The 71,070-nt window shown below is 38.8% G+C and overlaps 7 protein-coding genes across 12 annotated transcripts in view; 2 read left to right on the top strand and 5 right to left on the bottom strand.

The window, feature by feature from the left end:
- Window positions 1-707: 707 nt before the first annotated feature.
- LOC104000124 (protein IQ-DOMAIN 2-like) lies at window positions 708-3,279 on the bottom strand. Its single transcript, XM_065171027.1, has 6 exons — window positions 3,140-3,279; window positions 2,558-3,057; window positions 2,126-2,363; window positions 1,834-2,055; window positions 1,633-1,749; window positions 708-1,556 (listed from the first exon to the last, which is right to left on the bottom strand). The coding sequence occupies exons 3-6, from the start codon at window positions 2,297-2,299 to the stop codon at window positions 954-956; spliced, it is 1,116 nt and encodes a 371-aa protein (XP_065027099.1). The 5' UTR covers window positions 2,300-2,363; window positions 2,558-3,057; window positions 3,140-3,279; the 3' UTR covers window positions 708-953.
- A 914-nt stretch (window positions 3,280-4,193) lies between these two features.
- LOC135651159 (pentatricopeptide repeat-containing protein At3g09650, chloroplastic-like) lies at window positions 4,194-6,915 on the bottom strand. The gene has a single exon (XM_065171026.1). The coding sequence runs from the start codon at window positions 6,778-6,780 to the stop codon at window positions 4,615-4,617; it is 2,166 nt and encodes a 721-aa protein (XP_065027098.1). The 5' UTR covers window positions 6,781-6,915; the 3' UTR covers window positions 4,194-4,614.
- Window positions 6,916-17,759: 10,844 nt separating this feature from the next.
- On the bottom strand, window positions 17,760-22,352 carry LOC135651158 (uncharacterized). The gene is made up of 4 exons (XM_065171025.1): window positions 22,234-22,352; window positions 19,938-20,263; window positions 18,564-19,385; window positions 17,760-18,104 (listed from the first exon to the last, which is right to left on the bottom strand). Exons 2-3 carry the CDS (start codon window positions 20,254-20,256, stop codon window positions 18,670-18,672), a joined length of 1,035 nt encoding a protein of 344 aa, XP_065027097.1. The 5' UTR covers window positions 20,257-20,263; window positions 22,234-22,352; the 3' UTR covers window positions 17,760-18,104; window positions 18,564-18,669.
- Window positions 22,353-39,985: 17,633 nt separating this feature from the next.
- LOC135651763 (probable sugar phosphate/phosphate translocator At3g11320) lies at window positions 39,986-45,187 on the top strand. Its single transcript, XM_065172176.1, has 4 exons — window positions 39,986-40,701; window positions 43,109-43,212; window positions 43,418-43,646; window positions 44,611-45,187. Exons 1-4 carry the CDS (start codon window positions 40,234-40,236, stop codon window positions 44,755-44,757), a joined length of 948 nt encoding a protein of 315 aa, XP_065028248.1. The 5' UTR covers window positions 39,986-40,233; the 3' UTR covers window positions 44,758-45,187.
- Window positions 45,188-46,262: 1,075 nt separating this feature from the next.
- On the bottom strand, window positions 46,263-48,523 carry LOC135651762 (dof zinc finger protein DOF3.2-like). Of its 3 annotated transcripts, none has more exons than XM_065172174.1 (2): window positions 48,261-48,523; window positions 46,263-47,180 (listed from the first exon to the last, which is right to left on the bottom strand). In XM_065172174.1, the coding sequence occupies exon 2, from the start codon at window positions 47,175-47,177 to the stop codon at window positions 46,320-46,322; it is 858 nt and encodes a 285-aa protein (XP_065028246.1). In that variant the 5' UTR covers window positions 47,178-47,180; window positions 48,261-48,523; the 3' UTR covers window positions 46,263-46,319. The 3 variants fall into 3 exon arrangements, with proteins under 3 accessions (XP_065028246.1, XP_065028245.1, XP_065028244.1); XM_065172173.1 differs by lacking the exon at window positions 48,261-48,523 and adding an exon at window positions 48,088-48,243; XM_065172172.1 differs by lacking the exon at window positions 48,261-48,523 and adding an exon at window positions 47,864-48,064.
- A 4,861-nt stretch (window positions 48,524-53,384) lies between these two features.
- Window positions 53,385-65,995, bottom strand: LOC135651543 (uncharacterized). Of its 4 annotated transcripts, XR_010501865.1 has the most exons (14): window positions 65,858-65,995; window positions 65,226-65,325; window positions 64,873-65,000; window positions 64,614-64,770; window positions 64,415-64,527; window positions 59,711-59,794; window positions 59,573-59,621; window positions 59,378-59,469; window positions 59,103-59,232; window positions 58,888-58,967; window positions 57,112-58,820; window positions 55,357-55,473; window positions 54,005-55,284; window positions 53,385-53,590 (listed from the first exon to the last, which is right to left on the bottom strand). XR_010501865.1 is itself a non-coding variant. In XM_065171678.1 (13 exons), coding segments are annotated over exons 1-13 (3,312 nt in total). In that variant the 5' UTR covers window positions 65,860-65,995; the 3' UTR covers window positions 53,385-54,733. The 4 variants fall into 4 exon arrangements, 3 of the variants coding, with proteins under 3 accessions (XP_065027750.1, XP_065027752.1, XP_065027753.1); XM_065171678.1 differs by having other exon boundaries at window positions 53,385-55,284; XM_065171680.1 differs by lacking the exons at window positions 64,614-64,770; window positions 64,873-65,000; window positions 65,226-65,325; window positions 65,858-65,995 and adding an exon at window positions 64,276-64,318 and having other exon boundaries at window positions 53,385-55,284; window positions 64,415-64,452.
- A 1,245-nt stretch (window positions 65,996-67,240) lies between these two features.
- The window catches only part of LOC104000118 (protein TONNEAU 1a), a 5,549-nt gene continuing 1,719 nt past the window's right edge, over window positions 67,241-71,070 (top strand). The window contains exons 1-4 of the mRNA XM_009422071.3: window positions 67,241-67,397; window positions 68,212-68,344; window positions 69,402-69,490; window positions 69,599-69,721. Coding sequence (XP_009420346.2) covers window positions 67,311-67,397; window positions 68,212-68,344; window positions 69,402-69,490; window positions 69,599-69,721 — 432 coding nt within the window. The 5' untranslated portion in view covers window positions 67,241-67,310. The remainder of the gene's footprint in view (window positions 67,398-68,211; window positions 68,345-69,401; window positions 69,491-69,598; window positions 69,722-71,070) is intronic.

Raw genomic sequence — 71,070 nt, 5'->3', positions numbered from 1 at the left:
GCAGCATGTCTTCTACAGGTCCCTAATCTCTCTCTCTCTCGTCGATCCCTTTGTATCTTCCCTCGGAAAACGAAGGTTTTGACCAATAGATTTGGTTCTCGGATTGATCGCGTGACCAATCTCGCCTTTGTAAAGAGAGATGAGGGGATTAGGGTTGCATAGTTGCCAGACAATGGAATCAATCGTGTTGGTGGTCATCTGATATCTGATTGCTTTCGTTCTTTGAACGAATTTTGTTTGGTTGGCATAATATGTCGGCTAATTATTTCTCTAGTTAGTTATTTTTATTATTTTATATTTAAAAAAAATTATATTAGTATTCTTATATTTATAAAATTAAAATATTTAAAAGATAATTTTATAATATTTAAAATACAAAAATTTATTAGAGTAACAGATCAAATATTTAATATAAAAATCTTAATATAATTTTTAAAAATATAGAGATTAGAATGTTAAGAAGAGTAACTAATTACAGATAAATTAATTTCTAAAAATTAATTTTTATTTTTTTGAAAAGTAATTTTTAATTTTTTTAAAAAATTATAAAAATAAAATTAAAAAAAATAATTTTTAATTTTTAATTAAAATTGGCTATAAAAATTAAATTATTTTTAATTATTCATATTAGTTATTCCGATTCCAATTTTACACCCAACGCTTTGCAAAGTTCGATTTCGATTCTCAAAATTTATAGACTGAAATCATAAGTCGAAATCATCGATTCCGAAACCGAGATTATGTTTGGAATTAGGAGTTAGGGGTCATTTTTGAGTTTCTCACCGAGTAACATTCTGCTACTAGTAACAAAAACAACTTGGAATGAAACAAACAACAATTCTTTGTACTTGAAAGCAACCTCGCTGTCTCTCTGTCGAGAACAACCCCTTGCTTGGATTCAATAGCTAGTGCAAGTTGCGGCTTCGCTGCACCAGTGCATTACGATCAAGACCTCACTTGGTCCTCCTTGCATGAGACGATCCGTTGTTCTTCTTGTTCTTCCCTGCCGCAGGAGAAGGGAGACGCTTCTTCCCCGAGCCGACAGACCCCTTCTGAGAACCTTCAGCGACGTCGCTTTGCGGGCTGTGGAACCGAGACCTGGCTTTCGTCGACGCCGTCGACGGGGTGTAGCTCGCAACAGACAGCGCGCTCGACAGGCTGCTGTCGTCGCTCACCGATGACCTCGTGACCCGGTGCCTGCTCCTGATACTCGACCCGTCGTCCGCGGACCACGCGCCGGTTCCCGGGCTCACCGGTGTCTTCTTGCTCGCCACCGACGCCAGCTTGGAGCGTGGCGTCACGGGCGACTCGTTTCTGGGACTCGGCTTACTCTTGCTTGGGTTCACTGATGCCTTTGATGCCGGGTTAGAGCGCGGCGTTACCGGCGCCTGGCTTGGTCTTTGAGCTGCCGACAGGATCCTCTTCGGCTTCACAGCGTCGTGGCCGTGCTTCTCCTGCGGCCCTGCCGTCGTCAATCGCTCCGACAAGCTCCAACCCCATTGCAGATTGTTCACGTCGATAAACATCGGAGTCGGGGATTTGGAAGAGCTCTTTCCCTGTCACGGACCCAACGCATCACATCAAAAGATGAGCACCGCACCCCAGATGAAATCGAATGCGCAGTAGTAGTACCTGGCGGGCAAATGCGTAGGCTAATGCCCTCTCTCTTCTCGTGGCAGCCTCCTGCCTGTCGAGTAGCTTTGCCTCGATCTGCTCTTTGGATCGAGGACTATCATTCCACTCTCCGATCTGTGCACCAAAATCCAGCAGGTGAGCAACACGAATGCAGAAGAGGAAGCCACAGAGTCGATGAAAACGATAGTGCATGGAAACCTTCGCTTTCTGCTGCTCTCTTTCTTGTTTGAGTTGCAGTTGCCGCAGCAGAGCCTGGTGGTCCTCGGCCATCCTCATCCTCCTGGAACGTACCTGTGCCTGAACCACCGCCATGGCTTGCAACCGGCGCACCATGTTTGCGGTCTGAGACCCGACGGCGCTTCCATCGATTAAGTTCTTTAGCCTGATCAGTCTTTTCAGAGTTCCCATTGCTCTCCTCGCCTTGACACAATGTGCAACAAAAGAGATGAAGACGACGAACTCTCGAGCCAAGAGACACAAGAACACATACCAGGAATCCTCGGAAAGCAGCCTGGATCTTGGTGGCAGCGGTCGCCTCACTTATTGTCGACCGACCGACCTCCGTTGCAGCCCGAGATGAACGCTTGGACTTACCATAGTCTCGACAGCAGCTGGGGATCAACGCTTTCTTGAGGGCAGAAGTCCACTTCCTCCTCCCCTCCATGTTCTTGCTTTCTCCTCCTCTCGGTCTACTATATCCTTTTGTTAGGTGACTCTTGTCCGCAAACCTTCATGCACGAACAGCAATATATCAAATCCTGTGGGAGCATATATATATATATATATCATATTTGAATTAGATTTCAGCTCCGGGAAAGAGAAGAACGAATCACAGCGGAAGTGAGAGGAGGGGCGACGGCAGCAGAAGATCAAATTGGGAGCAGAGGAACGAGAGAAGCTTTCCAGAATCCAGAGCCATCACCTCGTGCGCGGCGGCGAAGCAGCGGGAGTCCGGTGCTTGTTCCTGGACGAATGGCGGGGTGCCGGGGGGGTTGGGGTGCGGATGGCGTCCTTATTGAAGCCGCAGCAGCTTCCCCCTCTCCCTCCCTCCTCCACCGCTCCTCTTCCTCCTTCGAGCTGTCACTTGTTCTCCGTTTTAAGGATCCTCTCTCTGTGCGTATCTAAACTAAGGTGTCGCCCGTGTTTAGGCCTCCTTTGTTGAGGCGGTCGTTCACGTCGGGGCGATGGTTGTCGTCGCCACGATGGCTTCTGGTGTATGATACGAGTATATGCTCGTTGACTGGTTCTGCTGGGGATCGAACGGACCGAGTGGAGTTCGCTGTCTTCCCTCCGTCAGCGTTCTGCGTTCTCGTCACCACCCGACCCGCCTCATTCATTAGCTGACGTCAAGATATCCCTCGTGACGTCATCCGATTTGGCCCGGTCGGATCGGAACACCACCAACAGCGAACCGGGTTCATGCTGACGACATTGCACCATCATGTGGTTATCATTGACCAAGAGGGGAAACATAGGATTAAAGATCTGGAGATCTTGAAATCACCTGTATAAATTCATTTTTCTCAACAAATATGAGATCGTGAATGTTCATTTTAATCGAGGAACATTTATTTTTTTGCAGCAGCAGATTCTGTCTTCAGAATACTCTCATAGCTAACCAACAAGATCAAGTCAACAGCTGATTTGCCATCTGGTGAATGCCACTTATCATGCTTTTGTTGGAGTTTGATCTCTGCATGCAGTAGCAATCAAACAATTAAATTGTAAAAAGGAGTTTCCAGGAAGAAAGAGGACAGCTCTATTGTTGCATATTATTATACACTGGGAATAAAATCATTATGCAATCTGGCACATATAAGGGTGATATATAGTTAAATTGCCTCTAATTCAAACATAAGTTCAAAATTTCCATTTCATATATATTTGTAATAACTCATGCAGAAGTCATGACTGGCCACCAGTAAAACCACCTATTTACCAAGTATAAGCAAATGACAAGATATTTCAGAATTTTCTTCCAATGATAGAGAAATTTAGAAGCAACATGAATGCAGTTTTTGTAAGGAAGAAAAACTGACATATTTGAAAACAGTGTCACTGGAGCTACAAGAATTGAAGTATATCATATTAGAAGTGACGAAAAGTACATTTATGTACTTAATTTAATCATTAATAATAGAAAAATTTTGGACAAATCATTTGGTCCAGTTTAAGGGAAAAAAGAACATTCATGGCCTTCTTGATGACAACTACTACTGTATCAGAATCTGAATCCTTGTTGAATAACCAGGACCTTTTCCCGATTCAAGTTTAATCTGTTACTATCACTCAGCTCGATTTGCCGACTATGCCTCAAACAAAGAACCAAGAGACTTCCTTCATTTTTATTTATAAGAAATAACAGTACATTAAAGTCCACAAATATATTATGGATATGGCTAATTTCTTCTACAACTGACATAAAAGTAAGTTGTTGTCATCAATATGGAACTCACAATGATTTTATGGTATAAATAAGTCATGTATGGGGAACCATACCTTGGCTATCGGAGGCATGCCAACAAAAGAATTTGCCTGGTTTCAAATATGGAGGTAACTGAATACAATATTATCTCCTTTTTATTTCAAATGTCGTTGCGCTCACAAATACAAGCATAAAGCAGGACTCAGACTTAAGATACTGCACATACGGCACTTCTGCCAACTGATATATGCTCAGAAATAACTGAATCACATATTTAGAAAGGTCATTGTGTTTGACTATGGTGATCCGCCTATGTAATTATGAGTCCAATTCTCCTGCATCTAGATGGCTGGGTCGCTATCTCATTTTTCTTCTCACTTGCAAATGTTTGTACCACAGCCAGGCTGTTCATATTAGGAACCCATTTGAAACATGCAGGTCCTGCTCATGATGCATTTTCCTTTGAGATATTGGAACCCAGAACCAGCTTTCAATATGATCAGCATTCTCCGATGGAGGTATCACAACTGTGGAAAAGCAGGACCTTAAGCAAACTAGATAGCTCCATGTTCATCTACATCAACAGGCTCAAGCCTCCACTCGCTGCCATAGTATGAGTTCGGAAGTCCAAGCCAGAACTTAAATGCCTCAGCCGCCCTCTTCCTCTCCTTCCTCCTGTCCTGTCTCGCCTGGGAGGCATGCTTGCTTGTAAACATCCGCGAATGCATCTCCACATAGATCCTCTTGTACTTCGTCTTGTTCGGCGAAATTCCATTCTCCTCCATGCAAGCCACAATCTCTAGCGCCTTTCTGAAGAATGCCGCCCTCACACACACATCAGCTAGAGCATCAAGCAATCCTTCATCAGGCCGAAGAGGTGGCGATGCAGCACACCTTTCTTTAACCTCGTTCCACAACAGAAGTGCCTCCCCTGGCTTCCTGGCCAATGCTATCCCATTGGCAAGGCTTCCATAGGTCGCGACGTCAGGCTGGAATCCATTCTGCTTCATCTTCTCCACAATTTTCTTAGCTTCTTCTATCAAACCCAATCTGCAGTACCCTTCAATCAGCATGTTGTAGGCTACCCTATCTACCTTAACCCTTGGGTCCTTCTCCATCTCATCAAACACCTTATGAGCCAGCTTCGGTTGGCCTGACAAAGCAAACGCCTTCATCAGAGTGGTGTAGCTGACCTTGGACGGTGTGATTCCACGCTCACGCATCTCGTTGAAGTAGGCCAGCGCTCCAGCGCTGTCATCAACAAGTATGCACCCATCGATCAAGATGTTATACGAGACAACATTGGGCTCTATACCTGCATGCTTGGACATATCACGAACAAGCTCCTTTGCCTCGTCTAGCTGGAGCTGCTGGCAGTACCCTTTGAGAAGGACATTGTAGGTGACTCGGTTGGCTGGAACACCAGCATTGCCCATATCTGCGAGGACACTGCGAGCTCGGTCCATTGCCCCAACTTTGATGAGCGCGGAGATGACAGTGGTGTATGTCACATGGTCTGGGTGGCTGGCAGGATCTGCTTCCAGCTGCATTGCTCGGGTCATGCGGATTACATCCTCCACTCGGCCTTCTTTCACGTATCCCTTCATCAAAGTAGTGTACATTCTGGAATCAGGGAAATAAGCCTTAGGCAGCAGCGGTGGCTCATTGCCATTACCATGGCACTCGGTTAAATGGCGATACATTACTAGCTTTTCTAGAAGTGCATGAGCTTCCTCATCAATTCGATCGATCGAAGTGCCGTTATTTGATTGCCTGAGTATCAAGCAAAGGTCCTGTCGGCCTTCCCGCATTGCCTGTACTAATTTCTCAGCTGTCTCCAGATCATCGAGACCTACATAGGCCGCCACAAGGGAGTGCAAGGTCGTGATGCAAGGGACGAGTCCTGATGTGATGAGTCGCTCGAGAACGAAGATCAGAAGGTCCTTGCGCTCCGCCCTCGCGCACATCTTGATCAGGACATTGTGGGTCAAGACATCAGGCTCGACGCCGAACTCCGGCATTTCGTCGAACAGCTGCGCGAACCTGCGAACGTCCCCCAGGTTGGCGCAGGCGTTGAGGGCGGCGTTGAACGCCGCGACGTCGGGGCGGGCATCGGTGGCGACGGCGACGCGGCGCACGCGGCGGAGGACGGAGTCAAAGAGGCGGAGGGCCTCGGCCGGGCCACCGTCGTCGGGGGAAGAGGAGAGACGGCTGACGACGGCGCTCCAGGCCTTGACGTGGGGGAGGTACCCGGAGCGGAGCATGGTGCGGAGGACAGCGAGGGCGTAGGAGGTGGCGCCGGACCTGGCGGTGGCAACGGCGAGGAGGCCGAGGGAGTTGGCGTCGAGGCGGTGGAGCTGGCCCTCGTCGCGGAGGCGGCGGACAAGGGCGCGGGCGCGGGCGAGGGCGGTGGGGGTGCGCTGGTAGGAGAGCTGGGCGAGAAGGCGGCTGAGGCAGGTGGGTCCGGGAAGGAGGGGGCTGCGGGCGTAGGCCTGGTAGGCCTCGTCGGTCCGCCGCTGGCGGAGGAGGGAGAGCAGCGCGGCGTCGTGGGCGCAGCTCCCGTCCACGGGCAGCGAGGAGGGGAAGGAGTTGGAGGCGAGGTGGGCTCGGAGCTTGGGAGAAGCAAGGGGGATGGGGTTGAAGGGTTTAGGGGAGGGGTGGAATTGAAGGTGGGGAGGGATGGGGGCGGACATGGGCGTGGCCGCCTGTTGCAACATCATGATTGCTGTTGTTGTTTGACTTGCAGGTCAGTTTAGGGAGAGAGAGAGAGGCAAGGGAGAGACGAAGAAGAAGAAGAAGAAGAAGAAGGGCGTGTGGAGGAAGGGAGGCGTGCGCGAGGATAATAGAGACGGGGGAGAACTCACCGTCGGATCCGATGGCAAAGGTGGGGTGTGTTGATCGCGTGGGTGGCCGCGGGGTCGACTACGTTGAGGCGATGGGGTCCTCTTTCTTGCGCTTGGTGGGCACTACTTACCATATCTGGAAATAATAAAAAATAAAATAAAATATGATAAAAGATGGCAAAACCAAAATACTAAAACCAATATATTTGTGGAAAAAAAATGAAGCATATTTGTAGGACGTCATAAATGGAGCCTTTATTTCCGCTTACCAAAACTGGAAACGGCTTCAATAAAAATTAAAAATAAATTGTAACTAAAAATATTTTTTTTGAAAAATATAAATATAATTGAAAATTGAACATTTAAAATGCTTTAAAAGGTGTCTATATTAAAACCTAAAACCTAAATCTAATGTTAATGTTGATGCTAATTGTCAATTGGATTACACCAAGAATTTATCTCCATCCAATCCTACTATAAGAGAAGATGATTTTTAAAAATAATAATATATCCTTGAACAAATTCCTTTAAACCTATATGATCGAAAGGAATATTCTTCATTTTAATACAATTTGATTGTGATGAAGAGTAATTTTTATAACCTTAATAAGAAAATAATAACATGGTTAATACTTTAGTAATCACATGGTTGATGCCTCGAAGTTACTTGATCGTCAACTTGACATTACATGACTGACCTCGCGATGTTATGTAGTCGTCATCTTGGCATTACATGGTCAACACATTGATGTTATTTGGTCGAGATTTATATGTTATGTGGTTAACACCTAAATGTTACGTGATCGACACCTCGTTGTTGCTTGGTTGACACATCGACGTAGCATCCTCGATATTTCAAGATCGATATGGTATCATCCCATATTCGTATCAATTACATCATGATTGTCGTACATCCCGAATTTAGTATAGCATGGCTCTACCAAAACCCTAAACCCTAAATACTCATAAATCTAAAAATATTCTAAATCTAGGGTTTAGAGATTTCAACGATGACGTGACCAAATCAGATCACTAAGCATTATTCAATGATGACACAATCAAATCTAATCATGAAACATCTTTTGACAATGATGCAACCGAACCTAACTATAAATGACTATAAAATAATCCCTAAATAATAACATAATCAAATTTATATATGAAACTTTCTTCATAAAAATATAATTAAATCTGACCATTAAGCATCCGCAAATAAATCTCATAATGAAACATCCAAACCCTTTTAACAACTTAAAACAAAGACAATAACCCTTATGAGGTAATCGAATAATCAGACATACAATACATTATATTCTAACCCTATATGCATCAAAATACGATAAACGGTAAATGGTGAGGGAGATCGATACATGATTGATAAATATATGATAAAACATATGCCATCGAGCATCTTGTGAATCTTAACATGTTGTGAATCTTTGGGAGATGTATATAGCCTCATTCAATCTATAGTAAGACTTGCTACTTATAATACTAATTGTCACAATCAGATTTGATCGAAAAATCATTGATCATCCAAAGACCAAAGTGGTTCAAAATGCCTATGCCCGAGTTAATGATAATAAACCAAACCCGTTTAGTCTTATATTCCAACACAGTTTTCATTTTCTTCTTCTCTTCTTCTCTTCTCGCGAGTGACTAAACTAGAGTTCCCTATCTCGATTATCCGTGTCGCTGGATTGATTTATCAACTCAGATTGCTTATACAGGAGTATAATTTGAGTAATTCATTAAATATTCAGAAAAGAAAATTTAGATCAGAAGATGAGGAACCGATCGATGTAAACATTCCGACGATTCATTTCGTGGGACTTCGAGCATTGTCTGATCGAGCTTTCTTATTTGTCATTCGGGATGTTATATGAAAACTTCTTGTGTGAATTTGTGGCTCTGAGATAGCTATATAGCCACGATTGGTAAGTTGGTTTTGTATGTTCATGCACACTCTTGAGATAATCTTTCTTATGTGTGCTTTGGTATTCAACATTTAAGGAGCTTCCAATTGCCACCGACAACTTCAACTCCAAAAATATTCTTATAAAAATAGGGTATGGAATTGTTTGCAAAGGTTGCTCGTGTGATTGACACCATAATGGCTGTTAAAGGTTTAAGAGACCATAATGCCACTAGAGGCAGACTGGTTGAAATAATAAGCTTGCGATAATATTTTCTTATTAAGGATCATTAGGGATTATATGGTTGAGATTTGATAAGGAATAATCTCAAAACTAATCTCATTCTATTATTTGGTCGCCACGAAAGCATTTGACGTTGACGATGAGGGTCGAGTCACCCTCCACGAGCAATGACAATGAAGGTTATTGGGGTTGGCCCTCTCGGTCTATGTGGACAACCAAGACTACTGTATTACATTTCTATATATTAATATTACTATATGCTAATATACACTAATATATTATAGTATCTATGTTATGTTTTTATATACTAATATTATATTTCTATATACACTATAGTATTACATAATATGTATTACATCACAATATATTCATCATTCAATATAAAGTGAGAAACATATAATAATAATAATAATAATAATAATAATAATAATAATAATAATTAAACAGAAGTATGTCACACATGTCATCACTCACGTGATTGACTTGCAAGACACCTATAACTAACAATATACACTAGTACACTATAGTGTCTATATTATAGTATATTGTAATATACACACTATATGTATTACGTTTCTATATACTAATATTGGATTTCTATATACATTGCCATATAGTTAATGTAATAGTTATAACTATAGTTTAAACTATATTTATAACTATTAGTTTATATAGTTACATTAACATACAACAATTACTATATCTATAACTATGTATATATAGTTAATATAGTTATATGGTATAACTATACAATATATTATATTATAATGTATCTTGATACATTATACATTACATGAACTGTAAGTTACAATTCATGTAATGCATATGTTCCACATACATTATAATGTATAGTTATATGTCACATTGATATACTATACCATATCGGTAATTATAGGATAATATAGTATATTCTAACTATAGATCATATTGATGGATGAAGCTATAGTGTCCTATAGTAAATACTATGGTATGTAGTATACGCAGTATACATTTTTGGCACTAAGAACTATACTCATTGAACGACTCCAAGTGTCATAGTTATCACCATTCAATGACATGCTAACCAAGACTATCCTTGGTTTTAGTATACTAGTATAGTGGTGCTATACTACACTATATAGTATATATACTATAGTATAGTGGTGCTATAGATCACATTGCTTCATCCCCTAGTCTATTGCCTAAACCAAATATCTCTTCACATTATAAAGGTACAAGTAGCTTCAATTGGTTCCATCAAGCTTGGTCATCAACTTATTCTTTCAGATGTTTTTTTTTATGTGCCCTCATTTTATGTTAATTTATTATCAGTCAACAAGGTGGCTAGATCATTGAATTGTTCAATCATCTTTCTTTTTTTTTTTTCCTTGAGTTTTACCTGTTTGGCAACGAAGAAGATGATTGGTTTGGGGAAGTATAGCATAGTGGTATCTACTACTATACTTTTTTTACCAAGTACATCACCTCCAATGATACCACCTATCTCAAAAGCCAACAATACATCTGATCTATGGCATAGATGTCTTGGTTTACTCTAATAAATTTTGGTTTACTCTAATAAAATTCATTATATTTGTCCTTTGGCTGAACAAACTAGACTTCCTTTTAGTCTAAGTTCATGATATTTCTACTACTGAACCATTTGAATTACTTCACCGTAATCGTTAAGGGGGGCTTTTCAAGTTCCTTCTCATTAGAATGCTCTTTTTTTTTTTCTTTTACTATTGTGGATTATTTTTCTAGGAATGCATGGATATATCTCATGCATTTAAGTTTGAAACATAAATCCTTTTGAAATCTTTTTTTTTTTTTTTTGTCTTTGTTGAAAACTAATTTAGTTGAAAGGTTAGAAGAATTCGGATTGATGATGAGTACATGCAAATTATTTTTAATAATTATAATTTTTTTATCAATCTCTTCATCCTCAATAAAATAGAGTTTGTACAACGTAGATATGATAATATCTTAAATGGAGTCCTAGTCGTCAAATCTTTTGATAGGGGGAGAGTTTACTAGCAACTACTTACCTTATTGACCTTTTATGTATATCCTTTTTATCTAAGAAGACATTATTTGAAGTCCTTCATAATCAATCGTATACTTATGATTATTTACATATATTTGATTATTTATGTTATATCATAAATGTTCAATTTAAAAATAAATTTAATCAACATGTTTGAAAATATATTTTTATTGGATATCCCTCGAGTCAAAAAGTTAATAAAATCTATGATTTGAAGACTAAACAAATATTCACAAGTTGAGATGGTTACTTTTCATGCATAATTATTTTCTTTCTTAATTGTGAAACCAAATGATAGTAACTCCTCACAAGTTTTACTATTACCATTACATGACCAATTTGTTACTTTTGACTTATAAACCCATGATGTTCAAATCAGATATCTTTATTAAATACTATAAAGCTAGACTAGTTACTAAGGGCTATACAGAACTTGATGTTTAAAAATATTTTTCTTCATAATGATCTTAACGATCTACAAACGAACAAATCTCTTTATGGATTGAAACAAGCTTCTCATAGTATTCAAAGTTTTAAACAACTAATAACATACTATTCACTTTTATCAGAGTATATGAAAATTCTTTTACCATCATATTAATTTATGTAGATGATATGAAATTACCCCATTGCCACAATAACTTTAAAAGAATTTTTCCATAAATATTTTTAAATTAAGGATCTTAAAAAATTAAAATATTTCTTGACGATAAAAATAGCATATGCTAAATAAGATATTTTTATTTCATAATAAAAAATATTGATGATATGATTTTCCTTAAAGCTACCCGATCAATTTTCCTAACAAAACCCCGAAGCTCACTCCATTAAATGATGAACCTCTCAAACATTCATCACAATATATAAGACTTATTAGACGATTTATTTATTTTATAATCATAAGACCCAATATAGCTCACATAGTATATCTGTTAGGATCAAATCGGCACTAAAAGGGGGATGAATTAGTACTTACGAAAAATTACGTCAATTCAAAAATATCATTCGATAAAGCTCAAATTAGAAAGATGAGTTTAACTTGAAAGCGCGTTCGTAAGCATAATAAAAGTAGTAAGCAAGTAAATTAATTTGCAATATGAGAATAAAAAGCATAATAGATGTAAGCCGAGTACACCAGATTTATAGTGGTTCGACCGTTGTGACCTATGTCTACTCCCGATTCCTCTTCACTCGAGGCCACCAGCTTCCACTACCGATCTTTCCAATAGGTGAAGATCAATTACCCTTATACTCTTTTTCATTTTTGCAGGTTCAGGAGAGAACCTTTACACCCCTTTTTTATAAGTGTTCCTTCACACACCTCCCTTAAGACAATCATTGAGCTCTTAGAAGATGAACTCTATACTTAAAAGAGTTTACAACCTTGGAATCATAGAGTTTTTGCTCTATTTTCATGTGTGTTTTAAATAGAAATTTGTGGGGTATTTATAGACCCCAAATGACTTCAAAACTTAGAGCCAAAATTTAAATCCCCAGGTTTTCAGAGTACTAGCAGTACCACCGCCAGTACTTTCTAACACTGGGCGGTGCCACCATTTGACACTTTTGGGAGATTATGTTTGGGTGGTACCACCGCCCAGTCTAGCGGTACCACCACCTAGTCTGGGCGGTACCATCACCAAACCTTACTATAAGACACTGAATATGCCAAATAATAAGCTCAATTCAGTCCTGATTCAGGCCCAATTGGCCCCTAACTGAATTGACATTTGTTTCACTCTAATACTAACTCAATTAGAGTTAAACTAACTTGATCTAGATAAATTATTATAAAGCAAGAATCATATATTGTCTGGCATATCATTGGTTCTTCCAACGCTTCGTCCGATCCTTTGGTGTATCATCATCTCCTTTGGTGTATTGCCCAATCAACATGTTGACTCCCGCAACTTTTGATCTCCTTGCCGAATGTTCGATCATTCGACTCAACGCCCGAACTCATGGTATGAAGTCCTTTTGCTGGCACGTCGACCAATCCTCTTACCTAACGTCAAATCTCCTAACATATTTAATTTCGACCTAACGTTCGATTCCTCATACTTTAATCAATTTGACTCTCATTGATCGAAGCTAGTCCTGCATTACTCAAAACACAGATTAGATCATAAACTCATCAATTGATTTTATCATCAAATATGAGATTCAACAATCTTCCCCTTTTGATTGATGACAATCAAGATGACGGAGTTTAACTAAACTCCCCCTATCAATATATCATATTGATAGAACCTCAACATATCATATTAAAATAATCATGTGCAGTAAGTTATTACATTCATCATTGTATACATCATTCAAAATTTTAAATATTATTTTAGACATAATATGCTTGATTATCATCGTACCTTCTCTTTCTTTGTCATCAATAAAAAGGAGAAGTGCAACTAGTAAATTTTAGATATGCAAGCTAGTAAGATAGCAAGTTTTTCACATATGAAAGTTAGCAAAATTTTATATTTTTTGATATGTGCAAGATAACTTATTTTTGTATTTTCTTGAAATGTGCAAGCTAGCAAACTTTGCTTCTCTTTTAAGATGAGCAAGTTAGTAATTTTAACAAGTTTTACATTATGCAAACTAATAAATTTTACATCATTTTACAACATGCAAGCTAGCAAATTTCACATCATTTTAGAACATATAAGCTAACAAGTTTTCTTCTCTTTGAAATGTGTAAGCTAGTAAGTTTTCTCCTTGAAATGTGTAAGCTAACAATACTTTCTTCCCCCTTTGTTATTGTAAAAAAGAATAAAAGAATACAATATTGTAGTTCATTTCCCCTTACATCAATTATCAAATCATCACATGAAGAATATCAAGAAAAATTAATTTGGTGATGAGATATATAATTCATGAATACAAAGGAATTATACATAATAAAACTCAAGTTATAAAGCTTAAAAACTCAAGTGACATATCATGGTTAATTTAGATAAATATCATCTTTAGTAAACAACAAAAGAATTGTACGAGAATAAATAATAAATGATCTCAATTCATGCATAAGAATTCTCAAGTCATCAAGATCATGTTTCATAAAATAAATTCTCAAGTTAAGTTTCGAGAAATTAAGAAAAAAAATATGATTCATATAGATAATTCTCCTATTTAGTAAATGACAAAAAGAAACATAGGAGATAAAATAGTAATGATACCAATCATGATTCATTTGGATAGTAGATAGCAAAAAAAAAAACATAGAGGATAAAAGATCTTGATTCATATAGAATAAATATCAAGTTATAAATATCGAGAAATCAAAATAAAAATCATGATTAGATAAAACTCATCCAAATTCAAATCATCAAATCATCAAAATCACTTTCAAGATATTCAAAATAACATAAATAGATTTATCAAATTCTTATTGAAAAATCAATAAGATAGAGATAGAGAAAATTTTAAAATGTATTTCTTTTTTAGTTGTTTCAATTTATATGATTGATTTCATACAAGCATATGCCCAAGTTTTTTTTAATGTCAAAATCATACATCATGTTTAAAACCGAAAAATAAGATTTATCATAAAAATTATCAAGATCAAAAGTGTAACATATAATTCCAAAACATATGATTTCAAATCATCATTACTTCAAATCCTCACGCATAATATAAAATCATCATGATACCAAACCTTTTAATATTTTCATTACATCATTAAAACATATTTCATTGAACATAAGATATTTTCAATCAAAATCATTTTAATTATTATAGTAATATATTTTTATTTTTAAGTGAATCTAACTCTTGATTCTTAGTGCTAGGAGTTAACATACAATTGTCATGCTCAAATTTTATTTTTTTTAAATCACTAAAAAAGAAGCATGATTCCCTCTTTTTTTATATTTTATATATTAATTTAAAAACAACTCGCATCAAGTAATTTCATAGTAAAGTAAAGGAGTTTTGGTTAAGTCACTTATCTCGTTGTGGAAAGCCAACAAGTCATAGTTTGCCACATCTTCTTTGTCAATTTGTTTTTCATCTTCGGATGTACTCGATTCGTCCCATGTTGCCTTGAATGTCTTCTTCTTCTTTTGTTGTGGACATTTATTTTTGAAGTGCCTCGGCCGATTCCATTCATAGCAAATTATTATATTCATTTTGAGCTTATTTTTGTTCTTGGCTTCTTGTTTTATAAATTTTTTGAATTTTCTCGTCAAAAGTTCTATGTCATCATCATCACTTGAGTTATCACAAGTGGTATTATTTGGTTTTAAGTGTCATATCTTTTTTGTTCTTTAGAAGGTTGTTCTTATGTTCGACTTGTGCCATACAACTCATTTTGGTCATTTGTTTCTTGAATGATAGTTATTTTTGAATTCCAGTTTTTAAGAAGAGAATGTAAAATTTTATTCATAAGTTCAAGATTCGAAAAACTTTTACCAAGTGTTTTTAAACTAGTGACGACATCCATAAACTGGGTGTATATATCTCTAATGGTTTCACTTGGTTTCATATGAAACAATTCAAAATCATGTATTAAAAGATTAACTTTAGAATCTTTAACCCTACTTGTGCCTTCGTGTGTGACTTTAATAGTGTGCCAAATGTCATGTGCAATTTCATAAGTCGAAATACGATTAAACTCATTTTTATCCAAAGCGTAAAATAAAACATTCATAGCTTTCGCATTTAAATAAAATGATTTTTTTTTCTCAGAGTCATTCCATTCATTCAAAGGTTTAAATGGGATTTGAAAACCAAGTTCAGTGATATTCCATAAATCAAAATTAAAAGAAAGCAAGAATCCTCCTATCCGAGTTTTCAAATAGGTGTAGTCTGTCTCATTGAACATGGGAGGACGAGTGATAAAAAGACCCTCTTGAAAACCAAAATAAGTCATCTCTCTCGGGTGTTAATCACATCGAGAAAAACTAACTCTGATACCAACTGTTAAGATCGAGTTGGCACTAAGAGGGGGGGTGAATTAGTGCTTATGAAAAATTACATCAATTCAAAAATATTGTTCGATAAAGCTCATATCGGAAAGATGAGTTTAACTTGAAAGTACATTCGTAAGCGTAGTGAAAGTAGTGAGTAAGTAAATTAGTTTGCAATATGAGAATAAAAAACAGAATAAAAAGTACACCAGATTTATAGTAGTTCGGTCGTCGTGACCTACGTCCACTCTCGATTTCTCTTCACTCGAGGCCATCAGCTTCTACTACTGATCTTCTTTCCAATGGGCGAAGATTAACTACCCTTATACTCTTTCTCATTTTCATAGGTTCAGGAGAGAACCTTTATACTCCTCTTTTACAAGTGTTCCCTCGCACACTTCCCTTAGAACTATTACTAAACTCTTGGATGAGGGACTCTATACTTAAAAGAGTTTACAACCTTGGAATCATAGAGTTTTTACTTTATTTTCATGTGTGTTCCAAGCAGGAATTTGTGGGGTATTAATGGACCCAAAATGACTTCAAAACTTGGAGCCAAAATTCAAATCCCTGGGTTTTCAGAATACTAGCGGTACGACCGCTAATACTTTCTAACACTAGGTGGTACCATCGCTTAGTCTAATGGTACCACCACCTGACACTTCTGGAAGATTATGTTTGGACGGTACTATCGCCTGACATAGTCTTGAAGACTATGTCTAGACGGTGCCACAGCCTAGTTTGGGTGATACCATTGATAGACCTTGCTATAGGACACTGAATGGGCCAAACAACATACTTAATTCAACATTGATTCAAGTCCAATTGGCCCCTAATTAAGTTGGCATTTATTTCACTCTAATACCGACTCGATTAGACCTAAACTAACTCGATCTACATAAATTATTACAAAGCACGAATCATATGTTACTCGGCATGTCATTGGTTCTTCCGATGCATCGTTCTCTCCTTCGGCGTATTGCTCAATCGGTATGTTAACTCCCGCAATTTCCAATCTCCTTAGCACAATATCTGATCCTTCGGCCCGATGCCCGAATTCACGACACGAAGTCCTTCTGCCAACACGTCGACTGATCCTCCGACATGACGTCCAATCTCCTGACATGTTCAACTTTGGCCTAACGTCTTATTCATCCTGCTTTAGTCAATTTGTCTTTCCTTGATCGAAACTAGTCCTACGTCACTCAAAACGCAAATTAGATCATAAACTCATCAATTGATTTCATCATCAAAATCTAAGATTCAACAATATCTTCTCACTCAATTTATATAATAACCTAAAAATCTATATCTTGCTACAATAATTTAAGTTCTATAATAGTTAGGACTATTATTTTTAACAAATAATAAATCTTAATAATTACGACTCTTGTTTTCAACAAATAATAAATCTAAATTTAAAATATTATGATACTAATTGGGGAGATTATTCAATAACAAGATCAATTTTTGAATATTAAATTTTTCTTAAAATTTCTCTCGTATCTTAGAAGACAAAAACACAACCAACTATTTCAGGTTCTTCAACAGAAGCAAAATAAAAAAAAAATTGACATTGTAGGAATGTATCTTATAAAATTAAAAAATATATTATTTAGACTGATTTAAATCGTGTGCATGTATTTATGGATTTTTTTATTTTCCTACATGTTGACAGTCCATCTGATTTGAAAGAAATAGATAAACAATGAATAAAATGAATTGGCATTACATCTCATCTCCCCATGCAACCAAGACATCACAAACATCAACAGTAATCCACAATCCATTTTGAAAGAAATAGATAAATAATGAATAAAATGAATTGGCATTACATCTCATCTCCCTATGCAACCAAGACATCACAAACATCAACAGTAATCCACAATCCATTGAAGTCACTTCCTAGCAAATATCACCTGCATCATAGGCCACTTGTTACAGAAGACACCATATGATCGCATTCTCAGATTCTGCATGGGCTACAAAAGCCGCATCTTGGGGTCCAAGTTATTCTCTTTATCATCAGGAGTAAGCGATCACCGGCTTCACACGCCATCATCCGTCAAACAAGCACCTTCCAATGGTTTCCCGGGGCTTCTCGGAGAACTGCAACCAACACAGCAGCAGTATGAAAAGGCCTTTCATAGAGAACTTAATGGGAAAATAATTAGCAAGAGTATTATTATGTTATCAGCAAAACAACATATCAAGCACTAACTATCCCTCCTTTTCATCTATCAACCACTCAATAAGTTTTCACCGAGATAAACGTTTCTCTTGCAAGATATTAGCATATACACAACATATTACACATTCGAAATTTGCAACTCTCTTGAAGCAAAGTGGGCAAAAGAACAAATAATCAGTAAAGGACGCTTGCCCATATTCAGTGATAACTTATGCTACAAGCATGAAGCACAAAAACTCACGATATCTAAGAGATGTGTTATATTTCAAAAATAATTATCTTTGTCAGAAGCTTCTATAGATATAGATGTTCTGCCACATAACAATGTACTCACAAAAAGACGTTAGCATAGCTTTAGAGCAAGAAAGGGCACTTACAAAACACCATTCTGGAAAATCACCATTATCTCAGATGAGTATGCAATGTATTAAATCCTCTCTTGAAACTGGTGCAGGTACTGTGAAAAGGGTTCATAAGACATACTCAACTAAGAAATTCTGGCTGCCATATGCGGAGATGTCGATCGTAGAATGAACAGGTAGCAACTAAACCCCCTTTCCTCAGCATTCCTTGTGTGCTGATTTCTCCCTTTTGCCAGTCTGCTCCGTATGCCAATGACTCATGCTTGCAATAAGTTTCAACTACTCGGATGTCCTCTTCTTCTGTGCTCACAACCGCAAAACCATTGTGCATACAAGCTGCCAATATGCAAGTGGATATACTTGGGTGGTATTTGATTCTCCAGACACCCCCACCCAAACAAAGTGATTTCTCATGAACAGGCTTGGATGTTGATCTTACATCCCAAACTCTGAGAAATTCATCATAGCTTCCTGTGAGCAGCATGTAGGTATTTGTAGGGTTTTGAGTGATGCAACATACACCCATCTGATGTGACTTAGCATTCCGAAACACTATTTCTGATGGACTGGCCCGCAAATCCCAACAGTTAAAACAACAGTCATCTGAGCCAGTATATAACAAGTTTGGCCGGTGGGCATCGAAAGATGTAGCCCAAACTTCATAATCATGGCCTAACCATGATTGTGATATCTGCAATTGGGCCTCTCTGACGGTAACCATACATATCAAACCATCCGAAAGGCCTAGGCAAACAGAACTAGCTGATGGCTTCCAGTCCACACATAAACACATCGAGGAACTGACTTTTTCTGAGCAAACTTCTTTCAACATGCTGCCTACAAGGTTAAAGTAAATGAGATTTATATAATAAAATCATTTGTACAGATCATGAGAAAACAGAGTATTGTTTTAACCTCTAAAGCCAGGATTCAAATGCAATAACAGATAAACAAACATTACAGCATAATTTATAGAAATGTCACATATGCAACCAAATTATTAGATATGATAACCAGATGAATTCATTGACAAGGTGGGGTGCCATGCCAAAGTTAAAGATAAGAAGGGAGCATCTGCAACAACACCATAATCCGCACTGCAGAATGATGTATACAAAGCATAAATTTCTAAGGTGGGTGGAGCAGTCCAGTGTTCAATGCTCGCACTATCATGGGTGCAGATCAATATGCATATTCCACACTGCAAGCAGAGGTTGTTTTCATGACTCAAATGTTGATCATTCAAGTTGAAAAGAAGCTATTTTATCATGTGACCAGAGCTCTCTTTATTGAAGTTCATGAGTTGATTTAGGAAAAAAGAGAATCAATGTAAGGTACAGACATAAGCATGATTTTCTGTTCTTTTTTCTATTGCTTAAAAAAGAATACCTTCATTTTCTGTTTCTGTCTTGGACAAGTTATAGAGACCGATACAGCCATCAGCATCAGCTTGAGCAAGTAAAGGATGCATGGTTTCTCCACTTGGGCTCCATTTTATATCAAAAACACCAACTGTTGATACACGACAGAGCAATTCAAGACCAACCACAGGATCGGTAGAAAAAAGTGATATGCTTCCTGCACGGTGAGGTTGAGTTCCCTCTTGCAAAGTATATGTGCCAGCAGCCAGAATATGGTGGAAAGGATAGTGTGGGCAAAACTCCACTACATCTGCATTTCCATCTAGATAGCACATCCCAATGTCCATCTTAAAGCTGCATCAAGAATGCAGTTGTAAAGGGCAATATCAGGTGTATTTTATTAATTCACATGTAATTTGATATTGTATATAAATATCATATATAAAGCAACACAAAGAATGAACCTAGCCTGACAAATAAGTGGTAATCATGGTTGCTGTTAGTCTGTCAAATTCCCAAAGCAATGTAAAAGAGATTATAAACTGATAATGATAATTCTCCAGTGTCAAGACCAGTAAAAGATGATCAAGTATAGATAGAAAGGTGTGCAATATAAAAAGTAGTTGCGAGGTCTTAAAAAATCTTCAATATACAATTGTAACTATTCAGTTCAGTAAATGCTCAGTGCTCTTTAGCAGTAAATTATTCGAAATCAAATCCATAAGACCATGGCAAGAGACCAAAAAGAAAGACAATTGACTTGTTTGCAACTTTATTCTTTAGAATAAATCATTATCCTTTTTGTCTCCTTTAAGACTCCTTGAGAGTTGAGACCATCCTGAATGATTTGTTCGACTTTGATATTATTTCTATCCTGAGCACAGAACTGTACCATCTTCTCCAAAGAAAATAGGTCAAGTACCAAATTTCTTGGGCATGAAATACCTAAAAAGTACAGAACATTGTATGGGAGGCAGATCTGATTGCTTAAATTTGGACTTATAATATGGACCGTGGAAAAAAGAAAAACAAAAACCATGGAAGGAAGCATAGGCGGTAACTCTTAACAAATCGTTGCTACTTGGTATTTAGGTGCATCCGTGCATGAAAAAAAATTACTAGACAAGAAGTAGGTGTATGAACCCAAAGAGTTCTGGTGATGTAAAATGAGCTATAGGAAGAGAATAAATGTAATTGAATGAAGGTTTTAAAACTCGCTTTTCCACCTAGTTCATAAAAGGGTCACAAACTCAAATAAAGATCTTATAATTTATTAAAAAATAATTTTAAAATACATATACTTTTAGAATAAATGTGATGGAATGAAGGTTTTATATACTTTTAAAAAATTTTTGTTATAACTAAAAAACACTTGTATATTTTTAAGTTAATAATTGCAATCTCATTAAAGTGAATAATACATTTATTATTTTATGTCTTATTTTATTATGTTCACAACAATTGACATCTCCACTCAAGCATCTTAACTCAAGAATGATACTCATTGAATGAAAAATGATTACATGTATTGGTCATGATATTTCACTTTTCGACTGTAATAATTAAAAACATTGTGATCTTAACCAAATGCGCACTTTTTGGTTTCTATATATGACTTAGAAAAGGCATACGATAATTTATTTTGCAATAAGAAGTGTTATAAGCTACACATCAGAGCCTAATCAATCGCATGTGTCGGTATATGAACTATATGAACAGAAGCAAAGAGAAGGAGAACATATGCACTTGCATGTCCTCACTTCTCTTACCACGCTGGATAAGTTTAGATTCTATTAGGATAACAACAGAAGATTTCTAAGTTTCTGAAATAATATGCAACTGAATGAAGTTTGCATGGTTCCACGCCAAAATTGAACATCTGAATGCAAAGAAACGTCTCAAGTTCATGATGAATAATTATAACTTTCTTCTCCACAAATGAATCTAGATTCCAGAGAAATAAGATAGAGTAGGAGAGGATAGAATACGAGAGCGGAAGAAAGGAGATCATATGAGAAGGGTGGAGAACAGAGGAAAAGAGAGATGAGTAGAGGTTAAATCAAAAACTAAGGAAGAGTGGAGAACACAAGATGGGGAGGAGAGGAGAGAACAAGAGAGAACAGGAGATGGGAGGAGGAGAGATGAAGAAAAGAAGAAAGGAAGAGAAGAGACGAGACATGGGGACGGAGAAACAAGAGGGGAGGAGACAGGAGGAGAAAGAGAGGGGCGGAGAGTACATAAAAGGAGATGTAGGAGATGGGAGGAGAAGAGAGGGGAATAGCAAAGACGAGAGAGAGAGAAGGAGAAGATGGTGAGAATAGTACCAGCGGGGGAGGAGGCGGTTTGTCCTGCGACGACAGTAGCGGGAGGTGGCTCGCCGGCGATGTTAGCAGTAGCAGCAGAGAAGGGAAGGCTAGGGCTGGTTAGTCGGTCGTCTCCTGGCTGTTGCACGCGGCCTCGGGTTTTTATTCTTTTCTCTTAATAGTAAATCGAGTCGACTTGGGTTTGGACGAGTCGATCGATTGAACCAATTCGACTCGAGTCAAACCCGAGTTCGTTGAATTTACTTTCAAGAAGCCGAATCAAACTTTTAGGGCTTAGGCCATGACAAGTTAGTTCACATCATGAATTTTCATGATTTTATAAAATAAAATATTAATTAAACTCAATTTCTTATCTAGAAAAAGCTAATTATATATTTCCCTGTATACTTGGCCTATTTAACATGGGATGGGATGTATGTCCTTCAAAAAAAATTGCATTGAGATCCAATCATTAATAAATTATATACATTTGATTTTATTTTTAATATTATTTATTTATTTGATCGAATCTATTGTATATGATATCAAAAATTATGTGTCGAGTTGACGATAAATTAAAGGATAAAATAGCCATTTCATATATTGAGTTGATGATCGAATCTCTACTCTTTTTTCTCTTCCCCCTCGCTAGAAATCGCAAAAGCTAAAAATAATGTCGTCGTCGCTCTCTCTCCTCTTCCTCCTTTTCCCTCATGAGACAATAGTAGTATCACGAGGTGATGATCATGCCGATGCTAATCTCCCACAACACTATCATCCTCGTCCTTTTCCTCATCTCCTTTTACCTCACCTTTCGTCATCGCTCTCTCTATCTTCCTTCTCACATCCTTGAGATCCACCATTATCATCATCAAACTGCCATCGTTGCCACAACCATTGCCCCTCGCCTTAATCGCTAATATTCAGATCAACATCAGTAAGGCCAACCACCACCACAATAGCCACCTATAACCCCTTATGGTGTCGTCGTTCACCACCATCACAATAATTGACTAAGAAATTTTAATTATAGTATAACAAAAAAAAAAATAACTGGGATGTTAAAATTATTATTTTTATCATTTTTATATCATTTACGTGCTATCACGTGTTGTATCTTCCATCGATAAAGCCAATGGTATTAGGTTAAATAAAATTAAATATTTTACTTTTATAACTATAGAGATTTAATGTAAATTTTTTAAGTCTAAAAATCGGGATACTAAAAGGATCTAACTATAAGGAATAATACGTAAGTAGCTTGAAATAGAGATTTCTACGTTAGGGCACGACTCGCATAAGTGTTGGGAGGCTTGTAGTATCAGATAATTGGTTCAACTTAGGCTTAGAGCATTAGGGCATGACTAACGTGGGTGTTAGAGGTTTGGTTCAACTCAGGCTCAAGCAAGCCTGAGTTGAATTAGGCGTATGCTCGCATCGCTCGGCACTTGGGTCGTGCCAGAGTAAAGATACCTATTTAACCCAATAAGTTGGCATTTGAACCATGCCTTGCTTGGTCACCTAGGCAAGTACCCGGGCACCTGATGACTTCATTGATGTCATGTGCATCGATCGACCACCATCTTCTCGAACATCGCTACATGAACGGTTGGTGATCCATCTATATGCATGTTAGCTCTTAGCTTGCACATGTGGAATGGTCGATCTTCCGCCGGTGACTTAGCCTCCACTTTTAAAAGTAAATGATAACTAGAAATATTTTTAAACAATATAAAGATAATTAAAAATAAAAAATAAAAAAATATTTTTAAAAAGTGTTTATATTAAGGATTAAAATCTAAATCAGATTTCGATGCTAGTTGTGAACTGGATCACACTCCTGAATGAGAGTCTCAAAAGAACTCAACTTCGTCCTCTCTTACTATAATACAATTCTTTATAGTGTCAAAAAAATAACAACATATCCTGTAAATCTATACGATCACAATGAATATTCTTCGTTTTAAAACGAATCATATGATTTGATGATAATATAGTGTTAGAGTCGTTTTATAAATAGAATTAGACGATTCTTTGCCACACTAGCAAAAGTTAAACTAGAGGTTAGAAGTCCAATTACTTGATGCAAAGAATGATGGTATTCCTACGTGTTAGCATTTTAATAACATGAATTATGTTCATGTAGTATATAGTAGGATGTTATCTTATATAATTATACACATCCAAAACCCTTTTTATTGATTAGTAAATTGCTCGAAAAAGATTATAGTTTTGATTTGTGCATATTGCCTTCATTTTTAAAAAAAATTCACTAAATACTTTTTTTTTTTCCTAAAAGATGATTTTGCCTTATGCCCTTTGCTCCATCGACCATCGTCTTTGTTGCACTAATCCCATACTATTACACATAGTCCCCACCCTAGCATCCCTGTCATCACCTTGGTCAAGGGAGGTGTAGATGAGAGCTAGGGCAATGCAAATCTCTCACCCTCTACATGTTATCTCCATCATCCTCATCGTTGATATTGGCGGAGGAGACTACATGTGAGAATAGCTAGGGACGAGGAGCGTGGGTGAGGACGAGGTGAGGGTGCACGAGCGAGGATGAAAATGATGGTAGAGGAAGAGGGGAGGAGAGGTGAGGGCAACGATACGAGCGGAGGCGACGACTGATGGAGCATGGGGGTAGTGGGGCAGACGTAACTAGCGCACTAGCGAAAGATGTTGAATCTCAGATTTTGATGATGAAACTAATTGATAGTGTTTATTTGATCTGCGCTTTGAGTAACACAGGAAGCTTCGATCAGAGAGAGATAATTAAAAATAAGAAGAATCATGTTGGGCCGGAGTAGAACATGTTAGAAGATTGGACGTCGAGTCGGAGGATCGGTTGACGTATTGGTAGAAGGCTTCGGGCCATGGCTTCGGGTATCGGGCCAAGAAGAGCAAAAATTATGCCAAGAAAATCGGAGTTGTGGAGGTCAACTGGCTGATTGGGCAATAGGCCACAAGAGAGGACGATGCGTCAAAAAATCGGACGAAGCGTTGATGAACCAATGACATGTCGAAAAATATTTGATTCAAGCTTTATAATAATTGTCTAGATTGAAATAGGTTTTAGGCGTAATTGGGTTGGAATTGGGCCAACTCAATTAGGGACTAGTTGAGCCCAAGTTTGGGCTATGTTGGGCCAAGTGAAAAGCCTAAATAATGACCCAAACTAGTAGAACCATCGGTGGCACAGTCTCCGAGACTATGTCAGGTAATGGTATCGCCCAGACATAGTCTCCCAGGTGGTGGTACCGTTAAATTAGGCGGTGGTACCACCTAGTGTCAGTGCTATAGGTGGTGGTACCGTCCAGCACAACCACCACCTGCAGCACATGCGATGATATCGCTAGTATATTGAAAACCATGGTTGAGATACTTTTAGGCTCCAAGTTTAAATCCACGTGAGGCCTATAAATACCTCTCTCATCCCTGGTTTTAACATACATAAGCATAGAGAACTTAAAAGTGAGAAAACGCTGTAGCAATCACTTGAGAAATCCCCTCCTCTAGTTATAAAAGTTAGAATTTTGTTTAGGGAGGAGTGAGTGCTTGTAAAAGGTTGTCTCCTAAACCTGTGAAAAGGAGAAGAGGGATGTAAAAAGATAGTTGATCTTCACTCATTGAAAGAAGATCGGTAGTGGAAGCTGGTGGCCTCGACGGAAGAGGAATCAGGACCGGATGTAGGTCACGACGACCGAACCACTATAAATTCCAGTGTGTTCTTTCCTTACTGCTTATTCTGTTTACTGCATTACAAACTATCCGATCCCATCCAATCCCCTCTTCTCTATTCACTTGCAAACTTATATGAGTCAAACAAAAGGTTTTCGTCGAAATCAGTTTTTATTGTATAAAGATTTTTGACTTAACGTAATTTTACAACTGCACTAATTCCCCCCCCCCCCCTCTTAGTGTTGACTCGATTCTAACAGTTGGTATCAGAGCACGTTTTTCTCATTTGGTTTAACACCTAAGAGAAATGCTAGTCATAGGTGCCCAGCAAGCCAATCACGTGAGTGATGGCACGTGTGACTTGATACAGAATCTTTTTGCTTATTATATTTTGGCGTATATCACTTTATAACTATTGCATAAATGCATATATATATTGTGATGTCCTTGGATTTGTGCAATGGGAATCGGATCGTGATGAGATCACGATAATGAGATCGATTCACCTTTAAACACATATCCTAAATAATCCCAGTCATAGGTTACTCGAGAGGGACATCATGATAACAGGATAGACTGGTGTGCTGTATACCCGTCCATATGATGGATGCAGCTGGTCTCATAGCTGCTCGTGTAGGGACACTATGGATACAGTACAGGTGCTCATTGGAGAATGAGTTCACTGATTGATCCGCTTACGGAATGCTGGATGGTTGATGATGCCTTATTGTCAGACAGCGATTCCGTAGTCCTAGTGGTGTATCTGGTCCTTAGACTTGAGACACCAAGGATGTCCTGTATGAGTGCTCCACTCTTTGATACCAGACTTATAGGTTTGGCTGTCCCAGATCTAGTACAGCTGGTCATTGGGAGTGGTAGTCGACCTTACGAGGGCTATTGAGTGTCGACAGAGGATCATCCACTCTCGGCGTCATGAGAGGAATATTCCATGTGTTCTTGCTCAGACAAATCCCTGGCTAGGGTCATTCGGGTTGAGAGAGAAAGAGTTCTCCGGGAGAATCCGATTAGAGCGAGACTTGAGTAGAAACTGTATGGGTCTGACAGCACCATGCTCGATATACGGTCTCTGGGATATTAGATGGATGAGGGACTATAGGTACATGGTAACTGAGGACAGACAGGTCCAATGGATTGGATTCCCCTGTATCGTTTGGGGACTACGGCGTAGTGGCCTAGTACGTCCGTAGTCGATGAGTCGAGTGAATTATTACAGAGATAATAATTCACTGAGTTAGAAGGGGTTCTGATAGGTATGACTCACGGCCAGCTCGATATTGGGCCTAGAGGGTCACACACATATGGTAGGCATTGCGATGAGTAGAGGTTCGGATATGAGATATCCGACGGAGCCCTTGTCTTATTGGATGCAGATCCAATACCCACTAGGGAAGGACCCATTAGGGTTTGACACGGGATCTCTATAAATAGGAGGGATTCACAGCCTCATAGGCTAGAGTCTTTGCTTGCCCTTCCTATTCTCCTCTCCCTCTCCACCTCAGAGTAGGCTTGGAGTTTTGAGGAGCGTCGTCGTAACCCTGCTGTGTGGGTCACCGCTAGAGAGGAGGACGCTTGACCTCCTTCACCCTCTCCTAAGGATCTGCAAAGAAACAGGGATATACGATCTCCCTAGGTAACACAATCTATATACGCAGTTTTGTGTTTTGTGGATTTTTTTTTTCGCACCAATCTTCGCACGATGACGAACATCTTTTTGGGAATCGGAGATTTTTGTTTTCTTGTTCTTCCGCTGCGCATATGATGTCGCCCCCCCATGATTTCCCAACAGTGGTATCAGAGCCAAGTTGTTCGTGCGAATGATTGGTTTTGAACTGCGTGTGTTGTGTTTAGGAAGAATATTGACGTCAAAATCGTTGACGCAAAAGCGAGGAAGGGCAGCAACAGTTGCTGCCCTCGATCTGCATGCCTGCAGTCACCTGCAGCGGCAGTCGCAACCGCAGCCAGGCAGCACAACGCCGGCGCATGCGCAAGCACTATGCCTGTAGCAGCCGGCCGGCGGTCTGCTTGCAGCAGGCTTGCTGCTGGCGGGGCTGGCAGCCCACGGGCAGAGGCGTCGCAGGGCAGCGGCGCCTGCCGCCGCTGCTCCCGCGGGCAAAACCCCCACACAGGGGCGGCCGCCCGGCGGTACAGCACCGTCTGTGGAGGCAGCGGCGCCCGAAGGGGGCACCCACCCGCAGCGGCATCGCCGCCAGTGGGCGTGCCGCCTGCATGCGAGGGCAGTGCCCTCGCCCCACCGCACAGGCCGCCGCCGACAGGGTGGCGACGGCGGCAGCAGCGAAAAGGGGAAAGGGTATTAGGGTTTTCTGGGCAAAAGACAGTTTTGCCCCTCGGAATTTGAGAAATTCCAGTTTCTGTCTTTTGTCCAAATTATGAAAATACCCTTAGGAATTGAGAAATTCCCTACATGTCCCTGATTTCAGAAAAATATTAATTAATTAAAAGGTTTAATTGATTATTATTTTTTATTATTATCTAGTAGTCCTATTATTTATACATGTGATGTATGATGTGTGGACGGATGATCATGGACCGTGCGATGTGTGTACTTGTGATTATTATTATTGAGTTCTGCGAACCTCCATTATATTTCTCGTTTATTGTCGGGCCTGCGTGCCTATGATTAAGTTGTAATCACATGAGGAGGCGCAGCGGGAGCGTGGATGCGATAGCGGGACCCACGAGACGGACGATCGTGATGTATGGAGATGCATCAAGATGTCGACGGAACCGACGAGGACGAGATGGACGATCACAGGGAATGGAGATGCACCGTTGCACACATAGATCTTGATGTGAGTGATTAGGCCTACTGGCTCGGGCCTAATCATATTAGGTTGTGGTCCATGATCATCTGATGTGATTACTTATACACATACTAGATATGTATATATATTTGCATGCGATGTAGATATATATTAAATATGTATATGTGTGACATGTCATATTAGGAGACCAAATTATAGAAACATCTCTCGATAATATTAAGTCGGTAAACGTGAGGCAATTAGATTGACCCACGTGGCCTTCCATCGTTATGAGTAGGAACCGATTCCCGGTGTAGGTTAAGTTGGTCGAGTCCCTCGAGACTCACCTATATCGCGATTCGCTATCTTGCTTACGACATAGAGATGTCACCGGTGACCTGAGGGCATGGTATGCTTGGTCGAGTCCCTCGAGGGTATATCATCAAATCAGACTCATCTTGTAACGAAGGTGTTGACTTAACCGAGCATCATGGTTAGTCGAGTCCCTCGAGGCCATGGTGATTCGGAGGCCGAACAGGACAGGAATCATAAGGAGTTGTGATCGGCAAGAGTTGCCTACCTTTTAGGCTTAGTGTGATTGGTCGAGTCCCTCGAGGTTACACTAAGACGCTGATTGGATCCTGATCCCCACTAGAAGTCTGCCGGAGACTTCCGTTTCACGTGCTGAGGGTGTCGCGTGACTCGTTAGTAAAATAGTGGGAGCATATTAAGATAGAAGTCCATATCTTGATAGTTTATTTCTTGCAAAATCTGCATGTTATTCATTTCTACTACATCTTTATTTTCAGAAAATGTCGCTTTCAAATCCCTTACGTGGCATACTTGATGTCAACCGCCTCACTGGTCCAAATTATACGGATTGGCTCCGTAACTTGAAAATTGTTCTCACAGCGGAGAAAATCGTGTACGTCCTTGATACAGTGATGCCTACGCCCGAAGAAGGGGCAAGCGAGGATGAGATCGCTCGCTACGTGAAGTACATTGATGACTCCACTCTTGCTCAATGCTATATGTTAGGCTCTATGACTCCAGAGTTACAGAGACAACATGAAAAGATGGATGCCAGATCCATTCTCCTACATGTCCGCAAATTGTTTGAGGAACAGGGAAGGACTCAACGATATGAGATATCCAAGAGCCTTTTTCGCGCTAGGATGACTGAGGGGACATCGGTTCAGAACCATGTCCTAAAGATGATTGAGTGGATAGAGAAACTCACAGGTCTAGGAATGGTCCTAGAGGATAACTTGTGTGTGGACATTGTGCTTCAGTCCCTACCAGATTCCTTTTCACAGTTCATAATGAATTTTAATATGAACAAGCTTGAGGTGACTCTCCCAGAGCTCCTCAATATGTTGAGGGAGGCAGAGAGTACTATTAAGAAAGAGAAGCCAGTTCTCTACACTGGTGAGACCAGAAAGAAAAGGAAAGCAGAAAGGTCCCTTAAGAAGGGAAAGGGCAAGGGCAAACAAGGTAAAGCAAAGGTTGCTAAGAAAGACCCAGCAAAGGACAAAGACCAGTGCTTCCACTGTGGTAAAGATGGGCATTGGAAGAGAAACTGCAAAGAGTACCTTGCAGAAAGGGCGAAACAAAAGCTTGATGAAGCTTCAGGTACATTCATGATCAGTCTCCATTTGTCAGACTCTTATGATAACACATGGGTATTGGATACCGGTAGTGCTTATCATATATGCAATTCGTTGCAGGTTCTGGCAAGGCCTAGGAGACTAGAGAGAGGCGAGATGGACCTCAAGATGGGTAATGGAGCAAAAGTTGCTGTATTAGCTGTTGGCAAGGTCACCCTACATCTGCCTAGTGGAGCTTTTATTGCATTAGATGCATGTTATTTTGTTCCTTCTATTATCAAAAACATTATCTCCATTTCATGTTTAACAGTTAGTGGATATAAATTTGTTTTTGAGAACAATGGTTGTTCGATATTATTAGATGATAAGATCATCACGAAAGGAACATTGCATAATGGTTTATTTATGTTAGACACCACTCCACATATCATGAATGTAAATGTGTCCAAAAGGAAACGAGATGAGTTGAACAATGCATACCTGTGGCATTGTAGGCTAGGTCACATCCATGAAAGAAGGATTCAAAAGTTGCTAAATGATGGATATCTAGATCCATTCGACTATGTGTCATATGCAACTTGTGAGCCTTGCATTCGTGGAAAACTGACCAAATCTCCATTTAGTAGAACTGGAGAGAGAGCCAATGAGTTGTTGGAACTCATACATAGTGATGTATGTGGACCCATGTCAACTCATGCCATTGGAGGTTACTCCTACTTCATTACATTTACTGATGATTTCTCAAGGTATGGATATGTGTACTTAATGAAGTACAAGTCCGAGGCCTTTGAGAAATTCAGAGAGTATAAGAATGAGGTGGAGAACCAGAGTGGAAAGAGTATCAAAACTCTTCGATCAAATCGAGGAGGTGAATACTTAAGTACAGAGTTTACTCAGTTCCTCAAGGACCATGGGATATTATCCCAATGGACACCTCCTTATACACCTCAGCTCAATGGTGTCTCTGAAAGGAGAAATCGTACATTATTAGATATGGTACGGTCCATGATGAGTTTCGCTGACCTACCCATCTCATTCTGGGGATATGCCCTAGAAACCGCAGCTTACCTTCTGAACAGAGTTCCAACTAAGTCGGTAGTGTCTACACCATATGAGATATGGAAAGGGAAGAAGCCTGATCTTAAGGTTGTTAAGATTTGGGGCTGCCCTGCCCATGTTAGAAGACACAACCCCGATAAGTTAGAATCAAGGACAGAGCGATGCAAATTTGTGGGATACCCCAAGGAAACTTGTGGATATTATTTCTATCATCTCGAGGACCAAAAGGTCTTTGTAGCTAAGAGAGCAGTGTTCCTTGAGAAGGAACACATTCTTGACGGAGACAGTGGGAGAATGATAGAATTGAGCAAGGTTGGAGAACCAAGCTCAAGCACCACTCTACAGCCCGAGTATGTTCAGGTACCTAATACACAAGTATCAACTTTACGCAGGTTTGATAGAGTATCTCATCCTCCTGAGAGATATGTGGGACATATTAGAGCAGAGGATGTAGAGGATATTGATCCTCAGACCTACGAGGAGGCTATTATGAGTATAGACTCCGGGAAATGGCAAGAAGCCATGAATTCTGAGATGGATTCTATGTACTCCAATAAGGTTTGGAATCTAGTTGATACGCCCGAAGGTATTGTACCCATCGGTTGCAAGTGGATCTTTAAGAAAAAGATCGGAGTAGATGAAAAGGTAGAGACTTATAAAGCAAGGCTAGTGGCTAAGGGGTATCGTCAAAGGCAAGGTGTTGACTACGACGAAACTTTCTCACCCGTAGCAATGCTAAAATCCATTAGAATTCTATTGGCTATTGCAACACACTATGATTATGAGATCTGGCAGATGGATGTGAAAACCGCATTCCTCAACGGGAACCTCGAGGAGGAGGTGTATATGATGCAACCTGAGGGATTCATGTCCAAGAACTGCCCAGATAAGGTGTGTAGGTTGCTTAGATCCATTTATGGACTAAAGCAAGCTTCCCGAAGTTGGAACATAAGATTTGATGAGGCAATCAGATCTTATGACTTCGTTAAGAACGAAGATGAGCCTTGTGTATACAGAAAGGTAAGTGAGAGCGCTATCACCTTTTTGGTGTTATATGTGGATGACATCCTCATCATTGGGAATGACATAGGAATGCTATCCACAGTAAAGGCTTGGTTATCTAGACACTTCTCCATGAAGGACTTAGGGGAAGCATCTTATATCTTGGGGATTAGAATCTATAGAGATAAATCCAAGAAGATGCTTGGCTTGTCTCAGTCCAGGTACATAGAAACTATTGTCAAAAGGTTTGGCATGGAAAATTCCAAGAGAGGTCTCATACCGATGAGACATGGGATATCGCTTTCTACGAGTATGTCCCCAAAGACTCCAAAAGAAAGGGCGAACATGGATATGATACCTTATGCCTCAGCAATAGGGTCTATCATGTATGCCATGCTATGTATTAGGCCTGATATAGCGCATGCTCTGAGTGTCACGAGCAGGTATCAGGCGGATCCAGGCTTGGAGCACTGGAAAGCAGTAAAGTATATCCTTAAGTACTTGAGAAGGACTAAGGATCTTTTACTAGTATATGGAGGTAATAGCCTTAAGGTTGAAGGCTACACTGACTCAAGTTTTCAGTCTGATGTCGATGATAGCAAGTCGAATTCAGGGTATGTGTACACCTTGAATGGAGGAGCAGTGTGCTGGAAGAGTTCCAAGCAAGATACCACTGCTGACTCGACCACAAAGGCGGAGTACATTGCTGTATCAGATGCAGCAAAGGAGGGAGTCTGGGTGAAGATGTTCATCACAGATTTGGGAGTCATTCCGAATAGCGAGAAGTCGACTTCCTTATATTGCGACAACTATGGGGCGATTACTCAAATAAGGGAACCCGGGTCTCATTAGAAGTGTTCTGAGGAGGTTCCAGCTTATTAGAGAGATCGTAACCCAAGGAGATGTAGCAGTGGAAAGAGTTCCATCCGAAGATAACATTGCAGATCCACTGACAAAGCCGTTGTCTCAGATTGTCTTTGAACGTCACAGGAGTCTGATGGGGATCAGACACATAGGTGATTGGCTTTAGGTCAAGTGAGAGATTGCTAGTCATAGGTGCCCAGCAAGCCAATCACGTGAGTGATGGCACGTGTGACTTGATACAGAATCTTTTTGCTTATTATATTTTGGCGTATATCACTTTATAACTATTGCATAAATGCATATATATATTGTGATCTCCTTGGATTTGTGCAATGGGAATTGGATCGTGATGAGATCACGATAATGAGATCGATTCACCTTTAAACACATATCCTAAATAATCCCGGTCATAGGTTACTCGAGAGAGACATCGTGATAACCGGATAGACTGGTGTGCTGTATACCCGTCCATATGATGGATGCAGCTGGTCTCATAGCTGCTCGTGTAGGGACACTATGGATACAGTACAGGTGCTCATTGGAGAATAAGTTCACTGATTGATCCGCTTACGGAATGCTGGATGGTTGATGATGCCTTATTGTCAGACAGCGATTCCGTAGTCCTAGTGGTGTATCTGGTCCTTAGACTTGAGACACCAAGGATGTCCTGTATGAGTGCTCCACTCTTTGATACCAGACTTATAGGTTTGGCTGTCCTAGATCTAGTACAGCTGGTCATTGGGAGTGGTAGTCGACCTTACGAGGGCTATTGAGTGTCGACAGAGGATCATCCACTCTCGGCGTCATGAGAGGAATATCCCATGTGTTCTTGCTCAGACAAATCCCTGGCCAGGGTCATTCGGGTTGAGAGAGAAAGAGTTCTCCGGGAGAATCCGATTAGAGCGAGACTTGAGTAGAAACCGTATGGGTCTGACAGCATCATGCTCGATATACAGTCTCTGGGATATTAGATGGATGAGGGACTATAGGTACATGGTAACTGAGGACAAACAGGTCCAATGGATTGGATTCCCCTGTATCGTCTGGGGACTACGGCGTAGTGGCCTAGTACGTCCGTAGTCGATGAGTCGAGTGAATTATTACAGAGATAATAATTCACTGAGTTAGAAGGAGTTCTGACAGGTATGACTCACGGCCAGCTCGATATTGGGCCTAGAGGGTCACACACATATGGTAGGCATTGCGATGAGTAGAGGTTCGGATATGAGATATCCGACGGTGCCCTTGTCTTATTGGATGCAGATCCAATACCCACTAGGGAAGGACCCATTAGGGTTTGACACGAGATCTCTATAAATAGGAGGGATTCATAGCCTCATAGGCTAGAGTCTTTGCTTGCCCTTCCTATTCTCCTCTCCCTCTCCACCTGAGAGTACGCCTGAAGTTTTGAGGAGCGTCGTCGTAACCCTGCTGTGTGGATCACCGCTAGAGAGGAGGACGCTTGACCTCCTTCACCCTCTCCTAAGGATCTGCAAGGAAACAGGGATATACGATCTCCCTAGGTAACACAATCTCTATACGCAGTTTTGTGTTTTGCGGATTTTTTTTTTCGCACCAATCTTCGCACGACGATGAACATCTTTTTGGGAATCGGGGATTTTTGTTTTCTTGTTCTTCCGCTGCGCATATGATGTCGCCCCCCATGATTTCCCAACAAGAAATGACTATTTTCGACTTTTAAGAGAGTTTTTCTATCGTTCGTCCTCCTATGTTCAATGGGATGGACTACATTTATTATAAAACTTGGATGAGAGTTTTCTTGCTTTCCTTAAACCATGATTTATAGAATATTATTGAAAACGGATTTGAAAGGTCTTCTCTTCCAATGAGTGGTTAAAATGAGTTGGGGAAGAAGACTTTCTCTTTAAATGCCAAGGCTATGAATGCCTTGTTTTGCGCTTTAGATAAAACTGAATTCAATCGAGTTTCTATTTACGAAACAACTTTTGACATTTGACATACACTTGAAATCATACACGAAGGCACTAGTAAAGTTAAAGATTTAAAAATCAATTTTTTGATACATGATTTTGAATTATTTCGGATGGAACCAAGTTAGACGATTGGAGAAATGTACACCCGGTTTACGGATGTTGTCAACGATCTAAAAGTGCTTGGTAAAAGTTTTTCTAACTTTGAACTCATTAACAAAATATTGAGATCCCTTCTAAAGAGTTGGGACCTTAAAGTAATGACTATTCAAGAAGCCAAGAATTTGAACTATTTTCTGATTGAAGAACTTATTGGGTCCTTGATGACATATGAAATGACTTATGTTGAACATGATGAACATAAGAACCACCTTCCAAAGAACAAGAAGGATTTGACACTTCGAACAATAGAATACCACTTGAGTGATGACTCAAGTGACGATGATGATGACCTTGAACTTCTCACAATAAAACTTAAAATGTTCTTAAAACAAGAATCAAAAAGTAAAAATGAACTTAAAAAGAAAAAGCTACAAAAGAAGAAGAAAATACTTAAAGTGGCTTGGGATGAATCAAGTTCATTCGAAGATGAAAAACAAACCAACAAAGGCAAGGTGGCAAACTACGCCTTAACGGCTCTCGACGATAAGGTAAATGACTCACCCGAAACCCCCATAGTTTATTTTGAAATTACTTGATGCTTTTCATGAGTTGTTTTTAAATTAGTTAGTAAAAATTAAATAAAAGGAGATCATGCTTTTCTTTCTAGTGGTTTAAAAAAAATAAAAAAATTGATCATGATAATTACATATTAAATCCTAGCACTAAGCATGAAAAGTTAGATTCACTTAAAAAGAAAAATACATTACTATAACAAACAAAATAATTTTGAATAAAAATGCTTCTTGTTTAATGACTTGATGATTTAATGATGTATAATGATGTAATGGAAATGTTAAAAGGTTTTGGTATCATACTTGACGATTTATAATTATGTATGATAATTTGAAGTAATGATGATTTTTAATTAATTTATAATTTATTGAGCTTGATAATTTCTATGATTTCTGTATTGCTTTTCGATTATAAATAATGAAGCATGGTCTTATGAAAGACTTGAACATGAAATCAATTACAAAATTTAGAATTAAAAGAACTTGAGCTATCTTTAATCTTATAGGAATCTATCTAGCTTTCATTGAATTTTCTGAAAAGTGATTTTGATGATGATTTTGAATTTTTTTTTGTATGATTCATTTTAATAATAAGATGATATATCCAATCGAATCATTTATCGATGTTTGTGACTTTGGGATATATTTTATATGAAATATTTTTTCTTGATTCACGTATGATTTACTTGTCTAAGAGAAGATTTATCCAAACAAATCTTGATTATTGACATTAATAATTTAAGATTTATTTGAATCAAGATATCTTATTTAATCTCCTATGATTCTATTCGTTATTTACTAAAAAGGAGATTTGTCAAGATGAATCATTCACAAATTAATCTTTCATATTAATATCCTTCATGTCATGATTTATTATTGATATTCCTTTGTATTCATAAATTGTATATCTCATTACCAAAATTTTTTTTTTTTGTGATGACTTGAACATTTACACCATTATGTTATTCCCTTCTTCTTTTTTGTTTGAGGAAAGAAAATAGCTAGCATATTAAGAAAACCAAATTTACTAGCTTGAATGATAAACTTAGACATGTTAGATCTCCCAAATACATAAATCATTCTTATATATTTTTCGGATCATGATATTGATTTATCGATTTTTAGACTTGAATCTTCTTTTTAAATCAAGATTATTTCCTTGTCATTCTTTCTATATACAAAAGAATAGATGTCAAAAATCATGACTTTCTTTCATTTTTTATGATTGAAATATTGATATAAATTTGTTATTTATCTTTGTCATGCTTTGAAAATTATTGTAAAGGGAAAAAGAATTATAAAATTGAATTCTTCCATTCTTTTTGACAATATACTAGCTTGCATGATGGTATATATAAGAAGCTAAAACTTATTAGCTTGTACATCGCAAATAGAGCAAAACTTGCTAGCTTGCTCATCTTAAAAGAGAAATAAGAAGTGTTATCTTGCAAATCTCAAGAGAAGCAAATTTTGCTAAGCTACACATTTCAAGAAGATGCAAAAATATGCTATCTTGTACATTTCAAAAATTGCTAGCTCAAGATACAAAATTTGGAAACTTGCCCATTGCAAAAGGAAGAGAAACTCACTGGCTTGAATGTTCTAAAGTGATTAAAAATTTGCTAAAGAGCTAAGCCTTGCGTATCTCTAAAACTTGATAGTTGCACTTCTTTTTTTGTATGATGACAAGGGGGAGTAGATACGATGATATGATAATCATGCATGGGATGATGTACTTGGATATTTTGGATATTTTGATTATGCATGATTTTATGATAACTTGTTGCTTGGATTTTTTAATTTAAAAGTTCTATCAATATGACATATTGATAGGGAGAGTTTAGTTTAAATTTCGTCATCAATTGGTTGTAATCATAAAAAAGAGGGAGATTGTTGAATATCATATTTTGATGATGAAACCAATTGATAGTGTTTATCTGATATGCACTTTGAGTGACGTAGGAAGCTTCGATCAGGGAGAGACAATTAAAAGCAAGAAGAATCATATTGGGTCAGAGTGGAACATGTTAGAAGATTGGACGTCGAGCCGGAGGATCGGTCGACATATCGATAGAAAGTTTCGGGCTATGAGTTCGAGCATTGGTCCAAGAAGAGTAAAAATTATGCTTAGGAAATCAGAGTTGCGGAGGTCAACTGGCCGATTGGGCAATAGGCCACAAGAGAGGATGATGCGCTGAAGAATCGGATGAAGTGTCGATGAACCAATGACATGCCGGACAAAATTTGATTTAAGTTTTGTAATAATTGTCTAGATCGAAGTAGGTTTTAGGCGTAATTGGATTGGAATTCGGCCAACTCAATTAGGGACCAGTTGAGCCCAAGTTTGGGCTATGCTGGGCCAAGTGAAAGGCCCAAACAGTGACCCAAACTAGTGGAACCGTCGGTGGCACAGTCTCCGAGATTATGTTGAGTGGTGGTACCGTCAATCTGGGTGGTGGTACCGCCCAGTGTTAGTGCTGCAAGCGGTGGTACCACTAGTACCCCAAAAACCAAGGATGAGACACTTTTAGGCTTCAAGTTTGAATCAACTTGAAGCCCATAAATACCCCTCTCATCTTTGGTTAACATACACAAGTATAGAGAACTTAAAAGTAAGAAAATGTTGTAGTAATCACTTGAGAAATCCCCTAATCTAGTCCTAAAATTTAGAATTTTGTTTAGGGATGAGTAAGTGCTTGTAAAATGTTGTCTCTTGAAAATAAGAAGAGGGGTGTAAAAGGGTAGTTGATCTTCGTCCGTTGAAAAAAGATCGGTAGTGGAAGCCGGTGGCCTCGATGGAAGAGGAATCGGGAGTGAATGTAGGTTACGACGATCGAACCACTATAAATTCTGGTATGTTCTTTCCTTACTGCTTATTCTGTTTACTGCATTGCAAACTATCCCATCCCCTCTTTTCTATTCACTTGCAAACTTATACGAGTCAAACAAACAGTTTTCGTCGAAATCAGTTTTTATCGTACGAATATTTTCGGCTCAACGTAGTTTTACCGCTATACTAATTTACCTCATATCTTAATGCCAACTCGATTGTAATAAAAGATTTATGGACTCGCGCACGAAGAGGGAGGCACAGACTATGGGCGAAGGCTGTGACAAGTGGGATTATCTTTTATAAAAGAATGGGTGCTATACCAGATTTTTTGAAAATAGTGACACTTTATGCAAATTTCTCAAAATTAAGATTTTAATTAACTTTTTACGTTCCTGTCTTTTTTTAATCCACTTATCATATACTAATCAATTCATTCAATCACACATTCATTTTTAATTTTTGTGACATTAGGATTGAGCTATTAGATTTTGTATGAATTGTTGTAAGCTAACCGGAAGCATTTTACATTATTGCATGTTTATTTATGACGGTGCTTATAATTGTTTGATACATTTTCATGTTAAGTTATAAATTAGTTTGATTTTGAACATTTAAAGTAATAATAATAATAGGAATAATAAGAGGATGAATTCTAAAAAAAAATCCATAAGTTTGAAAATTTACGATAGAGAACTCTAATTAAAAAAAATCCTTAGATAGCGTCACTTTTTTTTTCGTCCCATCGATCCCCCTTTTTTATGCATACATAGATTGGCCTCGTTGTTCGCTGCCTCTTCTCCTCTAGTCGTTGCACCCCAACGTGTGAGCTAATCCTATCAGCCATCCCTTCTCCACCCTTAGTCACTCTCCTGGTTGCTTATGCCTCCGTGCATGGGTTGGTCCGATCGACTATCTCCCTTTATGCGTGGGTTAGTCTTGCAAGTCAACCTCCTTATGGGTTGGCATAGGCACCTACGCCTGTGTTCATGATGCCTTAGATCCGATAATAATAAAATATAAGTGTTACCTGAGGTAATACAAGAACGAGGAGATACAGGGTGGGAGGCAACAATGGGTTCGATGAAGGCAAGGATAAAACGATCTCTTCACCTTCCAAATGGTTTGCAAATTATTTTTCAAAATTGGATGGTTCTAAAAAAATTCTCAGGGTTTTTTAAAAATTCGTTCATAATAATAATGATAATAATAATAATATAATAATTTTAAAATAAACAATTAACAATACCATTACTCCTTAACAATATCATTTTAATTTCATTAATTTATATGAGTACAAATAAATAAATAACCCAAATCCACGGAAGAAGGCGACGAAGAAGAACTCGTCCCCATTCTCCTCAGTCTCCTCCTTCCGACGAATCCCTCAATCTCTCCTCAGATCCGTTCCCTTCTTCCCCTAATCCGAAACCCTAGCTTTGCTCCCGCCCCGATCGACCTCTCTGCTGCTGCAAATCGCCGTGAATACGCTGAAATTGGCCTCGGTTTGTCTGTTAATAGATCCTGGTAAGAAGGCTGCAGCAGCGACGGCGGCGACGGAGGAGGATGAGCACTAAGGGCAACTGGTCACCGCCGGCGGTGAGCGGGCGGTTGTTCACATTTGGGCTGGTGGCGTCGTGGTACTCCTCCAATATTGGGGTGCTTCTGCTCAACAAGTACCTCCTCAGCAACTACGGATTCAAGTACCCGATCTTCCTCACCATGTGCCACATGGCAGCGTGCTCGCTGCTTAGCTACGTGGCCATCGCCTGGCTGAGGGTGGTGCCGATGCAGACCGTGCGGTCGCGGCTGCAGTTCTTGAAGATCACCACGCTCAGCCTCGTCTTCTGCGGCTCGGTGGTCAGCGGCAACGTCTCGCTCAAGTACCTGCCGGTTTCGTTCAATCAGGCAGTGGGGGCGACCACGCCCTTCTTCACCGCGGTGTTCGCGTATCTCATGACCGTCAAGCGGGAGGCCTGGATCACTTATATCACCCTCATCCCTGTTGTCACCGGCGTCATCATCGCCAGCGGGGTACGTTGGATCCCAATCTTTCTTCTTTTAGATTTAGCAGATCCAGTATTCATCATGGATCGTGATGAACGCCATGTGTTTGATGTGTAACTGGTTGAACCTTTTGTGCTGCATATTAAGTGAAAGGAAGAAACCACTGAATTTGGGCCGGTGAACTTAGAGCTTGAAGAGCGCAGCCATTTTAGAATTCTTAGTCGGTTGATTATGTTGCCGGGTTTGATTTGAGATCTGTTGTTCTAGGCTATTGTAATATTGATCTAGCTCGGGTGGTGAGAGGTTTCCTGAAGTGTTTGTGGTCAAGATATAAAGCACACATCTGGGAAATAGATGGCAATTATAGATGTTACAATGATGTGTTTTAAGCTGATGCAAAGTCCATCTTCTTAGAATAACCTAATTCTGATTAGTTGCTTCTCATCTGCAATTCATCTTGGCATATTTTTCAGCAGATCAGAGATCATTCATTTCATTGTTTTGTATAATTTTCTGCTTGTGGTACTCATTTGTTTATGTTTCTGATTAGACAGCTAATAGCTTCTTGATTGTATATGGTAGATTTACAAAGAAGCCTCGTCTTTCATGATAAGAGGTTCATCGTTTGCATACATCTCTATATTCAGTTTGATAATCATTGATATATATTGAAATCAAATTCAACCTTTAAAGTAGAGGTGTTTGTCAGAAACATTGCTTAACATTCTGAAATTCATTTTAAGTGATGATGCTGAATGACTATTAAATTCTGAAATTCATTTTAAGTGATGATCCAAAGCACAAGTGCCCAAGAAGACATCCTAGACACCTAGGAGGCCAATTTAACAATTACAAGATAATAACTAGTTACTTATTAGTTAATGTGACTGCAAGAAATCAATGTTGTGGGTGGTGGTTTTTTTTTCTTTTGGTTAGTCTAAGTTTAGAACCTATAAGAAAATGATATTAACCATGTGGACTTGGATAACTAGTAAGAATAAGACCATAACAGAATAGACACTTGGGAAGTCCAAAAGTAGGAGTGTTGCATGAACGGAGAGTTTGTGGTGGTGTAAGAAAATCCAAAAAAATAATTAATGCAAAAGAGCATGTTTAAAAACTTTGAGAATTTAGAAGATATATTGTAGCTAAAAGAAGACTACAAGTATACACAAATACAACACATATGATAGTTTCTATGGCAAATCAGGTACCAAAATTGAGGAATAAGCCATCTATTGGCTTTCTAAACATAGGTAAGGAAATAGTAGAACTATAGATGATATTAGAAGTTCAAGGAAGATCAATTTGTGTTTACTAATGATATGAAAATTAGGAAAAGATGAAAGTACTACTTTTGCAAGTGAAGTATATTCTATAGGTAATTGGTTTTGAACATAATAAACAGTGATAAATTAGGAGGTTTCGAAGAGGAATAAGGTCATAGGGCTTGATAGTATCTGTATTGAGGAGGAGCATAGACACGACAAGAAGAAATAGCAGCAAGCTGCAGCAATGGCGAGCATCAAGGTAGGATAAAACTTGTAGTATGCTCCTCTTCTCCCCTTCCTTTATGGTGACTCAAAAAAATAACATTGTGTGGATATCTTGGACAGGACAAACTGTAACCTGAGTCACATAATTTACCAAAGTTACATCCTTTAAGATTTCAACCTGATCATATGTCTTGAACTTTGATCTAGGTCTCGTGATCAAGAACAAGTGCATTGCATAGATTCAGTCAAGTTTCAGTTTTACTGAATTGCATGCTGGATGATAAAAGGAGATATTTGGATCCTTGAAACAGTAACTAAACCATTCAATAATTAAGTATATCTAGTTTCCAAAGTTTGTTGAGTTTAAGAATTGATTAATTCTCAGGAAGTTGTTTAGGCCGCTTTTTCCTGCAATGTGCAGCAAATATGTGAAGAACCTGTGAATCAAAGGAAGGACCTAGCATGATCAGTTGGAATGCATGTATCTTGTGTGTACTGGTGAAAGTTTTTCTGCAATTTAGGAGAATGCTTTTGAGTTTTGACAATGAAATGCAATCTGGGTTCTTTTTTTCCACAAAATGCAATCTGGATTACTTGCCTATTTTTGACTTATTGAATTGAATGCTTGAGAGTCTTGGGGAATAAGATCATTGACCGTGTAATGGCTGGGTTCTAAAAGAAGTTAGATTGTCAGAAAGATGTTTGATCTTGAGTGGGTTATCACTTGTGACTGGCCTTTCTGGTGTCAACGAGGAATATTTTTGTTACCTAGATGCTGCCAATTCCCCAAGTGATGTTTGACATTTTTGTCCTCAATTTATTGCTTTTTTTACCATGTCTGATGTTCATTTCATGATCCAGATATAACTTCTTTTTAATTGAACTATTTTTATGAAGATTTATAGTCTAATTGTACAGTCTTATGTTTAACAATGCAGGGGGAGCCTAGTTTCCATCTATTTGGTTTTATCATGTGTGTTGGAGCAACCGCTGCACGGGCACTGAAGTCGGTACTGCAAGGGATATTGTTGTCTTCTGAGGGGTAATAAATACATCTTATTTTCACATGCATCAATGTATCTTTTCTCATAAGATCTGTTGGTCAGAGCTTCACTGTTTTTACCTTATTAATTATAGAATTTCTGTTTTTTTTTCTTTCCTGGAAAAGGGTGATAGTTATCTTTTTCATCAATAATCTCAGTGCCAACTTTTCATCCTTCGCTTTATTTGTTTATAATTCTTGTCAGGGAAAAGCTGAATTCAATGAATCTACTTCTCTACATGGCTCCGATAGCAGTTGTTTTATTGCTTCCTGCGACATTGGTTATGGAGGAAAATGTGGTTGGCATTACAATGGCACTTGCTAGAGAAGATTTTAAACTTATATGGTACCTATTGTTTAATTCAACTCTTGCATATTTTGTGAACTTGACGAACTTTTTGGTGACCAAGCATACGAGTGCCTTGACACTCCAGGTATGCTCCACACTCAATGACATTTTCCTTCTTTCTCTTCGTAGCGTACACAAGAGAAGACATTACATCTTATTCCTTTTGTATTAATTTGGTTGGCTCTAAGAAGGTTAATTTACTCCAGGTTTTATGCTTTATTAGTCTACTCTTAGTATATATATAATTAACATATTTTTTATATCTTGTTGTTAATTAATTCATATCTACCCATCTTTGAAATTTTATATATTTCTGATGTTGATAAGCAAGTATGCACAATAATTGCATTGTTACCTCTTACTTGATGGGATATTGCTATTGTGCTACTTGACTTCAAGCACCGAGTAAACCAAAGCATGTACATGTTAAAAGTAATGTAGATGAACACCAGCACTTAAAACATGTTAAAAATAAAGCAGATGAACAACTTATGCTAACATGGTGAATGACTGGCAACAGCAAAGGTTAACAAGGGTGTCATCATATGCTGGGCTTTCTACCTGTAGTTGTACTTTAGCAATGGCACTTGACAGAGATTGTATTCACTATTCATATGGAAATTAGAATACCATTGATTGCATATCATGATTTTGAAGTCACTTTTTTGGACTAATGCTCATGAAGTATGTATGTCATGGACATGCAGACTTGTAGGTGATGGTTGCTATTCTAATGCATGTAGACAAGTTTAGGACTTTGATGACTTGATATCAATTGGACTGAGAAATCAAAGCTTGTTTATTTTTTTTTTCTGGTCTAATTAATATAAAAAAGCAATTTAGCAAGTGCCTAACTGGCAACAAGTCCCTCCACAGAGCCTCGGTCTTGTTTATGAATTAAAACTCTTTTGGTGAACAGTACCACAATGTTGAAATTATTTTGCTTCATCATGGAAGGACAATGTGCCAAGTGATGATTTCCAGTATTCATTATACTTCTGCTTCTTATGCTTTGTACATTGTTGACAAGAAACTTTTGGTGATCTCAGGTTCTTGGAAATGCCAAAGGTGCTGTTGCTGTTGTCGTCTCAATCTTAATATTTAAGAATCCTGTGACAGTGACTGGGATGCTCGGCTACACTGTTACAGTAATTGGAGTTATTCTTTACAGTGAAGCAAAGAAACGGAGCAAGTGAGTGCCATAAGAAACCATGCTCGGTTGTGTTCTTCATCCTCCCATATGTTGGTGGCGTGTTGACTTAATTTATGCTGGAGGTTGGTTAGCTTATGTGAGTAATTCTTGTATCTGTCGGCACCTGATTCATTTGCCTGCAACCAACCAGTCTTATCTTAACAGTGAAGAGCATCTAACAAGTAGGGTAAGAAAGTGTCAACTACCAATCGGCCATGTTCTTCTATAGATCATTTTGATGCCGCTCCGGCGATGTTCCGACCTCATTTTTTTCAAAGACCAATTGATGAATTAAGTTCTCTGAGAATTAGTTCTCATTAACAAGCAATTTTCGCTTATAAGAGAATTGTAGACCTGATTTTGTTGTCATTCAATGTAATATTTAATACTTTTGACATATACCAAAAACAAGATGTGCCTATATTTCAACTTTATTCATGTTGGATCATGTCATGTCATTCAATCTCTTTCAATGCCTTAGTCACCCTAATTTTGACAGTTAAATTCCTGATTAATTAAATTAGTTTCCAGTCCCAAAAGATTCAGCTCTCTGCATTTATCATATATTCATCTCAACCTGTTTGATAGAATTTGCATCAAAATGTGTTCTTGTTTCAAAGAATTGCATGGCAAAACAAAACTCAAAGTAAGAAATCAATAAAATGATGCAGAATTCCCAATGTGAACATATGTAATACTGCACTCCATCAATTATCTTTGGAAACCTCACCATTGTCATCATTATAAAGGATTCTTGGTAGGACGAGAGACAGAGAGAGGGCTTTGCAGTTCTATTTATCACAATCATTGTCTTGCAACTTCAAAGAACATCAGACATGCAAGTCTGTCAGTGGTTCATGACAATTACAGGTGGGTTAGACAAACAAGAGAATACAACATAGCTCTGCAGTTCTAACCATCACAGTCAATGTCTTCCAACTTGGGATAAATAATGTAAATCTATCAGAGTAATCTACAGCATCAAACATCACAACAATCCTTCTCCCAGAGCTATTAATTTCCAGTTCCGCATTGCATCCAATCTTCTGCAGAGTACATACAAGTGGAAGTCTTCTTCCAGCCAAGCATCATGGTCTGTGAGGACTTCTGTGCATGTGCAGGCATGCACTAGTAATCCACCTCAGGCAGGTCCAACAACAAGCTTTTCTTTGACAAAAAGATATCCTCCATATCTCCACTAAGATTTTGTTGTTGCTGCGCATGGAGTCAAATCTCTGCCTAGATTCTCATCACACATTCCTAACCTACACTAGATCGAGTATTATATCATCAGGCATCTCTGTCTTCCTTCCTCCTATTGCCTCCACGGAGAGCAACTAAGCTAGCTAGACTTGGATAGATGTGAGTGGTCATCATCATATATTTCCACACTGCTAAGTTATCAAGCCAATCTCTCTAAAGTCTAATTTTACGGTATAACATACATACATATATATATATATATATATATATCTTTCAGATCATCACTCCCACAATATATAGAGAACGGAAGGAAAGAAAGAAAAGCCAAAAATATGCAATGAAAGAACTGAGAATGTAGGGATTTTAGAAGAAGGCATGGGCATCTCCGAGGGTAGAGGACACATCTATTCCTGCTCCTGACATCAAGGAGCTGTTGATGAGTCCATGCCAGGAAGAACCCATAGCAGTCCACTCTCTTCCAGAGTCCACAGCCAAGTTCCCATCACCACCCATCAACACTTTGGTCTCCCCTTCATCCATGTCCTTGCATGAACCTTGGCTGGCTGCTGCTGTTGCTGTTGCACCACCCAGTCCCCCATGGAAGGACAGAAACCCATCATCTTCTCCATTGGCACCACCTCCCACCTCCACATTCCCACTGACACCAAATCCATAGTAGAGGTAGTTGTCTAAGCCACTTGGGTTGATACTGTCAATGGAGTCGCTCCTTAGAATGTCAAGAAAGCCATGGTTTGTTGTGACAGCAGGGAGGGACTCATTGTTAGGATGCCCTAGGAGAAGGCTGTGGCCATGGTTGGGTGGTTGCTTGTGGAGGCCAGCGAAGGCTAAGGTGAGGTCACTGGAGAGTGGAGGGATGAAGGTAGGGGAGGGGAGTGGATTGAAGGAGTTGGTGGCAGTGATGAGATCTTGGTCCTGTGCCTTTCTGGAAGAGGAGGAAGAGAATGATCTTTTGTTCTTCCTGCAGCCACCTCCCACAGGGACATTCCTGAGAGAGCCTCCTTGAGTCCAGTACCTCCTGCAACCCTTGCAGAAGTATCTGGGCTGGGAGAGGCTGTAATTGTTGTAGTAGCAGAACTTGGTGTTGGTGGAGGCACACCTTGGGCACTTGAGGGCCTGTTCCGGGTGAGGCCTTGGCTTCCTTTCCTGCTGCTGCTGGTTCTTGGGGCATGACAATAATCCTTCCAGCTGATGGCTAGCCATGGCCTGCAGAAGGAATCACGAGGAGAGGAAATGAACAAGAAAAGACCACATAGAAGGGAAGTCAACTCGGATCTTCCGAGAACACCACAAGATCGACCAATCTTCAAGGAAAAAAACCTTCTTTCTTTCGGATCTAACATGCAGACTTAATATGCCGTAATCGGAGGAGACTGTTAAAGAGCATTACAGTGAGACGTCAGCCTTTGAAAAAGCAGCTACGTGCAGCGGAAAATGATGTCAAGATAAGCATCCCAAACGCTGAATCGAAGAAGCAAAGTCGATTTGGTAGCTTTAGCGTAGGAAGAATCCCACAGAAGAAGGTGCAAGAAGAAAGATGTAGTGAGATGTAACCTAAGCTCCATGATAAGAACACAAGGAGGAATCTAAAGTAAACATGCAAAGATCCAACCCAGAAACATCTTATGTCGATGAAAGACCCATCAAACTCTTTTCTAGGTTAACTTTACTGATTGCCTTTACTTCAAGACAAGAAGCTGAGGAACTAACAAGACATGGCTTTAATGCTCCAGATGAGATAGCCTCCGCGAAAAGAATGCTACAGATCCTTTCCTCGACATCAGATCGAGGATGATTCGAGAGTTACTGGCTGAAATCCAAGCTTGCAGTCACAAAATCACATGAAAGAACACCAAGACAACTCATCAATAAGTAGATCGACGACATACATACGACGGTGAGACTGTGCAGCAGCTAAACTGGGAAAGACATGCATGAAATAAGATCAGGAACAACATATATCTGATCTGATCCAGCATGATCAACCGCAAATCATTCTAAGCCGATCGAAGTGAAACGAGAGGGAGATCCGTTGTAATCCAAAACAGCAGGGCAAATTCGGGGACTCCGCCGGTAAAGAAGGTGTGGTGAGGGGGGTGGCGATCACAATTACCTGGTTGCGGGCATTGGGAGTTTCCATGCATGCAAAAGAGAACCTCGGAGAAATCAAGCTGAGATCGACAGATAGATAGGCCAAGTTGCCGCAGGGGCCAAACGGAGAAACAAATGCGAGAGAGAGAGAGAGAGAGGGGGGGGGGGTGGGAAATGATTAGGCTGTGTACGTACGAAAGGGAACGCTGTGGTTATGGCTTGCACGCTGAGAAAGCATTGGAAAATTCCAGTCGCACCTGCAACAACTTCATGAAGAGAGAGAGAGAGAGAGAGGTGGGGGAACGAAGAGGAGAGGGGGGAGGGGAGGGAAGGAGAAGGGTGCGGGTCCCACGGCGGCGTGCAGCGCAACAGTGACGCTTCGTCGCGCTGGGTCCCGCCGTCTCTGGTGCCACCACATGGCTTCGTTAGGTTACTGTACGCGTGCTTGCTGGTAACGATGCTTGGGTTCTCACTCACCCCCTTCATCTTGTGGTCCTCTCTCTCTCTCTCTCTCTCTCTCTCTCTCTAATATATATATATATATATATATATAGTCATAGTCTTCAAGCGCATAAGCGTAGTTAGCATCTGCATTAGGCATCCTTTAGCAAATAGACACCAAATATTTTTCTACTTTACTTTGTTGTTAGTTTTTATTTCATAAAGAAGTCAATTTTATTGTTTGTGCATGAAAAAGCAGATGTTTTCTTGCTTAAATATTCCAAAATAGTATGTCATTCATATCCTTTGTTAGAATCTCCATGTTTTTTTAGATACCTTCCTAACATCTTAAGCTTCCAAAATTTTTTATTACCATCATTTGTGATCATAGATTATATATATATATATATATATATATATATATATATATATATATATATATATATATATATATATATATATATATATATATATATATATATATATATATATATATATATATATATACATACCAATCAAAATATTTGTCACAATCATTTTTTGTTTAGATAAAATATGGATATGAAAGAGAAATATAAGCCTTTATTAGAGTGTATACTACTATTCTTTTATATACAAATTATCAAAAAACAAAATCATTGCTACCATCTTCCATCTCTTTTGGATCTCTTTCTCCCTTTCTAACATCATAAAACCCTAAACACAAAATAAATATGGTGATCAAGCAAGCTTGAAGGAGCTGTTCTCATTCTTCTTTCTTGTCATAATATTACCTCGGTATTATTCCTTTTTTTCCTGTCTATTATTTATCATAAAATCATTAGAATTGCCAAAACCATCTCTACTATTACATTGCAATTTTTTTCTTATCACCGTTGCTAGTTCCTTAAGATCATGAATAGCCTACTCATACTATCACTATGAGCATGAAATGAGTTGCATATAAATTTTCCTTTGTTTTAGTCTTATGTTACTATCAAAAGTGCTTGTTTTGGGACCCTAACACAAACATCATTGTCTCTTTTTGCTTGTCAAATATAAACCCTTTTCGATTGGCATAGCCTAATATATAGGTGTTGGTGATTTAGGGTGGGTATAGTGGAGATGATAGGAGAGAGCCACCTATTTGAGCTCGAGGAATGACTTCCTATTCCTACCTTTGTTTAGAACAGTAGCAACAGTGATGATGGTGATGGTTTAGGTGACAACTAAACTATTGATGGTGGCAATTGGTGGCCGAGAACAAAAGAAACGAATGGAATCGATTCTCTTTGAGTTTGGACAGTGATTCCTCAGTTGCAATTGTGGTGTTGGCGATATCCATAGTGAAACATGCATAGACAGCCTAAGAGAAGAGAGAAGGATGAGAGCCATATATGCATTGTGGTCTTCCATCTCCTCATTCTCTCTCCTCTTCTTTTGAGGTGAGGGGTGAGATTTGTGCACATTAATTTCAATAATCTTTAAAACTCCTAAAGCATATTGCATGTCTTTTTTTGTTGCAATTACAACTCTTTGTTTTTTTGTTTCTTGTTCCTGAATTTCTAGGAAATATTGGAAAATTCAGTGCATGAAGTTGATTACCATACTCCATACTACTCTCTTTGCTCTTTTATGGTAAATATCATGAGTTCTTATAATCTATCCAAAATATAGTTCTTAGCATTCTAAGAAAAACTGATGTAAATATCTCTTAATTCAGTGTGATTCATGCTCATGTCTAAATCATATCTTTTCTATTATTATCATGGTGTATATTACATTACACGGATCATATTAGGACTTATTATGCGTATAATAATTAAACACTTGATGATATTGTGCTTCCTAATCCCCGGTTTCATCTGTGGACTAATAGTATTATTATATGCTAGATAATTAATATATTTATATATCATGAAAGTGATCTATCTAATCAACCCATCTAATTGAGCACTTGGTTAATCGTTGTTTCACCGATAAATATCCATTATATTTTTGTAGTACAATTTGTTCTAGTTTAACTTAATACGACTATAGCTTTGGAGTTGTTTACTCACACCAAAATTTGCTAACCTTCTTATACATAATGCTAGTATTTGTAACTCATATAGCCTATACACAATGTATTTTCCAAGGTGAATACTTGGAACATTGAAGCTTCTCCTTGTGAGACTTGCAATAGCTTCTTTATTAGATGGTGGTAGGAGTTCCCTAATGGATCTAACTTAGTACATATTTTAGTTTAGACAATTGATCATTCACTAACTCAGTCATGTTTTTTAGATTTTGATATTATTTATAGTATAAGATTCAATTACTAATTGATCATTTACTATCTCATGTGTTATGGCATTATCTTTTTTTCCCTCAAATTCGAGTTACTCTCCAATTATACCTATATATATATATATATATATATATATATATATATATATATTAAAAAAGTTAATAATTACATGTATATTTTATTATTTGACAATTAGGGTATAGATAGCAATAAATTGTTTTTCTCTTCCTTCTTCTTTCTTTCTTTCTTTATTGTTTAAATACGATAGCAATGGATTATTTATTTTTCTCAGAAATATTCATTAATATGGTGAATATTTTCCATTAGACAAATCTCACCAAAAATAAGTTGACTCATCCACCACATCAACATCAATAAGATAATTTTTTTAAAATCAACCATAGATCTTTCCTATTAATATAAGATTATAGCACTATGTATAAGATGCCTTTTTAGTAGGATGTAAGTCTTCTTATTTTTCTCACTTAAAATATTTTTTTTACTTTTTTAGTGATGTCGGCTAGCTTATGGGGTTAAGATTCTCACTATTTATCATTTATAATAATAATAATAATAATAATAATAATAAATAAATAAATAAATAAATAAATAAATAAATAATAAATAATACCTCGATATTGAAAATAGAACCAAATTATTTTCAAATTTGATCATCAATAGCGCCATCATTTTTCGATTTAGTTAAACTAAATATATCAAATTGACGATCAAAATTTAAGCTGAATTCAGAGAGGTAAGTCGAATTAGGGTGTTGGTTGTAATGTAATCATTTAAGCTGAACATAGTGACATAACGTGGGAACACAGCAAGGAAAAGAAGTCGCAGTAGAGATGGCCGATCGACGGGGCGCGGCCGCCATCTCCGAGGGGGTTTGGCCTCTAGCGGAGTTCGCCACCAACCTGTCGTTGGCTTTGCATGATGAGGACGCAGAGTTGGGTAGCGAAAACTTGAAGCTTGTCTGGGCAAATAAATCATGATGGAAGCGACTCGGCTGTATCGATTTGGGCAGACAGGGTCACATGAAAAGCAGGACCATCACATCCCATGGCTGAAGCAGATGAAGCTGCTGCTGCTGTGCCTGCAGTCCTACCACCCTCGAGTCAAGAAAGAAAAAAGGAGAGCAACTTTAGCCATGGTCGCTGATGGTGTGGGGGTGTGCAGTACCTGCAGCAGCTCCTGCTGCAATCGTTCTCGTAAGACTAGCAGGATTGGATTTGTTTCGTTGGGTGGGAAGGGAAGGGCGGAGCTGCGCCTGTTGTGCTCTTCTGTTTGACTTCTCGGCGGCGTACACGCAGTAGGAAGAGGGGGGGCGGTTTGGTTCGTCAAAGTGGGGCAGAAGCGGCGGCAGCCACCAGAAGAACAGTTGTCGATTTAAGTCGTTGCTGCTGTTGCCCGACCACCCGTCGCAGTGCGCGTGACATGTGAGTGCTCGGTGCTGCTTTGGACTCTCCACAGCACTACAACATGTCATCTCTTTGGACTTGCATGGATGAAGGAATTCATATTATTTAGTAGTTATATTTGAACAATACTTGTGTAACATTAAAATTCATACAAGTCGATGCCATATTCTTTGCTATCTATCCAAAGGTGTCGGGTCACGGAGTCAAAATCTTCTTAATTGAGTTGGGGGTGTCAAGTCAATCAATCTTAGTGCCAAGAGACATGGGGTGTCGAGTCGCAAACTCAATCAATCCCAAACTAAGTTGGAATGATTTTACAAAATGAAACCATCAAACATTACTCGTTTGACAAGGTAGTCGATCCAATGTTACAATTAGTACCATCATATCAACCACGTGTGCCGAATTAACAATAACCTGACATTCGAATGTCGGCAGGTCCAAATATATGAACTCATCAATTTTCTACTCAGATGTCCACTTCTTAGTTTTGCAAAGTATAAATGGTGAGGACGAGTTTAGATCTTAGGACCTCATGATAATCTAACAAAATCTCTACAATTAAGCTTCAAATCTATCAAAATTATAAGATGATCCAAACAAGTTTAGGGGGACCAATCAATAAGCATGGATATTTAAGGAAAAACTACCCAATTATACAAAATTATCAAAATTACCATGTTCTTGACCCATGGACACTACTTCAACAAGCTAAAGTAAGTTGGTTGAATTTAAAGTTAGGATTCATGAGGGGTCGGGTCAGATACTAATATAGAATCTCACAAACTACATAACCATAGGGGCCAAGATGTTTCAGTGGTTTATGTAAATAGTCTCAGCTACACTAAGATATGGCACAATCATACACACACAGATTCAAGCATCGTAAACTTGAGACCTACACAAATCAGCATTACATCCGTCATTAAAAAATAATTGTGAGAAATATATTCAACCAACAGTTGTCCAAATAGTAGGCACCAAGAAAATCCAATACAGGACCTAATAAAACATATAACCAAGAGAATCATGATCTTTATTGTGGAAAATTAAGGGAAAAAAAGCAAGAGAAATTAATTCCAAGACATCTTCGCCACAACCGAAATAACTACATCTACCGTACGAATAACTTGGTCTGATGTCGAAGCATGGGTTATAAAAAGATCAAGCCAAACTCGGAAATGCTAACCAGATAGTCCAAAGCTCTCAATTGACAACAGTCGGAACGAGGGCGAACACATGCAAAAATAAGAAACTACTGGTGGAGTTTTACAACAGAATTGTCATTTACCAAAATCTGAAAATACAAAATGTAAAAGCATGAAGATGAAAGCTCAGTCATCACTAATCCTGCCAATTCCCCTATATGAACGCTTCAATATTACTGCACCCTGCAACCAGCCTCCATTGAGATGTATGACAACTTTTCTTTGCAGATAAGCAAAAACAGTAATTGTAAGGGGCTACAACAAAGGATAAATGATATTTCCAAGTGTGGCTATTCCCAGAAAAATGTCAATGATCAGATCAAGGCCATTGCAGACATTATTTACTTAGCCAATGGCCAATATGTGCTTTGCTCTAAGCTTGAAGCAATTAAATATATGTAGACTTCAATCATCAGAACTCCGTAAGTATATAGTTTTAACATCCAACAGAAAACAGAATGGCATTACCACATAATTTTGAGAAGTAAAGCATAAAAGAATATGCTCTTACAATTTTAGCAATTTAAATGCAGAAGAACTAGAACAGTTATTAAAGAATGTAAAAAGATCATAACAAACAAGCAATGATAAATCTACCTGGCAATGCTGTGTGAATTTCAAACCAACTGATGAGTCAAACTTCAGCACAAGCACACTAGGGATCCTTGTGCAATGACGATGGATCTTATCAACATTTCTCCAACATAAGAGTCACGAGCTTTGTCTTAAATCGAGCCTTGTTAGTCAAAATACACAATCACTTATATGCAGCAACTTCCACTAAACAATAAAAATGCACAGCCTATATTAAGACCAACTGACCAAGAGAGCAGTAAACAAGCAACAGTGAAGGAATCATTTGGTATGTTTGCTCCAATAATGCACATGCAAACTTAGCCCGCTCAACTGGCATGCATTATATCAAAAACCTAGGAAGCAACGCTCCAATTCCTAACACAGACCCCAACGGGAAAGTTCTTCATTATCAAACTTCTGTCCCCTAATTATATCTGAAATCAAGAAACCTCTCTGAAAACCCAACCTTTATAAGTCTCACCAATTATAAAAAGGCAATATGTTTTTTGTACACCAATGGTTCTCCTAGTGTTCTCATATTTAATTCAGAAGGATAAACCAATATTAACCTTTAGATGGAAAAAGGTCAGAACATAAACTCCCACCTTTATGATGCACGACCAACTTCGGGAGTAGCAGTGCACGTGCCATCAACATCCACATCTCCTCGAAAGAATCAACTGTTACTTATTCAGAGATACACTGACATACATGGGAGATGGACAAATGTTTCACAGAGACAGTTAAGCATTACATCCTGAATTCCCTGTTATATAGATCACCATTTGGGAAATGAAGTTTTTTGTCCTCATTGCTAGAATAGAAGTTGCTAAGCCCAAATCTTTCATTCCTCATGACTTCACTCATACCCATATCACTTCCAGTCCATAAATCATTAAAGCCATCCCACTGTTTATTCAACAATTGTGAATTTCTCAGTTGTTGAAGTGACATCTGCACTATTGGAGAAAGACTAGAGTGGTTTTCTGCTGAAAGTTGAGATGTGATATATGCATCACGTAATGGCAAAAATCTATCTCCCACACAATCTGGTATGCTCAAGTTCTGATAAGAAGAGAGAGACTGCTGCTTCAATAAATGAAGTCTCAGGTCATTATCTGAAGGGCTACTCTGCACAGGAAATGTAGATTTAAGGCCCAAACCTAAATTATCTATTCCAAGTGACATTCGTCCCTTGCCGACAGCCAAAATTGCTGGATCAACAAGTTCTACATCACCAGGATTTCCAGCTATATGTGACTGATAACGATTTCCAGCTGGACTACCAACCAGATGATTTTCTGCAAGAAAACAGAAACACATTAGGGAACTGAAGACCCTACAAGAAAACTAGTCAGATTTGATGCACAAACCTGACAATGCTGCCTCATGTGTTTCATAAAATCTATCTTGAGAAGAAAAACCTGGAGGAGGAACTCTGTTTGGAGCTGAAAATCCAGGTGGTGCTGATATCTTAGACCTTGAAGTACCTTCCATTTGTGAGAGCAACAATTACAAAAATATGAATATCATCAGCAATATAGAACGCATACAAAGTACAAACACACAAATAATAATAATAATAACAATAATAAATAATAATATGACGGTATATACTTCTAAGTCAAGATTATATTGGCACTACATGCTCAATAAACATAATTGGACATTTGAAGTATTGTATCCATGTAATGTATCCATTGCTAACATTAATAATAAGTGACAAAACCTGTCACAAAAAAAAAAGAAAATATATCAGCTATGGTAATTGGACAACACCATTCATGGGTCAGGCTCACTTGCCACAACGTGACAAGTTGGCTATAGGCAAGGTCTAAACTGAAAGCAGTATGCAGGTGACCGCATCATGACATAGTGCATATGCTGTGCTGCATATATACACAGGCATCTGCAGTTAGATTTCAAACTGCCTAAAAAATAAGTCCAAAACAAAATGAAATTATGCATAACAAATGAGTAAGAGAATATATTCCAATCAATACAACCATAATGATGGCATATCTCAGTACATTGAAACATAGCATAACAAGCTTAATTACTCATAATTGCATCATTTTCATGTTTCCTAAGATTAGCTAGTCAATCCTGATAAAACTAAAAATATTTACAATATAATATACCACAAAAACAAAATATAGCAATCAAACAGAACTCAAATGCTAAGCACAAACATGAAATTAGTTCAAACTATTAAGAGCAGCAGATTGGGAGCATAGTCCACATTAGAAATACAGAAAGGGAATTCCATAACAAACCAAAAGTTCCTTGATAAAAATAAAAGAGTAAAGGCTTCTGAGTAACCAATGCTGCAAACTTACCTCTTTCACAGGATAATAGCAAAGCAAATGAGGGGAAGCAGAAAATTTCACAATAAAGTTGCAGACACCCATGCAACACCACTGATTAGAGACCAGGAGGGCACAATCATGGTAGACTAGGGCTCAAACAGAAGAAACAAAGAAACATTATGGAACTCCTCCAATTGCACTTCTTCTAGAAGGTGAGATAATTGAGGATGACAAGGAGTGGGATTAAAGAGAGAAGAGTTGGCAAACCATGGCTCAAGCAGAAGAAACGGTGGTGTTGGAGAAATGATAAAAGGCTCTTGTAGTCTTGCATCATTTAGTACATAAAATCCTTTAACAGATTACACCAGCTTCGGTTTTAGCCTTGAGTCGGGTCCAAGTTTGTTCACATATACAACACATGCACCTTATGCAGTTGCTATGAATTGCAATTATGCAGCATAGACGCATAATACTGTCACATAACAGGTATATGATGCAGTTAAGACACAGATCTAAATATGAGGCTGCTCTGCGTATGTGGCGACATATGTGGTTAAGCCACCGACCAGACCAAGATATGCGGCCACATTAATTGTTTTTGAAACCATGTCTAATGGACTCAGGCTCCGAAAATATTGAAACAATCTCAATAGCGAAACAAAAGCACCCATAAAGCAGCAGAGAAAAGGAAAAAAACAGCAACAACTTAAAGATATTAAAAGCAGCAACAGAGCAGCAATACTATTAGAAAGTTGACAATAAAAAAGCGAAGAAATTTGTTTTCTGACTAAAATATATTAATATTGAACAAGTACTTACTAGCAGCCTTATCTGGTGAGATGACAGGGTTGCTCATGATGTTAGTGTTGGGTGCCTCAAAAGTATTGAACAAAATTCCATTTCGAAGCCCACTTTCATATGAATCATGTGACGAGGAGCAAAACTTCTGTGCATAGACCTCACTTCTGATAGGTTGCACTATATTCCCTTGGCTTTCTTGCCTGGCAAATGAAAATCTAGATTGGTTGCTGTTGTTGGATTTCCATGAACTCAATAATTTAAAAGACCTTTCCTGTTTTTCAGTTTCACCAAGAAGACTAGCAAAACTGTTAATTGTGTTTGATGAGTCATCCCATGGGTCAACATCTAGTGACAGTATATCTGAAATGATGCTGCTCTCCCCTTTTAAATTTACAGTTGCATATTTGTTATTATAGGCTATATCATCAACTCTTCCTGAAGATTTCACTTTTTCTTCATTGCAGTTCATCTCAGGACACCTAAAACTCTCCCTGGGTGAACTGCTTTGATCATCGCAACCATTGGACAAGGCATATTCTCCTAAAGGAAACGAACACATCTCCAGATTTCTGTCAGCTCTTGGGGTTTGCTTATTTTGGGCATCCGTGTTTGAAGAAGTAGAACTTGAACAATTGCCACTATTGTGTGAATGATTTGCATAAGGTGAAGATGACAGGCGATCAACATTACCTAGAAATACTTTATCATCACAAGGAAGTATGACTCTGTCCTTACTATTAACTGCAGAAATCAGCTTTTCCTTCAGTGGCTCAGTACTCTGATCCTTTGACTCATTCCCACCATGTTTATCAAGCAACTGAGAGGCTTTACTCCAAGGAGCTGGATCTGAGACATTACACAAAGGTATTACAGGTGTAAGGCTAACAGAATCTGAAATAAGGTTCTGGTTCACATTTAATCGACCCAGCCTATCATGGCTATCTAGTCTAACTGAAGAGAAACTCGAGCATAAACTATGTGTTGCCTCATTGATAGTACTAGAACCTTGTGTAGCCCTATCAAAATCAGACCTGCCAAATTGTCTATCAAAACCTTTAGAACTTGTACTATTTGTTGGCTTTGAGTTGTCACCATTCACATGAATGGATGTTTCCTTGTCTTCAGGTGCACTGACTGGAAGGCAATGCACGAAATTCGATGATAACTGGGAAATACGAGTTACACCTGAGACATCTACAGTTGATACATCTGAGACAGATGCTTGGCACTGCTTTTCAATAACAGGTGTTAGATATTCTAGTTGTCTAAACCCATCATCAGAATGTGCCATTTGGTTTTCTTCACCAACCTTGGACGTCATGTTTATGCCATCATCCCATGAAGAAAATCTGGAGGAACAATCACTAGATGTTACTACTCTTGGTGATGGACTCAAAGGTTCATCAGGCTGAGATGCATCACTAATTTGTGGAGAGTCTCTGCTTTCAGTCACTTTTGATGCCATATCTACGTCATCATGCCATGAACAATACTGCTTTGTGCTTTCCATTAACAGAGAAGGCAACTTAGTAATTGTCAAAATCTGGCCTTCAGGCACCTTTGATGTTGGAACTACTTCATTCCATGCAGAAAGATGATTTGTGCTTTCAGTCGATGTAGGAGGCAAACACGAATTACCAACCGTCTCTACCTTTTGTTTTGCATAGGGAACTTGAGAGCATGCTGCACTTGCAGTTGGAGGCCGGCAGTTTGCACTTCGGAGCCCCCTGCAAACAGTTGACATTTAGATAATGATTCCACCAGAAGAAAAAACAAGAACAATAAGAATCATACCATGAAGCACCAGCAGGAAGAACCGTGAGCTTCCCAGCACTGCTACTAGGAGGAGAACCTTTGACCTGGGTTGAAGCAATCTGCATTTATATACAATCAGTCAATGTAATGTATCCAAGCAGATAAAAAGAATGCATAAACAGCATCAATAAGGTTAACTCCACACTAAAGTAACAAGTCCCAACTCAAACCAAGTTCTAATAGTTAGGATTTACATTTGAAGGGCTCTTGATGTAATTTCTGGCTGAAGCAGTTATACTGTTTGAAGAATCATCAGCTGGAGGAGGCAAAACAATTCCTGAACGCCTTTGAGAACTATTTGAAGCAATTTGTGGAACCCTACTCCTATAAGGCCACAACAAGACGAATGTTAAGTAAAAGGGAGAGCAAACATTGTGTGAAATACTGATTAGCTTAGCTTCTGTGCAATAGGTCAAAACATAGTTTGACCTTGGGATGAAAGTTAAATATACAAAGAACTATCATTTACCTTGTATAAGCTGAAATAACCTCATCCTTTGTGAAACTATCGTCTTGGCTACCTATATCATGCAAATACAGACAATCTGGATTGCTGCAGATCTGAACAACCAAGTCAATTACTTGGAATGAAAGGAAAAAAGAGAAACAAATTTTACCAAAAATAGAAACTACCAGCAGTATAATAATAGGCTACTCTCCGTACCATATTTCTCAACCAAGCATGGCAATATTTCGTTGTACCAAAACATGCCCTACAAAAGTAAACTACAATGTCATTAGAGAAATATCACAGGGAAATGAAAAGGTCAAGTAAATAACAATCTCTAAGTTACAGGCTTACTTCAAGGTTTTACCCTCCAGAATATAATTGTGTACTGCTTGGATACATCGAATGGCTTCTTCTTCTCTTGCATACATTACATACCTAGTCCAACAAGGTTCAATAGGTAATGTTAAACACTCACTCTGAACAAAAACATGAGTTCCGTATTGTCACGGACAAAACTGTAAATAGGATGTTTAATGTAATGCTCATGTATGTCCATGTCTTTTAATTTTGTTCATGCTTTGCATAGCATATAAAGGGCTGGCAGTAGGCTTAGCAGCCTTATTTTCTTTAATTTTGATGGTCGTCCTAAGCTTGCAAACAAAGGTTATATCATGTGGACAGTTGTGGCGATTTCAATCTGTAGTGGACCATTTTAGACCCTTTGTTGTGCGACCGTTTAGAGCTTATGAAGTATGTTTGTAATTTGCATTGGCTATGAAGTGTTTATTAAAATGATTACTTGTGGATCCCAAGTGAGACGCTTTCTCTAACCCGTTTTCTCTTTTGTAAGTCCTAAGGGACCATAGGAGGTTTCGGGGAGGCTGACCTTTACGGACGGATACGCAAGGGTGCCGCACAACTTAGGCAAAACTAACTAAGTGCGTGGCATATGGTATCAGAGTGGGACAAGCACACATAAAAACACTTGGCATGCAAACGTAGGGGATCTAGCGAGGCTGCGTTGAGGGCAGCCAGCATGCGTAACCGTTTGGAGGAAACAAGCATGGAAATGTAGGGAAAAGGAGTCGCTCAGAGGAGCAGACAACTGAGATTGGCATTCAGAGGAATGACTAACCCTTCGCGCAAGAAGCACCACGAGGACAAGCAAGCTGGGAAGAATACGTAGTGCACAAAGGTTGGGATGATTGAGTTCAAGCTACGGCTCGACATTGGCAATTATACTTGATGATGCTCAAGGCAAGCGAGGCGTTGGGTAAAGGATGAGACCATGCAAGGTGGAATGAGTTGTTCAGCAACCGAAAGAATTATGCAAAGCTCATAGAGGTGAAGGGAATTGCTAACTCGAAAAATTTGGTACTCATGAAAAGGATTGTATGTGGACGATGGAATGTTCATGGCCATCCTAAGACAATCGAAACTCGACGCCATGGAGTATTGAAACTCTCTTCGGCATAAGAAGGATGCATTCGTATGAGGTTGAAGTGTGCAGTGAGTTCAGCATGTTGCTAGGCCTTGAGGGGGTGCAGCAGGGGCTGTATTGGCGAGGAGTCTCAATCTAGCGAGTGCATTTACGGGTGCAGAACAATGCACAGTTTATTCAACAAGGCGAAGTAGTCCAAGGGGATGATGATCTCCGAAACTTCCAAAGGGAAGGATGTGAAGAGAGAAATTGCTCCAACGAGACAGATACCTTGGAGGGATAAATCTCGGTTCTCCAAAGGGAGAATTATGTGCAACGGACTGCACATGTTGAGAAGTATCTCAAGACAACAACCCCACAAAGCTCAACGGACCGAGCGAGTGACGAGGAGTTATCGCATGATCTCGCATGAGGTAATGCATTAATGGATGCATTGCAAGATTAAGTGGGGGAGCGACTCGAGGCAACACAAAATGAAGGCATACTTGGAGCCGATATAAAGATCGAACTCAATGGAGGGCCGACCCATGGAATGGTGGGCACAAGAGCCACTATCAACTCAATGCAAATCGAGGAGCGGAGCAACTTGAGTGTAACTTGGTGAATGACCCAAGCCGCTTGAAGAGAGTTAGCATAGAAGATGAAACATGGAGCAGAGAACAAGCCGAGTAAGCGAACGTTGCTACCAAGGAAGCTAAGGAGAACAAAATCAGTGCAAACCCTGCAACATAATGGCGGAGGCCATGCATAGGAGTCGCAATCTATCTTTCCATCAATTAACGAGAACTACTCGGAGAACATATAGGTGTTAAAGCAGGGGGTCAAAAGGGGCGAGGAAGCGACGATGAGTTCAGAGAGACTTAGCTACCAAAAATCAAATATCGATTATAATGGAGTTGGACTCGGAGGAGTGTCACAGTGCCACAGAAGTAGATCTACTGATCATGAAGAAAGGGACGCGGATGCAAGACGATGGATAATAGGGCCATGAGTATAACAGTGCCACGGTACCGCAGAGGTAGGAATTCTGTGAAGTCATCGATCCCTTGTTCTCATGGAGGGAGAGCGCTTGGTCGTGAAAGGAGCCGAGGAGGTGTAGAATGCAAAGGCAAACTTCAAATATCGAGACAAGGCTAAAAGGCAGAGGCCAGGGAACTTCGTAAGGCCGGTGTCAACGAACTTCTCATTAAGATAGCCAAAAGCAAAGGACTTCGGGTCGATACAAGAGTACTCGACCAAGGAAACGAAGTAGACAGTACGTGGTGCTATACCTTTGCAACTCAGATGAGTAGACGACAAAGATTATGGAGAAGACAGTACAATTCTAGAGGTGACCAAAACTACTAGAGACTTGTTCCAAGTTAGGGTGAGAACTTCATACATTACAAAAGTTCGATGGTATTGAGAAGGTGAATCATAGTAGCTAACTCAATGCAAGGAGTATAAACACTTCGAGTGCTTCAAAAGTGTGAGCAAAGAGCAAGCGACAGCTAGTAACTAGCTCGATGCATAGAGTACAACCCTCGAGGAGACTAACGAAGTCAAATAACCTTTACCTTATGAACTCTTAAAAGAATGGGTGAAACCAAGTACCCCAATTCTCTTATCTATCCAGCAAAAGAGCTCTACACAGGTTCAAAGACCCTTCGAAGAAACCGAATGAAAGACAATAGTTATCAAATCCTCACCAATAGTGATAGTACTCCTGAGAGTATATTACCGTTTCATTTCCCAACAGAATGCCAATTGAAAGCAGAAGTGATGACCAAGTGAAAGAAGAATTGATGGGCAAATTTTATGGAGGAATGACCCAAAAACTTTAAAGTTTGCGAGGTGATGCTAGTTAAAGCTCCAACAAGCATCCACCTAGTTTAAGCGACATGAAACATTTGAGAGACTGACGCATACTAAAGATGATCTTTTTCTTCATCTAAGGGATCTGTAGGAAACAACAGGGATCAACACAACTCAGCGGACCCCACACCAGAGTCAGAGTCATTAGCGAATTGAAACAGCATGACGGATCAAAGTTCGACTGCTCAACAATAACAACGGAGTCCAGTTGGGAGCCAAGAGATGCATTGCAACTAGAGCAGAAGATTGAAGACTCAGCAAAGGCGAAGAGATCAAGCATCTGCAAAAGCTTCGACGAGGACATCAAAGGAATAAGTGGGGGAGAATGTCACGAACAAAACTGTAAATGGGGTATTTGATGCAATGCTCATGCAATGTCCTTGTCTTTCAGTTTTCTTCATGCTTTGCATAAGTAGACTTAGCAACCCCATTTTCTTTAGTTTAGTGGCCGTCCTAGGCTTGCAAACAAATGTTGTGTCATGTGGGCACTTGTAGGGATTTCGATCTGTAGTGGACCATTTCAGACCCTTTGTTATGTGACCGTTCAGAGCTTGTGAGGTATGTTTGTAATTTGCATTGGCTATGAAGTGTTTACCGAAATGATTGCTTGTGGTTCCCGAGTGAGACGTTTTATCTAACTCATTTTCTCTTTTGTAGGTCCTGAGGGACCATAGGAGGTTTCGGGAAGGCTGACATTTGCAGACGGACACGCAAGAGTGCCGCACAACTTAGGCAAAACCAACTAAGTGCGTGACAGTATGTTGGTAAACTAAATATGCATTCAGTTTTTTTTATAACACTTCTTAATCAGATCACAAAATGCTATAGGCAAACTAAAGTGACGACATCAGGTAACCATGTAGAACTTGCAGTTTTATGGTATTTTCAAGGACAACATGTAGGAGTCATTTGCAGAAACTTGCAAGGGTTGGACACTCCACATATACTATCATTTATTGCCACAGTTTCTCTATTGCCTTTGGCTCCTAGGACAGTAAGTCATACACATGCACTTTTAAGTCTTAACATGCCTAATCTAATAAGAAAGATAAGAGAAAAGACATAATTTGTTCAATGTCTGACACAAGTTTAGGCCCACTGAACTTAACAAACCACTATCACCAAAATCCTGTAACAGTCCACCAAAAAAGTAAACATGGACTGAAGCTAAAAAAGAAAACCTTAAGTAAATTTAAAAAACAGATAGGTAGATAGTTAAGTTAACAATATAAAGCATCATAAAAGAACAATACAATACAAAACTAAAGAAATTAAACAACATCTACCACCAACACATAAACCAATATAATCCCCAAACTTAACATGTATTAAATATTAAAGACGCTTAGGTGACTGTCTACATGTGAAGGCATCTAGAACACTACAAATCACTTAAAAATAGTCACCAATAGATGCATAAGTGATTATGCTTATTTGATAGCAGATCTCCACTGAGAAAGACAGGAATACATTTCACAATAAACGAGAATTCATAACCCAGTTATGCGCGAGACATGTAATTAACTAAAAATATGCAACATAAGTTGAAGAAATAATATTATCCAATTAGTCAATTCAATAAACAAGACATCTAGAAACTAGAGCCTGATGAGAAAATCACCATGACATAACCGCAGCTTGTAAAGCTTAGAACCATTAGCTTCCTGAGTTTAATGAGAAATCCAAGTGACAAGAAACAAAAATTCCCTTGTACTTAACAACTAGAGAATAATACCAATATCAAGTTAAATAAGACTTACACACTAAAAGTGCCGTTACTTGATGCTTGATGGGAAGGGGCACTTGCAGAACGAGAAATTGATACCTTTATGATTTTCCCATACTGACCAAAGTATTCCTTACGTTCAAGAATCTGCAAAACCTAAAAAAAGTTATCAAAAACACCCCTTATGTTTATTAAAGAACAAATCCTGACAGCACAAGAGACAGAGCACGCACACTTCTGTCACATAAATTAGCAGGTAGGCCAATTATGTACACAAGGTTCCGTTGGACCACTCTAACACCGCTAAGATGCTTCTTAGCTTCTAAAGATGTTTTCAGCTTTGACTTTTGAGATTTCTGTTTTTTCTCAGCGTTTATCTCGGCAACTAACCTATCCAAAAGCAAGAAAATACAAATACTCGTATTATATTAAGAAACTACAGAAATGATATACTTTTCTTTTTTCTTTAGAAAAACCAATTAGATGAATGACCTTTTACAGTTGGCAGCCATCCTGACAATTCTTTCCTTGTCATATGGTGTGCGGCAGGCTGGACACCGCCCTTCTGTCTCTTCTTTCTCAGCCATGTCATTTATTTGATGCCAGCACCAAACACAAATCTGGGGACAAGATAAAGGTGACAATGACTTCCAAACGTGAAATTCAGTCTCTAAGAATTCATAGAAAGGCAACCAAATGCCTCAATTTCAAAACTTAATTTGGATATGTACATCTTCACGTGACATAGTAGCAAATTCAATCGCATAAATTCATCAAAAGGCAAACATGTGCCTGAATATCAAAACCCAATTTCCTCTCGTTTCTTGGTCAGCAGGCATGCGTACCTCATACCCACATTTGCAAGGCTTCAGCTGCTGATCAGTCAGGTCCATCTCCTCCGCGCACAGAGGACAGGTCCTATCTCCGTCGTCACTCATGGTCGTCCTTCAAACAAGCAAAGGTATTCAAGTACCAACCTCGAAGCATCAATATAACAAAATAAAACATCCAAAAAAACCACTTCCAACACTTGCAAAATGTCACATGGGGTCAAATAATTAACTTTGCAAAACCTCCGAAAGTTCTCAATATCATTATACCAAAAAAGAAACCCTACAAAACCCCATTTTTTCCTCCACCGATCTCTCAGATCTTCTCTTTCATAAACAATAAAACCCACAAAAATAAAATAACAACCCACAATTCAATTAACCCCATTCAAGCGAAATCAAAGATCTGACTGAATTTTCCCATCACATGGAATCCAATAACGATAAACCACATAATCTACCCTAGAAGCTCAAAAATCCACCACCCAGATAGAACAAAACACCCAGAACCAGCTAGAAAAGCGAAGAAACTTCACATGCGACCAATCTGCGCCATCGTTTCCATAAGAACCATAATAGATCAGCAAAGAGGAGATAATTTGACGAGGAAATACAGCAGATGGATGGATCGACAATAGACCACTTACATTGGGGGAGGCGAGGTTGGGAGGATCGGAAGAGGATCGAAGGCCAAGCCCGAGGTGTGGAGGACGCAGGGGTGGTCGAGAACGAGCGAAACCCTTCTCTCTCTCGCGGATGGATTGGTTTGTCCGCAGGACGCTTTCGATCTTATTGCGACGACTCGGTTTGGGTATTTAACTAATGGCAACCACGACGCAAATGTCAAAACTACCCTCAATATTTCCCCATATTAACAAACCGACTCCTCATATTCCATTATGCCTATTTTAACCTCCTCGGCCCCTTACATTATTTTGACGCTGCCCAACTCCAGTACCTGTCTTGTGATTGGAAGCGTCGATGTTTCATTATGGGACCCAGCGGAAAACGTTGCTGACTCCGCTGGCACGGTAGGTGGCCGGAGAGTTCATAAAACACTCCCATACTTCCTCTTCACGAACGCGGCTCATGTACCTCACCTGTGATCTGGAGACTTGATGTTTCACAGTGGGACCCGGAGATAAACCTTGCGGCTTCCACTGACAGACAAGGTGGTTGAGCGGGTACCATTCTGGTAGGAGTGATGGTGGGTTGGTTGGCATGCTAACCGTAAGCTTTAGCACCATAACTATTCATATAAAATATACCATATAGAACAAGGTTTTACTATTTTTCACACTAAAATATTATCTCAATTTGGGTGTCTAGAAACAAAAACAAAAAAAATTCATCTTTTGTACCACTAATTGATTTATTCCTTTGTTTTTTTTTTTCATCCAACCCAGTAATTAGAGTAGAATTTTCATAAACTTTATTTGTTATAAGTTATCAACACATAATTAACACATTTGTGTTATGTGAATAGCACATCATCTCAAATTTATGTGTCTAAAAAGAAATTATTATTTTGTACCACTAATTGATTTATTTATTGGTTATTATTTTATTCTAGTAAATAATTGGAGTAGAATTTGACGGTCTTCGATCATATGGAATCTGATATTTATGACAAATATAATTTTGTCTCTAGAAATATGAACTCCTATATATTAATAGTGTTATTTTTATGGTTTGTATAAGAAAGCGTGGCTTTTGAACAATGCAACATCTGCACCGTTTGATTTGATCATATCACTTGATTTTTTCTTTCTTTTACCAAATGACGAGTCATAAAGATAGGATATATTAAATAAAAAAATTAATTTTTAATAAATAGATCCGATACGTCATCATGACGAGACCGATGTTGAGGGCACGAGTTGTCGCAGGACTCAACCCGAGCCCAACCCAAATGGCGAAGCCCAATTGCATATGACGGCCGTCGCCGAAGCTCCATATAGAGGGCCGAAGCCCACATTCTTAAACGCCCTGCAATAAGTTCGTTTCTTCCTCTCGCGTCTTCGCCTTCCTTCGCATGCTAAAACAGGGAAGGAGGAGGCAACGAAAAAGGGTAGGGAGGGAGGGCGAAGGGGCGACGAGATGGACGACTACGCGAGGGAGATGATGGATCTCAAGACCCTCGTCACTCGCACCCTCGAGAAGAAAGGCGTCCTCGCCAAGATCAGGGTCAAATCTCTGCCCCCTCTCTCCTCTCTCACCCTTTCCCCGCGATCATGATCGATCCCCTGGATGGAAGGGGGTTGGTGCTCGTTGTTCTCCCGTGAGAATTAGGGCTTCGTTGTGTCTTTGATTCCCCTAGATCTTGTTTGTGAAATGGTGAGGTGGATCTCTTGAATGCAGTGTTGCTGTGGGGTTTCGTGGAGTCATCCGTTAATCTAACTTGTGTTAATTGACATGGGAATCCTTTGAGGGATGAGATCGGAGTAGAAAAGATCTTCCAGCGGTCGTGAGAAGCTCTGGTTGCAGATCTGCATCAGATCTTTGGGTTCTCGGGACGTGGTATGGATAGAAAACTAGAACGAGAGGGCACCTCTTATGTTCTCGAGCTGGTAATCTGATACCTAAGGCTTGCATTAGAACTCCTTTCTCGGGAATCTGCTGCTCCAGAATATTATGCAATAAACTTATGGAATATTTTAGGTGTTGTTGAGGTTTTTGGAAGCCGAAGATTAGGATATGCCCTTGATGGAGCGTCTGGGTTTTGCCTCATTTCATTGTGTTGTCTACTTTATTTCAGCCTCAATGACCATATTAATGGTGGCAAGTTCGAAGAAAGTTCAAGTCGAATACTGTTGAAAGTACCATCTGTTAATGCCACATCTCTAGTACGGCATTATTAGTCAGTTGTTTCAGGAATTCTGTTTTGTGTTTCCATTTTCAACTGTCTGACATTAGTGTTAGTCTTTACCACCTCTAGTTGATTAGCTTAAATATTAAGATAGCCAAGGTTTCTGTGGTTTACATTTGAATTTAATTTTAGGCTGAGCTCAGAGCAAGTGTATTTGAGGCAATAGAAGAAGAGGATCAAGTTCTTGAAAATGATGACAATGTTCCTCCTGCATTACTAGGGAGCTGCAATGACCGAGCGAAGCAACTGCATACCTCTCCTTCAGGTTTTGAATTTTCTACTAAGTGAACCACTCTTTGGCAACTAGTTATGTCTCTTGTCATGCCTTGAAATTTTTTGTCATGAAAACATGTTCTTTTACGGAATCATGTGGGTAAAGGACTGCATTCCGTGTTATTTTTCTGTCATGCAATTACTAGGAAACATCAGTCCTAAGTGTGGATAAGTATTTGATTCATGGATCTGTTCTGCAAATATGATATTTCTATGTGCTGAGAATAAGAACAGAAAGCCTTTGTTTAGTAGCATATTAACTAATTTAAGTAATTAATATTTTCTGGATAAGCAAGACAGATAGGAGGAATTTGGAGTTGGTAAGTGCTCCCACAGGTAAGGGCAGTTGATTCCTCATTATTGGTCATGGAGTGAATTATTTTGGTGTATATTGCTTCTAGGCATTGGCAAATGGTTATAATTTTCTCTTTTTGATTACTAATATATGATTTTCTCGTCTACTCTAGTTATTAAGTAATGTTAGATATACGTTTTTATGTAAGGCTTGACATACTTGATTGGTGATTTGATGTATTGCATTGTTATCTATTTGAAATTAGTTTTGTCTGGTCGAGACATGAATTATATAATTTTAATTTACACAGATTTATTGGTAGGCCATTAGGTACTTTACTAATCTCATCTAGATTGCAAGTACTACTCTTTAAGCTTGAGATTAATTTATGAAGATTTCATTAATTATTAAACCTAGTTAGTCATACAAGGATTTTTGGTTGAATAGTTTGATAAGTGCCAGTCATTTGTTTAGCCAAAATTAACTAAGCTAAGTGCACATACTCTTTGTTTGTACGATTGTGAGTCTTGCTAAAAAGTAACAGGAAATTTAAACTAGCAACAAACGCTCTTTATATAGGCTTTCCTCAGACATCATGCAACACGAGGACCTTTTTCTTCAGAAGTTGCCACATTCATCTAATAGGTCTTGTTGTATACAATTCTGTAATCCACTGTTAGCATCATGTTGAAGAAATTAAACCCATAATGGTGTGGTGAGATGGATGATATTGTGAAAGCTGTGTTGCTTGCAGGAAGGTTATTAACAGCACTAATTTGCGAATATTTGGACTGGGCCCAGTTAGGCCACACACTCAAAGTTTATCTGCCCGAGTGTAATTTGGTAATCATGTAAACTTCCCTTTGGTTTGTTGTTGTCTTAAGAAGTTCCACATGTCGATATCATGGATTTACTGTTTTTCTTCTTGTTCATGGTATTCTTGCTCTTCAGCAAAAGGACTTCTGGAAAGAAGAATTGAAAGATTTTAGTAACAAAAATCAGTATGATTCGAACAAGAATGGTGATAGTGGTCCACTGCTCTTAGAAGTTCTTGAAGGATACTTAAAATATGAGGTTTGGTGCCCTTATGTGATTTTTATTCTTTTTCATGATCTTTTTGAGTTACACTGTCGTTGGAATTACATTGATTTCCTGAAGTAAAAATGTATTTATACTAGTCCTAACCAACTCTTTTCTTTTGCTTTTATAATTAAAAAGAATCTTGATAACAATTATTGGATGAAATATCTTACAAATTATGATCTACTTTATGCCATATTTTTTCCATCATTATAAGATAAATTGATCATTCCCTCCTGAGCTGTTTTGGTTGCAATTGGCCGTCATTTGTCAAGTGTTATTTTCAGCTTCAAGTGTTGTGGAAATGGCATTTAAGATGATGTATTCATGATCCAGCCATCCAGAAGATATACCCAACCTTGTAAAGCTCTGATATTAAACACTTGACATTTTCTATGTTATGTACATCTAAGCCACCTGTATTAGTAGATGCATAAAGCAGTTTGAACTTTGAAGTTCCCAATTCTGTAGAAAAATGTTTTAAGATTCATTCAAGCATATCATGAAAGTGCATTGCGAAACAAGTTCCAAGACTACCTTTACCTTTGCTTTGTCACAAAAGCCTTCAGCGCGGAAATCACCTTGGATAACAGTATAACAAAAAGCGAGATAGATACTCCAATTGGTACATAATGGGAAGAGCACTAAACAACTAATTGGTGTCTGTATCATCGGATAGATTATCACATTCAGCTATTTAGATGGACTGAATCACCCTGATAAAGTTAGCCCATTTCATTTGACGAGTAGTATAAGCTTTTCCTGTAAAACAATGGAAATAGTATTTGTACTCCAAATGTTGAAATGCAAAAGCAGAAAGACTTGTTCTTAAACAAATGTATAACATCTTTATATTTTGCACTGATAGCTGGAGATGAATATTTTGGTTTCTAATACTTATGTTTTATCATCAAGAAGCATTAACTCTTTGAGACATAAAATGGTCCCAGGATGAAAGATTTATATAATTTTATGCTAGCTCAGCTTGGATTTTCTTTTATTTCTTTTTGTGATTTTTTGGTGTTTTATCCTGATCTCTCAAAATTATTTAAACCTTCATAATGTTGGGTGCATGTGAAAACTGGAACCTCTTAAATTTTAATACCTTCAATTGTTTCTCTACTCGAAGCTAGATTTCCTAAATGATTCTACGTTGAATCCTTATTAAAGAAAATTTGCCTCGTTCACTTCCATCTTGCTGATAGCTGCAGGGAGTTGATAACCTGCATCTCTAGACTCTTCCAGGAAAACAATGTGTGATTTTGACTTTCTGCTAGGCTGCAAGTTGAAAGAGCAAAAGGGCAAACACAATACATGAGGCTCTGCCAATCCTAGTGAAGGCC

The sequence above is a fragment of the Musa acuminata genome, chromosome BXJ3-10 (assembly GCF_036884655.1).
Source record: "Musa acuminata AAA Group cultivar baxijiao chromosome BXJ3-10, Cavendish_Baxijiao_AAA, whole genome shotgun sequence".
In the NCBI taxonomy this organism is placed as follows: domain Eukaryota; kingdom Viridiplantae; phylum Streptophyta; class Magnoliopsida; order Zingiberales; family Musaceae; genus Musa; species Musa acuminata.
This window is presented reverse-complemented; position numbering and strand designations above follow the sequence as displayed.

Coding starts and splice junctions, on each gene's coding strand:
- LOC104000124 (XM_065171027.1), bottom strand. CDS start 2,299: ATGGAGGGGAGGAGGAAGTGGACTTCTGCCCTCAAGAAAGCGTTGATC. Junction 1,750..1,833: donor GAGAGCAGCAGAAAGCGAAG/GTTTCCATGCAC, acceptor TTTGGTGCACAG/ATCGGAGAGTGGAATGATAG. Junction 1,557..1,632: donor CCTACGCATTTGCCCGCCAG/GTACTACTACTG, acceptor GGTCCGTGACAG/GGAAAGAGCTCTTCCAAATC.
- LOC135651543 (XM_065171678.1), bottom strand. Junction 58,968..59,102: donor ACATCAAGAGCCCTTCAAAT/GTAAATCCTAAC, acceptor ATATAAATGCAG/ATTGCTTCAACCCAGGTCAA. Junction 58,821..58,887: donor CTTCCTGCTGGTGCTTCATG/GTATGATTCTTA, acceptor AACTGTTTGCAG/GGGGCTCCGAAGTGCAAACT.
- LOC135651158 (XM_065171025.1), bottom strand. CDS start 20,256: ATGGACATTGGGATGTGCTATCTAGATGGAAATGCAGATGTAGTGGAG. Junction 19,386..19,937: donor GACAGAAACAGAAAATGAAG/GTATTCTTTTTT, acceptor TTAACCTTGTAG/GCAGCATGTTGAAAGAAGTT.
- LOC135651763 (XM_065172176.1), top strand. CDS start 40,234: ATGAGCACTAAGGGCAACTGGTCACCGCCGGCGGTGAGCGGGCGGTTG. Junction 43,213..43,417: donor ATATTGTTGTCTTCTGAGGG/GTAATAAATACA, acceptor AATTCTTGTCAG/GGAAAAGCTGAATTCAATGA. Junction 43,647..44,610: donor CGAGTGCCTTGACACTCCAG/GTATGCTCCACA, acceptor TGGTGATCTCAG/GTTCTTGGAAATGCCAAAGG.
- LOC135651159 (XM_065171026.1), bottom strand. CDS start 6,780: ATGATGTTGCAACAGGCGGCCACGCCCATGTCCGCCCCCATCCCTCCC.
- LOC135651762 (XM_065172172.1), bottom strand. CDS start 47,953: ATGCTGGATCAGATCAGATATATGTTGTTCCTGATCTTATTTCATGCA. Junction 47,181..47,863: donor GCACAGTCTCACCGTCGTAT/GTATGTCGTCGA, acceptor TTCCTTCTGCAG/GCCATGGCTAGCCATCAGCT.